This window comes from Malania oleifera, chromosome 8 (genome assembly GCF_029873635.1).
Source record: "Malania oleifera isolate guangnan ecotype guangnan chromosome 8, ASM2987363v1, whole genome shotgun sequence".
Lineage (NCBI taxonomy): Eukaryota > Viridiplantae > Streptophyta > Magnoliopsida > Santalales > Ximeniaceae > Malania > Malania oleifera.
Genome location: NC_080424.1, coordinates 97,292,852 through 97,364,940, shown reverse-complemented (window position 1 = coordinate 97,364,940; position 72,089 = coordinate 97,292,852). Strand labels below are relative to the sequence as shown.

General features: G+C 34.9%; 3 protein-coding genes, 1 long non-coding RNA gene and 3 other non-coding genes across 8 annotated transcripts; 1 reads left to right on the top strand and 6 right to left on the bottom strand.

Annotated features, from left to right (window-relative positions):
- Window positions 1-16,428: 16,428 nt before the first annotated feature.
- LOC131163058 (large ribosomal subunit protein bL31c) lies at window positions 16,429-17,404 on the bottom strand. The gene is made up of 2 exons (XM_058119760.1): window positions 17,108-17,404; window positions 16,429-17,044 (listed from the first exon to the last, which is right to left on the bottom strand). Exons 1-2 carry the CDS (start codon window positions 17,174-17,176, stop codon window positions 16,715-16,717), a joined length of 399 nt encoding a protein of 132 aa, XP_057975743.1. The 5' UTR covers window positions 17,177-17,404; the 3' UTR covers window positions 16,429-16,714.
- An 11,475-nt stretch (window positions 17,405-28,879) lies between these two features.
- Window positions 28,880-35,087, top strand: LOC131163056 (glucose-1-phosphate adenylyltransferase large subunit, chloroplastic/amyloplastic-like). 2 transcript variants are annotated; one of them, XM_058119758.1, is made up of 14 exons: window positions 28,880-29,795; window positions 30,010-30,132; window positions 30,410-30,583; window positions 30,815-30,907; window positions 30,986-31,069; window positions 31,161-31,216; window positions 31,943-32,036; window positions 32,184-32,369; window positions 32,575-32,655; window positions 33,250-33,336; window positions 33,405-33,509; window positions 34,162-34,268; window positions 34,636-34,696; window positions 34,826-35,087. In XM_058119758.1, the coding sequence occupies exons 1-14, from the start codon at window positions 29,553-29,555 to the stop codon at window positions 34,925-34,927; spliced, it is 1,596 nt and encodes a 531-aa protein (XP_057975741.1). In that variant the 5' UTR covers window positions 28,880-29,552; the 3' UTR covers window positions 34,928-35,087. The 2 variants fall into 2 exon arrangements, with proteins under 2 accessions (XP_057975741.1, XP_057975742.1); XM_058119759.1 differs by lacking the exon at window positions 30,410-30,583 and having other exon boundaries at window positions 28,881-29,795.
- Window positions 35,088-41,051: 5,964 nt separating this feature from the next.
- On the bottom strand, window positions 41,052-43,762 carry LOC131163055 (mannan endo-1,4-beta-mannosidase 7-like). The gene is made up of 5 exons (XM_058119757.1): window positions 43,112-43,762; window positions 42,773-42,967; window positions 42,512-42,634; window positions 41,821-42,023; window positions 41,052-41,730 (listed from the first exon to the last, which is right to left on the bottom strand). The coding sequence occupies exons 1-5, from the start codon at window positions 43,454-43,456 to the stop codon at window positions 41,280-41,282; spliced, it is 1,317 nt and encodes a 438-aa protein (XP_057975740.1). The 5' UTR covers window positions 43,457-43,762; the 3' UTR covers window positions 41,052-41,279.
- Window positions 43,763-50,672: 6,910 nt separating this feature from the next.
- Window positions 50,673-50,868, bottom strand: LOC131163240 (U2 spliceosomal RNA). Its single transcript, XR_009139015.1, has one exon. It is a non-coding gene; the product is annotated as a U2 spliceosomal RNA (small nuclear RNA).
- A 7,933-nt stretch (window positions 50,869-58,801) lies between these two features.
- On the bottom strand, window positions 58,802-58,997 carry LOC131163252 (U2 spliceosomal RNA). Its single transcript, XR_009139026.1, has one exon. It is a non-coding gene; the product is annotated as a U2 spliceosomal RNA (small nuclear RNA).
- A 5,266-nt stretch (window positions 58,998-64,263) lies between these two features.
- LOC131163054 (uncharacterized) lies at window positions 64,264-67,480 on the bottom strand. The gene is made up of 2 exons (XR_009138906.1): window positions 66,609-67,480; window positions 64,264-64,555 (listed from the first exon to the last, which is right to left on the bottom strand). It is a non-coding gene; the product is annotated as an uncharacterized LOC131163054 (long non-coding RNA).
- A 2,262-nt stretch (window positions 67,481-69,742) lies between these two features.
- LOC131163254 (U2 spliceosomal RNA) lies at window positions 69,743-69,938 on the bottom strand. Its single transcript, XR_009139028.1, has one exon. It is a non-coding gene; the product is annotated as a U2 spliceosomal RNA (small nuclear RNA).
- Window positions 69,939-72,089: the final 2,151 nt, after the last annotated feature.

Below are 72,089 nucleotides of genomic sequence, written 5' to 3'. Positions count from 1 at the left end.
ATTTATTAAATTTAAATGAATTTTAGTTAAAACGACCTTTAGTCAAGTTGAACTCAAATCGAGCTGAAGATCTAAATAAATTTAATTTAATTTAAACAATACATTTTAAGCTTAATTGAAACTTGAGTTGGTCTGAGTTCGACTTGGCTCGATTCATTACTTGCGTAAATGGGATCTAAAAAATTCAAATTCAAAATGGGAGCCAAATCCTAACTTAAGACTCCAATTCCTACTAAAGAGCTTGTCAGCCTGATCCAGGGTAGCCCCTCAAATGAAAGTACAATTCTACCCTATAAAATAATTGAGTTTGCTTTTGGAAGAAAAGTTAATGTTGACTTCAAAAATTACTAATTTTTTTTGGGAAACAAAGATTGGATGGATGGGTGAGTTGAGGTGCAGCACATTAATAATGGTGAGCAAAAGCTGATCTCCAAACCTTTATTAGATATGTAGATCTCTAGGCACTACCGTATATCCATGTTTCCTCCTCCTTTAATTTCATGATTAAGAGAGTGATTAAGGTTAGGTAAAGTTAATTCATTTTAATTAATTAATAATTTATTGTATGAATTGCTTAAAAAGAATAGCCCCATCGGATGGGCCCAAAAAGTGAGAAGGGGTAATAATGAGCCTTTTGGGTTTATTTCTATAGCTTTTTTTAGTGTCCAAATAACATTTCTAGCAATGATATTGCTTCCCACTACATTTGTTTTTGTAAACTAAATTCCTTAGAAATTTTTTATTATTTCATGATTGGATTTGTATGAATATGATGTGCTGCATGATTATAGATTTCATTAATGGATACTACAAGGTTATTAAGACTCACGCCATAATCACACTTCATTTTACGCTCTTAACAAAATATTTTTTTAATTTGGTGATATAAATCTGGTCATGAGTTGAATGGTCATCTCTATGCTCTTTTAAGGAAGCGACAAAAATTCGATTCTCTCCAATTATTTAACAAAGTATACAGAGGTGAGATTTTACTCTTCAAAGAAAGTGACAAGGATTTGATTATTCCTGGTCATATAGGAAAGTAAGAAGAGGTAGAATTTGAGTGGATAAATACTTGCACATGTGACAACCATTATATAGGCCGACCTAACTATTAGAAGGACTGCAACAAAAATAGACATACACATATACACACATTGATAAAAGTGCTACATTTTGGACAAATATCATCTTAGTCTTATAAAAGTGAAAAAATACAGAATACGGTTTTCATAAACATATCAAGTTGCTAAACCAATCAACCAACACAACTTGAGAATTAAGATTGGATTTATATATATATATATATATATATATATATATATATATATGCAATTTGAAACACGTAAAACAATTTGTTAAAGCTCACTTGTACAATTATTGAAGAATTGGACTTCCTTCCAAAGGTAGAAAGAAAGTGAGGAGTAGAGTTAAATTTTTCATGTAAGGTACCTGAAGTCGAATAAAAGTTAATGAGTTAAATTTTCAAATAAGACCAAGACTTACTTGATATGTTAGAATGGAATCAATCGAGAGTAAGATAAAATGAAAAAATTATATGAAAAATATCCTATGTTATTCCATTCATTTCCATTCTCGTATACCAAATATTAGACTAGCATCTTCCATTTATATCAAATTCTAAGAAAGGACTTGCCAAAGAGCTAGGAATGCTTGCCTAATAAGTTTAAGCTTGAACACCATATGCATGATCAAACTCTCGCACAAATTATAAACGTGCAACATATATTACCAAATTAAAAGAAGAATTTTTTGACTGTCAAATGAATAATTCTGTGACTAAAATTTAATATTTTCATTTTGAAAATCTAAAATTTAAACTTACAAAGTACAAAACAAGTCATTGTGTAACCTAAACTCAATGCAAACTTTTAATGACCGAAAGACAAATTCTTAATTTTTGGCTATTAAAGCTTGATATACATTGTTGACCCACAACCTAATAGCTTAAACTTTTAGATAAAGTGGTAATCTAACATGGTATCAAAGCTGGTTATCAGGAAGTCCTGAGTTCTAATCTTGTCGTCCGTCTTTATTTTATGGCATTATTTGTCATTTGTTTATCTCTCCACGTGTTATCGGGCTACACGTGCAAGGGAGTGTTAAAATTTGATATATATTGTTGATCCACAACCTAATAGCTTATAAAGTGGTAATCTAACATTGGCATCCAAGATAATATATATTTAGAAGAAATTTTTACATGTTCTAAGAATACCATACCTCATGACCTCGCACACATCGCAATAATCAAATGCCTAACATTGTTGTTTTTTTCCATGAAGAAACATTTTTTAAGTCTAAGATTGGACGCCTGGCATCCAATTATTGGTTTGCTTAAAAGCTCTCTATGTCACTGTGTTGACTTGGAGACTTTTGATACCACCACGTTTAGATTTTGCATCCTACCCCTAAATTAAGGTCCAAATCCTTTTTTTCATGAAATTTTAAACTTCAATTCAAACAGTAACAGATCGCATGGTGGAAATTTTAGATTGTGCTCTTTGGTTTGATGTTCTTTACACTCCTCTCAATGTTTGTTCAACTTGCTTTTTAGGATACATCTCCTGGGAGCTTATATCTCATAGTTTAAAAAAAAAAAAATGACTAAACATTATTGGTTTGTATTTTAAATGGATGCTTTGGACACAATGAATCAATTTAAAGACTAATGCATGTCAAATTACAAGCCACGAAATGATACGAGCAACTGTATAAGCTAAATAAGTCGAATTCTAGAAAAGGACAAGAAATATAAATTAGGGGTTCATTCAATCAAAAAGAAGCATACTAAATCACCATGTGAGATAACAAAAATTTACATTCTAAAACCTTAGCACGACATCTAAGTGAGAAAACTATTTAGGAATCATGATATATCCCATCAATTGTCATTCTAACACTTACAATGTAGTTTGAATGCTATTTAATACTTATCCACCAAACATCACACTTTTATTTACTGTTTTATATAATTGTACCATACAATATGCACAACGCAAATATCATTCTACTTGGCTCAATAATGAATTTTGGACCAAACATCCAATCTAAGTTTCCACATACAAGGCGAAATCAATTACCCATCTTCCTCGCCAATTCTTTGGTAATTTTTTATGACCATGAAATTTTCAGTACACAAGGACTTCACCTTCTGCCTCACCTTTTTCCCTTTTCTTCTTGGCCACTACCCAAAAAAGGCACTACATACTTTCTGTGCTAAATGTCAAACATGCCCACATAACCAATCACTCAATCAGTGTTCCTAACAGAGCAAAGAAAAGGCCAAAGAAAACCCGGTGTTAAGAAGGGGAACAGGGTGTCCACCTATAACACCAGTAGGCAATCTGATTCAATAGGCTAGCTTTTTGAAGGCTCCATTTGCTCTGTATATATGTGTACAATTAATTTATTCATGCTTTGTCTCCATCTATATTTTGGGAGCTCTCAATATAATAGATTATCTTCAAAGCAAAGAATAGGAAGCGGAATTATGGGAGGGTGGAGTACTACTGCTTTTCACTGGGAGCTAGAATAATGCATTTTGCTGGTCCTCATAATTATTTTATCAAAAGTTTCAATCTTTTAGGATATTGTGCGCAAATTTGACTGTATGCTTTGTTCTCTCATGGCAACCACTATGTGAGTCAAGAGAAAAAGAATTATCACTTTTATAAAAATTAAAACTTAGGTGAGAAGCCTGTGTTAAATGACAAGGAAGAAATCGCATGTGTTGAGAATGCTTGATATAAGAAGCAGGTTTTGGCAAGGGCAGACCCTTAAATATAGTAAACATTAAATGGGAATTCAAGAAGTCTCATGTCTCTAGATAATGCTTGATGTCAAGGGGAGAGGCTACTAGATTTACCATCAAGTCAAAGGTACATGTTTCATGTGTTTTCTCCAATGATGAAACTGTTTACAATTCATAAATGTTTGCATCTATAAAATTTGACGTTAGATCAACTAAATACGAAAGAGCCTTTCTGATCCATTGGCAAGGGTGTGCTATGATCAAACTAGGTCGCATCTTGAAGTCAACAGAGTAGCATCTTTCGATTCGACACTAGGTTTTGTCTTTTGGTTTAAAGGATTTTGTGGAAGAAAGCAAGAAAGACTATTTTTTATTGTTAAAAAGATCACTGTATAAATTGACTTCTCAATGATTGACCTTCAACGAAACAACTAATAAGTTTACATTATAAAGTATATGATTCGGAATGCTTCCAAGTCTTCCATTATATATGTAACATGTTGATAGCCTTCCAAGGATAAAATTGAAATTGGGAAATTCAAAACCAAGCCTAGTTGTGATTTTGAGATGAAAGACTAAAGCATAGCATAGAAAATTCTTGGAATGAAGATCAAAAGGGAACAATGTTGGAAATTGTGTTCAACACAGAAATACATTGGAATGACCAATGATCATAAACCAAACGGTTGATTTTTCACAAAAAAACTCCAAGCAACCTATTTCAATTATTCATCTTATGCAATATGTAGTATTTGCAGGAAATTTTTGGAAACATCTCTCAAGAGATATTTAGGGATTTCTTAAGTGATAACCTAAGTTCTTTTTCTGATTTACAGGTGCAATTGCAACTTTCTTTAGGACATGAAATAACCAGAGGAACAATCCCCGCATTACTCATTTTCTTATCCTTTCTTATAATATAGAATATCCTTTCAATCCAATGATCAATACAATCCCAATCTCTTGTAAACTGGTGCATGCTCAAACTCATTACTGAGAGTATACCAGATAATAGAAGAAAAAAGGTTGTGAGCTTAGAGAGAGGGAGTGTGTGTGGATGGGCACACCCGATCGCACATGTGAACATTCTAATCGGAAACATTTATCTTTTGAGTAGTGGCAAGTGTCATGATCCAGATTCAGAGTGTACAAGTAAGATCTTAGCCATATAAGAATAGAGTAGGTTCAACCTCATGAGACGTATTTTATATGCGAAATCATAAAATGTAACGGGCAAGCAAGAAATGCCTAACCAAAGTTAGACCAGGACCATTTCACCAAGCATGGAACCTCCCACAGACGACTTCCTAGGGTCCGCATGCTTTCTGCTACTTGAACTCATCAAGTATTAACCACAACATATGCCCCAAGCTTCACTATTCAGCTTCGTGTTTTGATTAAATACTAACTGCTATACGCCTTAGGTGTCACTATTTTTGCTACTGTACATTAATAACGGGTATGCTTGTACCAGCATTGCTGCTCTACTAATTTCCCCTCTCCACAGCCTTGTCTTCCTCATCTCATTAGATCATCCTCAGCAGAATTTATTATTCAACTTTTAGTCATAAAAACATGCAAACAGAAGCTTAATATCAATTTCCAAAAAAAAAGAAAGCAATATTTACATCCTCTCTAGGTGAGCTCAAGAAAAAAAGGATAAAACAGGCAGGAAAAAAAAAAAAGCAAATTCAAGTGGCAGCAATAATCTTTGTAAAATATGAATTAAACCAAGCCCATTCACTCATAATGGATTGCTAATGATGGGAAAAGGAACATCAAATTTTGGCACACGTGCAGAGAAGCAAATCAAGTCCCAACTCAAAATACGATAAAATAAAGCAGCTAACTCCTGCATAAAGTGAAAGATCAAGCTGCACACTGCGCACAACTAATTTGAGTCATTGGATGAATGAAACCAATGACCCAAAAGCGCATGAGTCACGAAGATCAGGTCCAGCTAAATCATCTTCTACATTGAAGTACTCTAAAACTCAAATCAGTTTGACCAGCTCTGTTTCACGTGAGTTTATTTTACATGTAATTTACAAAGTAGTCAATAGCTGATCATTCTGTTGAGGACATAAACATGTCCATTAATTCAAACTATTAAACGCCTGCGATGCAGCCAGTGTGGAGGATTTCAGTTCTTTTTCTTATTCTCATGTATGGTACTTAATTAGGATCCTATCTTCAAGATTCTAGGTTTTTATCATTTAGGAGCCACTACCTTGGCTTATTTAGATTTCCTAATTCAGCTTCCTCATCTTCCAAGCATTAACGCAATTGACAAGGCTGTCAGAGTGTGGTGTTTCACAAGGTTGTCTGCGAGTGGTTAATTTTGGCCTGAATCCCTTTCCACCGGGTTTGCTTTCATTATAAATAGAAGAGATATTTTCAGCACATTTTCAGCGCTTAAATGCTGCCAAATTTTCAGCATTATTTACAGCCTAATTTTCTGCTTTCAGCGCTTAAATGCTGTCAGATTTTCAGCATTATTTACAGCCTAATTTTCTGCTATACACAATCTAAATATAAAACAAAATATTTCAACTAAATTATTTACAGCCTAATTATCCTAAATTATCTCCATCACCCTCTGCCCCCCCCCCCCCCTTCTCTCAAATTGATGCTGGTAGATCAAGAATCATCAATTTGTCAACCAAGAATTGATGCCGATGCCGAGAAAGAGCTTTAGTGAATATGTCTGCAATTTTACGTTCGGTGGAAATGTGAGGAAGAGTAATCACTTGTTTGTCAAAGGATTCACGTATGGAATGACAATCGACTTCGATATGTTTCATACACTCATGGAAGACATGATTAGCGGCGATCTGAATAGCACTAGTATTATCAGCATGAAGAGGAGTTGAATGAAGCTGAGAAAAACCAAGTTCACCCAATAACCCACAAAGCCATGTGATCTCATAGCATGCGGAAGACATAGCACGATACTCAGACTCAGTGCAGGAGTTGGAAACTCCATCTTGCTTCTTACTCTTCCAAGAAATGAGTGCATTGCCTAAGAACATGCACCAACCAGTAATAGAGCAACGAGTATCCGCACATCCGGCCCAATCAGCATCACTATACCCCACCAACTATAAAGAAAATTCCTTAGGAAAGAATAACCCACGTGTGGAGGTGCCTTTCAGATATCAATAATGCGGCGGACAGCAGCTAAATGAAGATGTTGTGGAGCTTGCATAAATTGACTAACTTGCTGCACAACAAAAGAAATATTAGGACGAGTAATCGTCAAGTAGTTCAAACTCCCAACAAGCTGTCAATACAAGGATGGATCTGATAGAGGCTTGCCTTCCTCCTGGCGAAGCTTAAGATTTACCTCCAAGGGAGTAAGAACAGAGTTACCCGAATGGAGACCAGCCAATGAAATCACTTCCTGCATGTATTTGTGCTGGTGTAACAACATACCAGTCGGAGTAAGCTGCACCTCAAGGCCAAGAAAGTATTGTAGGGGACCAAGATTTTTCATGTGAAAAGAGGACTTGAGATGCTGTTGTAATTGTTTAATTAACTCAGTATCAAAGCCGATAATCACAATGTCATCAACATATACCAAAAGCAATACAATTCCACCAGAAGTCTTGCAAAGAAAAAGAGAGGAATCAAACTGACTCTAAGTAAAATGAAAAGCAACCAGGGTAGAGCGAAATTTATCAAACCAAGCACGCGGAGCCTGTTTTAGTCCATACAAGGATCAGCATAGCCGACAAACCTCTGAGGAAGGTGTAGCAAACATGCCGGGAGGTGGAGACAAAGATTTCTTCCTTCAAATTCCCATGCAGAAAAGCATTCTTCACATCCATCTGCCAAAGAGACCACCCCTGCGACGCAGCAAGTGCCAAGATAGTCCGCACAGTAGTCATTTTGGCAACAGGTGCAAAGGGCTCTTCATAATCAAAACTCCCCGCATGTTAGCTAAAAGCTTAAGCTATTAGGTTGTGGACCAACAATGTATATCAAGCTTTAGCACTCCCCCGCACGTGCAGCCTGACAGCACGTGGAGAGATAAACACATGATAAATAACACCCATGATAGGGAACACAATTTTTTTAAATGCCATAGAATAAATGCAGGCAACGAGACTAGAACCCAAGACCTCCTAATAACCAACTCTAATACCATGTTAATTTTGGTCTAAATCCCTATCCATCGGGTTTGCTTTCATTATATGTAGAAGAGATATTTTCAGCACATTTTCAGCGCTTAAATGCTACCAGATTTTCAGCATTACAGCCTAAATTTTTGCTTTTTACAACCTAAATATAAACTAAAATATTTCAACTAAATTATTTACAACCTAATTATCCTAAATTTTCTCCGTAAGACGAGTTTCCACTTAAAATTCGTAGAAGCTGAAATAAAATTGTAAGTGCCACGAAGAATGAGCAACACGTTCCCAAAAATAATTGTTCCTGCCGAATTGAAGTCCTTGATCATAGGAAGAATCCTTGTTACCCAAGTGAAAATCAAGAAATTGTGTCCTTCCCTAAAGCATGTTCTCCGCTGTGTTATCAACAGGAGTGCAAATTGTTGCAGGCATCTTAGCAGATTTACCGGCTTGCTTGAGCAAAACTCTGCATCATCCTTAGAATCAAGCCACGTCAGTTGTCAACATTCAGCCTCACTGCCGACAAGCCAGATTCACCAGATCAGAGTTACGCTCTGCCATTAAAATTTTCATCACCACCACAACACGCCATCACTATCAAAGCTTCCTAGCCAGAGATAAGAGGTGTAGAGGTGAGGACCTCCCACAAAATCAACTTATGATAACTAAAGGAACTGCTTTCTAAAATCTAAATATCCAAGCTAGCTGGGTCCCTCAAGTCAGCCAAACCCTATCCAATCAGACCAAACAGAAGCGAACCAGAAAGATGGTGACAAAGGACCAAATTTTCCAGTCGCTAACAAGAATGGAAAGAACTGACAGGAAAACAAATCCAAGAATTGACGGCACAGGTAGTTTCTCTTAATTCTCAAGTTGTTATCTTTCTTCAAACCAAATTGCCTCTAAATATGAATATTAGTTTGATTCTCTCAAGTCCATGGTTTCTAATCTCTTTCTTTATTGATCCAAATTGACAACAAAAGGGAGTTGTCGAATTAGATAGCAGTTCAAATGCTGTTTCGCCTATTTTAACACAAGCTTGTGGCAATCAAATTACTGCCCGAGTTCACTCAAGAAGGTGATCCAAAGCTCTACCATTCGACCGATTCAACCAAATTGAAAACATCTTTATTTATCGCAATGTCTATCATGATTCAGGAACAAAAGGTCAGTTTGGTCATTCTTAGTCTGACACACCTCACCTATATTTGGTGACATAGTCGACCCGCTTAGAACCAACAGGATATAGATGTTGACGTAAAAAATCTGTCTTTTGTATTCTACTCCTTCTTCATCCTTTTTTTTTTTTTTTTTTTTCTAACCATCTTTCCTTTCTTATATATAAAAAACTTAACTTTACTATACAGTTTTTCATCTCCTAGACTCAAGCTAACCACCCTGATTTATGGGATATTACAAATTTCAAATGCCTCAAATCCCTCTTGGTTGTTTACAATGACAGCTCACGCCAACACTCCCCCTCAAGTTGATGCATAGAGGTCTCGCATGCCCAACTTGTCAAGTGAGTTGTAGAAGTCCTTGCTAGATACAGCTTTTGTAAGGATGTCTGCCAATTGATCTTCGAATTTCACAAACGAAAACCTAATTGTTTTTGCTTCAAGATTCTCTTTGATGAAGTGTCGATCTACCTCCACATGTTTAGTACAATCATGTTGAATAGGATTGTGAGAAATGGCAATTGCAGCTTTATTGTCACACAAGAGATCCATCTCGAAAGTGATGGCAAACCCGATTTCAGTGAGTAGTTTTCTTAGCCAAAGGAGTTCACAAAGACCTTTAGTCATTCCCCTAAACTCAGCTTCAGCACTTGACAAGGCTACCACTTTTTGTTTCTTGCTTCTCCAAGTTACAAGATTTCCTCCAACAAATGTAAAATATCCTGATGTAGACTTTCTGTCAGTGATATTACCTGCCCAATCCGCATCCGTATACCCATAAACCATCGGCTGACTGTTATGTTTTGAGAACATAAGTCCCTTGCCTGGGGATGACTTCAAGTATCGAAGTATTCGAATCACTGCTTCCATATGACTCTTACTTGGATTATGCATAAATTGACTTACGACACTTACAGCATAGGCAATATCTGGGCGAGTATGGGAGAGATAAATGAGTTTACCAACTAACCTTTGGTATCTTCCCTTATCTATTGGTACTTGGTCTGGGTATTCTCCAAGCTTGTGATTCTGAACTATCGGGGTGTCTGCAGGCCTACACTCCAACATCCCTACTTCGGTTAGCAAATCTAATATGTATTTCCGTTGGGAGAGAAATATGCCTTTCTTAGACCTGGCAACTTCAATTCCCAAGAAATACTTGAGTCCTCCCAGATTTTTCATCTCAAATTCAATTGCTAATTGCTTTTGAAGCAGAGAGATTTCGTCTTCATCATCTCCTGTAATAATAATGTCATCTACATAAACTATCAAAGCAGTTACCTTGCCTAACTGATGCTTTAAGAACAAAGTATGGTCAAACTTACTTTGTTGGAAGCCATATTTCTTCATTGCCAAGCTAAACCTTCCAAACCACGCTCGTGGTGATTGCTTCAGTCCGTACAACGCTTGCTGCAATTTGCACACCACTCCATTCTTTGAAGATGTTGTATAACCAGGAGGAACATCCATATAAACCTCTTCTTGGAGATCACCGTTGAGAAAAGCATTCTTCACATCAAATTGATGCAAAGGCCAATCAAGATTTGCAGCAAGAGACAATAATACCCTAACTGTATTTAGCTTGGCTACAGGTGAGAAAGTCTCCTGATAATCGACACCATATGTCTGCGTATATCCCTTCGCTACCAGTCGTGCTTTTTACCGTTCAATAGATCCATCTGCTTTGTGTTTAATGGAGAACACCCATTTGCATCCCACAGTTTGTTTTCCTTTAGGTAATGGAACAAGAGTCCATGTATCATTTTTTAGTAGTGCCTCCATTTCTTCCTCAATAGCTCAGGTCCATCTTGGATCTGCCAATGCCTCATGAATACTGGTAGGAATTTGACATATGGGGAGTTCTTGTGCAAATTTCTTAATCGGTTCAGAGAGTTCCTTGGTGGATACATAGTTAGCAATAGGATACCTCGACCTTCGTTCCTCAATATCTGGAGAGTATCTATTAGGTGATTTGCCACGATTGTACCTGTAAGGTAAGACATAACCCACAGAAGCATCTATATCATCGATATGTAAGGGTGTAATAACATTACGCACCTCAGGAGTATTCTCAGGAGATGATTCGGCTGGCACTTCAGAGGAAGGGGATATAGGTTCAGTCTCAGATGTTGCATGCTCTGCAGTAGGATATATCTCAGCTTCACAGTTCACAATGCCTAAGTTATCATTCGGCCCAGCCTGCCCCTCATGTTCACGTGGCCCCTCATTTGGCGCCAACCAATCAAACTCATTTGGTGCCTCATGTTGGAACCAATTCAACTCTTCATTATGTATCTCCCCCTGAAGAGGAGAAGTAGGTGCCGAAGAGGAAAAGAACATATCAGTCTCCAAGAATTGGACATCCATAGTCACATAGAGTCTTCGGGTGGTAGGATCATAGCACCGGTACCCTTTCTGATGGACGCCATAGCCCAAAAACAAACATCGACATGCACACGGATCAAGTTTAGTGCGTTGGTTCTTGTGGAGATACACATAGACAACACACCCGAAGACGCGAGGAGGAAGCATTAGTGCAGTAGGTAGTGAGACATAAGTAGAAAGACATTGGAGTGGTGTCTTAAAGGATAAAACCTTGGAAGGCATTCGGTTAAGAAGATGGACAACAATTGAGACGGCATCGGTCCAAAAACGTTTGGGCATATGAGCACCGAGAAGTAAAGCACGGGCAGTCTCAAGAACATGTCTATTCTTCCTCTCGGCAACACTGTTCTGCTGAGGTGTTTGTGAGCATGAAGTTTCATGAATTAAACCATGTTGAGTAAAGTAAGCTTTAAGGTGCCTATTGACATATTCACCACCATTATCAGAGCAGAGAACCTTCATGGTGGCACCGTACTGAGTACCAACCATAGCATGGAATGTTTTAAACACACTAAGAACCTCATCTTTGTGTTTCATCAAGTAAAGCCATGTCATACGAGTACAATCATCCACAAAAATCACAAACCAACGAAAGCCAAACATATTAGTAACAGGTGAGGGCCCCCATACATCAGAGTGAATTAACGTAAATGGAGTGTCACTTTTATTCATGCTTAAAGGATAAGTAGCGCGATGGCTCTTAGCCAAAATACAAGTGTCACATTTCAAATCAAGAGTCTGTAAATGCTTAAACAAATCAGGAAAAACATGCTTCAAATAAGGAAAAGATGGGTGTCCCAAGCGTCGATGACACAACCAAAGTAATGTCTCTTTATCGGCATGCGGATGGTTCATGTGATTGGCCTGGCCGATACTAATGTCTTCCACATAATATAATCCCTCCCTCTTAGTACCACGCCCAATTATCTCCTTAGTGAGAATATCCTGAATAAGACAGAAATTGGGATAAATAAGCACAACACACCCAAGGTCTGCAGTAAGCTGACTTACAGACAACAATTTATGGGATAAAGACGAAACAAGTAAAGTATTAGATAAATGCAGGGATGGAGATAAAGTCACAAAACCAGCGCCAATGACTGGTGAGATAACACCAATTGCATTGGCTATGCTGGTGCGTTGCGGAAGAGAGGTATGAGAGAAGTCCGAGGCAGCAAAAGTCATATGGTCAGTGGTCCCCGAGTCAAGAAGCCATGCACTACAGTCTGCATCTCGATGGGAGGTAGGAAGACCAAGATCAGGGATACCTTAGTTCAAATTAGGAGAAGCATCTGTGGACGTTGCAGCTGGTTGTATAAGGGAGAGATGAGGCTCTGCAGCAGCAACAGCAGCTGTGCCTGAATTTCCATTCGTTCCAGTTCCAGCAGGACGTTTACGGGCTTGAAGGTCATGCAACCCAATCAGGGTACCCATGCATTTTGAAACAGGTTTCACGTGTGTGCTTCTGGTTACCACAATGAGAACATTTTTTCGAATCAGTGGAGTTTTGGGGCTTGGAAGATTTACCAGGGGCAAAGGTGCTTAATGTAAGTGATTTTGAGGCCAAGACAGCCCCCTGGAGCCCATCAGGGTCATGGGTAGTCATAACCTGCTGTCGAATAGCCTCCCGTCTAACACGCGCATACGCTTGTTCGACATTAGAAAATGGTTTCATCTGCAAAACATCAGCTCGTATTTTGTCTAGCCGATCGTCAAGACCATCCAAAAACACATAAACACGGTCTTCCTGAATGATCCGATTATAATGCTGAATATCAACAGAGCATTCCATAGGATTTGGCTGGCGGAAATCAATTTCACGCCATAAACCCTGCAACTCAGTATAATATTTTTCCAGCGAGCCAGCGGCTTGCTTCAGCCGTGTCACACGGCGTCGAAGATCATACACTTGTGATGTATCACTACCATCAAAGAAGGTAGTGGCAATGGAATCCCAAACCGCCTTTGCCGTAGGAAACCGAATAAAATGCCAAACAAGGATGAATCCATGGAAGAAATTAACCAACCTTTAACAATGGCGTTATCAGTGCGTCACTTGCGAAAGGAGGGATCAGTGGATAGCGGCTGGGGAAAGTCGCCATTAATGTACCCCAGTTTATCCTTGCCAGAGATATACATCTCAACAACCTGGGACCACAGTGCATAGTTGGAACCATCCAACTTAATGCCGATCCGAGCAGCGGATGTTTCAGTGGTGATGGTCGGGGTCCGAGTGTTGTTCAAAACCTCAGTCATCCTTGTAGTCAATTCAAGGATAGAATCAAAGAGATTGGACGTGTCGCCAGAAGAGTTCAGATCATCAGAGTCCGCCATGAATAGAGGTATGGTTAGGATGCAATATAGGAAGCCAAAACTCGTTTGGCTCTGATACCATGTAAAAAATCTGTCTTTTATATTCTACTCCTTCTTCATCCTTTTTTTCTTTTTTTTTTTTTCCAGCCGTCTTTCCTTTCTTATATATAAAAAACTTAACTTTACTATACAGTTTTTCATCTCCTAGACTCAACCTAACCACCCTGATTTATGGGATGTTACAAATTTCAAATGCCTCAAATCTCTCACCCTGATTTATGGGATGTTACAAATTTCAAATGCCTCAAATCTCTCTTGGTTGTTTACAATGACAACTCATGCCAACAGTTGATACATACGCGGTTGAGCTACACATATTAGCAGTTGATGTTCTTCTGACGATGATGAACATCAACACATCATTTAGTACCTTGAGGGACTTCATTATGGATTAAACATGAGCTACAATCCTTCTACTTACATCCCATCTGTCAACTAACTTCCTTTGCTTGAAATGCTGAGAAAGAAAGTAAATATTGGAAGGATAGTTACTAAAAAATATCCACTCCGCATGAGCCACCTCCTGCCCCTGCCAAGCCACCTAATTCTAAGCTGGCCAAACACTTACCTATTGATTGCCCTAATTCTCATCATCATTGCCCTATGAAGATGTTATTAAAGATCCAAACACAGGCCTGCCCCTGGCGAGAATCCATTAGTGATAAGATTGTGAATGCCCATGAGAATTCTGGGATGAAGGTGAACAAGGTAATGATAGCTAGAGCACATATCACCCTGACTTGAGGTGAAGTTCTTTTGCAATTGGGGAAGGAGGGGAATTGATGCATCTAGCATGGAGGATTTATTTCTATTTGTATTTTATACATTGAATTTTATTAGGATTATATCTTCAAGATTCTAGATTATTATCATTACGGAAACAAAGCACCCACATGCATGCATGGCCTTTTGTAATCCAATAAGGCAGCTTAAGCTAAATGTTTTTTTTTTTTTTTATGACCCGGAAACTTCAGACCACCACCAAGCCACATTGAACCTCATGGTGCGGCACCAAACCTAGCAGACCCCACCACCGCCATTCCCAATAAATTCTTAGGCTAAATATTCTTGTTGGAAATCAGAATTGCTCTTTTTATTACACTAACAAGAATACAATATCAAAATCTCCCATCACCATCACCATCACACCCCTCCCCAAAAAAATAAATGAAAAATCCCCAATCTGTCAGCTCAAAATGAACACAAGCATTAGGGAAGGCCAGAAGCATATGCCCCTTATAAAGGGGTGTGTATGAGTCAATTGCAAGGCACTCAAACTCAACTTGATCCAGAGCCCAATTCACCTTAAACATATTCAAGTTAGAGTAGAAATCAAGCTACTAAAGTAACTTGAGCTGGGTTTGAACTTCATAATACTACTCACAACCATTATTGAGGGCCGGGATTTTTTTAATTTTTTACTTTTTATATTTTACAAGTGATAGATTATATATTCTATATATATATAGTTAATATTATGTTTTTATATATATTATAACAATATTTAATATTATTATATAACAAAATTGAGCTTGATTAAGTTGAGCTTAGATAAGCCAATATAAGAGTAATCTAATTTGAATCAAGCTTCGAGCTTGAAAATGTTGGGAAGCTTTTAGCACACCTAATTAAGCTGAATGGCAGTATGAAAGAAATTACAACCTTTAGGTAATGAGAAGTTTTTGTTGATGCCTAAGAAAAATATTTGCATAAGCAATCACTTTATCTCCTCATATGATGGTAGCTACATACACCTATTTCACAAAAGAGTAGCACAAATCAAGGAAAACCTTACTTGTCTCTTCAGTGTACCAGGTTGGCTGCAAAAAATCAATAACCAAGAGCATCGATGGAGGTCTTCCTTTCAACAAACTGCAACAAATTCATATTTAGCAGCCAAAATGGCCAAAGCAACAATAGAATACATTACCTCCATATTGCAGCATTTGCTGCTATGATTGCTGGTGTAGGTTTTGCTAGGGATTCTGGGGTAGTAAACTTGATATTAACCTTTTTTTAGATAAAAATAATAATTTATTTAGAATGGAGAAAAAAATTACAAAGAGTACAATTAGCCTTCCAAAAACAAGAAAAAAATACAATGAAAAACAGAACATATCAGTGAAGCAAAGCCCCTCCAATCTATCTGCATATCTACCAAAGACAATTCTTGAAACCTTCCGAGTTCCGAAAGACAAGCCCCAAGGCAAACAAAGGAAAAGAATTCTACACCACAGGGAATTCTCTGTGCACTCAATAAAAATATACAACTCGTCGCACAGAATAATCACAAACAAGGCAGACTACAAAAGAAGCTTTATATCCTTAAGCCTACCAAAAGCCAAAAACTTCTTGGGAAAATTGTAACCAACCAAAAAAGGAGCACACACTCAATTCTCAGAGAATGCAATATAATGAGTTCTACATATACCAAGAGAAAGAACAGTGAATCATCGCTGAATCGGTTTCGCAATTATGGAAACAGAGGACACAGAAATTGATTTAAGTAACAAAGTTACGCAACGAACGACAACAGAACCCAACATACTAACTGAAACTAACTCAGGATCGCTACCTTAAATTTTCATAACACAATCCCAAATGAGGGCAGCATCTTTCAATTTCACCAACTGACCGCCATACAATGAAGAAATATTTACTCGTTCACGTTCACACAGAAAAAGAACAGATTTCCACATACAAAACATGCGCTGGTTTCCATAAAAAAATAATAATAATAATAATTGAAGAAAGACGCCATCAAGATACACTTACCGGGAATACAACAGCAAACCCCTAATTCAATTTTCTCTGAAAATTCTTTTACAGCGAACGCAAATAGCAGCAATACGAGTGAGTGCGTACAGCTACTTCTTCCTGCCTGCTTTAGACGATTTGAGCTTTGGGGGCAGCACAATCTCGCCGTGAAGGACGGGGATCTGCATTATCTGGGAGTTCTCGCCGTACTTCTTACGAAACTTCTCGACCTGGTCGTCGACGACGAAGATGGCGGAGCGATCGCCGAGGTAGAAGGGGTGGTTGCCGGACCATACGTCCACCGAGTACTCCTTCTGCGTGCCACCGGTGGTCATCACTAGCTCGCCGTTGCAGTAAACTTTAGAGTCCTCGTGGAACTCCGGGTGTATATCCTTCTTCCTGCACGACAACTGCAGCCGATTTGCCACCCTTGTCTTCGCCTGCAAAGAGGAGCAAATTCAGCCGAGAAGGAGGAAGAAGAAGAGAGGTAGGGTTAGGGTTACCTTCTGGAGAGGTAGAACTGGGGGAGAGGGCTTCCGTTGGAGGAATGTGTTGCTCAGAGTGAGCGCCATTCGTGCTTCCAATTCGTCTGGGGGAAAATGACGAAGGAAAATGAAGAGCTTCTAGTTTCTTATCCGCTCTGCATCTACTCTAAGCTGGGTCTGAAGAGGGAAATGTGGGCCGGGCTATGGGATAGGTTCGAGCTTTGGGACTGAACATCAAAGTTGGCCCATGGAAGATTGAAAAGTGGGCGAAGCATTCTCTTTCTTAAGAGCTTCAAAAATGGTTACCAGAATTCCAAGGATGAGTTTGGCTCACCTCCACGTTTTAAGAGTAAAATATGGACCTAGCAACCCCCAGGTGTGGTTCAGGTGGTAGTGCGGACTGCGGGAGTGCCTCTCACGATGTCAAGTAGTCAAACCCTCCCAAGTTCGTTTCTGTCCCTGAATTCCTAAAATTTATTTCCCTTTGGAGTTGTGGGGTCGGCTTCAAGGGGCGCGGAATTAGTCACGTGAATCGTAAAACGGACACGTGGAAACTCGATGCGTAATCCAAAAAAAAAAAAATATGGACCTAGCATGTTTGGTAATTTTTTTTTAAAAGCTTTTAAAAGGTGCAAATTTAAATTTTTCTATTCCATTATTATTTTAAAATACTATGCAGGGTCAAACTAAGCCTTAAGCATGTGTTCATTTTAGAAAATAGGTTTTATTTTTTATTTTAATTTTTGTAAAAATTATTTGAAATTTAGTTTTTTTTTTTTTTTTTTGCAATATTCATATGAATTGATGAAGATTAATAAACAGTTATAACACAATTTGCTTGTAAAAATGGAGCTATTTTTATTTCTGCTTTTTCAAATATTTACAAAAATATCACTTTATTTTTTATTATTTAAATTTAAATAGAAAAATTTGAAAAGATCTTTTCAATATTATTTTAAATTTCTAACTGTTACGTCTAAATGAGAGCATAGCATTGAGAAATTCGACCTTAATTTGAATGTTTTATTTATAAAATTTCTCTTAAATCTTTATAAACTTTAATTCAAATGTAAAAATCATAGTTCTATGTATTATTTTATATTAATTTTTTTATAAAAAAATAAAAAATTTATCTTTTGTTATTACTTTGAAATATAGAAATAAAAAATAAGATTTATTTGACACATTTAACTAATTTTTTCATTTTTTCTCTTTTTAATACGAATTTAAAATTATTAAAAATAAACTAAATTTTCAAAATAAAAATTAAAAAAATAATTTTCTAAAATTAAACCGACCCTTGACCATTTTTGCAAGGCCAAAAATGATCAAACTGAATCAATCATTGTCTTTAAGTAATCGAGTGGCCAAGAAATTTCGTGCTTTTATATTTTATAAAAAATGAAAAAAGCTATTGTCCACTCAGCCGCCAATGCAGTGGAACAATTCATTTTGCTAAGTCATACCTGTTAGCATAGTCAACTTGGGTTTCTTTCGGTCTCTATTCTATTAGTTTTATTATGGAATTAATATTTTTATTTATTTATTTAAATTTATTAAATTCCAAATTTATCACTTATTTTTCATTTTAATACTTTAATTTCCTGTTTGTGAATGAAAAATAAAAAAAAAACAAATTTTTCAAGAAAAAAAAATATGAAGTGTTTATCGCATTTTTTAAATGTCTTTTTTTTATAAGGGTATTATTTAAAATGTTGATAATACCTTTCTTTTATTATCATACATAAGTAGAGATAATTATTTACGTTTAATTAAATATAAGAATGAATTATTTGTCGTGCATAAGTGTCACGAGTTAAGCTTGTTCAAGGCATTATGCTTGCCTGTGACCGCTTATCTCGTGTTCTTATGATGAGTTTCCATCATGTAAATATTACCGTAAAGTTATTTTTTGTTAGTAGTATTTTTGTATGCCAAATAAAGCAATATGACTTATCGGTCACTTTGATGTTTCCTAGTGTTAGAGTGAGAATAGCCTAAAAAACTCTCTAGGGGAGGGTGAGTATTCATCAATCATTATAAAATTTACTAACTTTTGTCAACGTATTTAGCCTATTGACCTCCCTCACTAAACACACGATGTCAACGGAGGTGTTGTTAATGAATTACGTAATTTCAATGTTTACTGCTTGCGTGTCACTACTTTCATGAATGCTTACTATTTCGCTGCCATTTGATTGAATGCTAATGAATGTGTTTTGTGGATGAATGTTGGTAAACGATAGGTTTGCTAGTTAAGTAAGAGTGTTTTAGTTAGCATCGTACGGTCCTTCACAATGATGTGAAAATAATCGGACCGTGACAATAAGCATTACAATGTAATTATGATTCTACCGTCGTCTTTGGCTTTTCTCAATAAATTGGAAAAGAATAGATTGAAATGAAAATTGGGTAAAGAGCTTCTAAATTAAATTTTGATATTTCTTACTAATTTTGCTCCAAATAATTGTTAAGAAATTCATTTATCACAAGTTTTAGTTACGAGTGTGCATGACCTTTTTTTCTTTTTTCTTTTTTTTGGTGCAGATTTCAACAAACTAAATCAAATCAATTTTATAGAAAAAATGAAACTGAGCCGAACTAGAATATTATGATTTTGGTCTTACCCTTCCTCCTTCAACTTTACTGTTTTAGCAAATTCTAAAAGGAAAAAATACATGAGGGGCATTGAGTATACTAGTTGGTTGGTACATCGAGTTAATAAAAAAAATGAATGCTTATGTTAAGAGTAGACTCATTCCCAAAAATTTAAATACCAAACTTCATATCTCCTTCCATATAGCGACAAATAATTAATATGAAGGATACACTCAGTATACCTAAGAATTTCTCCCTCTAAGAAAGTAATAGTACTCAAATTTGATTTTTAATAAAGATGCTCAAATAATGTAAAAATGAAAAAATAAATATATATAAAGAACTCAATTGAAAATGTGATTGTAACCTGTTGTCTGTCAGACAAATATTCTCAAAGCATATAACTTAATTTATATAAATTGAATCTCTACATTAGTTGATCAAATAAAAGAAAAATGACGTCTATCAATAATCATATAAGCTTTTAAAAATTAACTTCAGAATTTGAGTCTTCCAAGATCTTTTAAATTGCTAAGCGAAACAAAACTAAATAGAAATTCTTAATTTGGTTGGATTTGGGTTACAATTTAAATTAAATAGCATTCACATTTCATGAAAAACAATGCGCAATATTTTCATTCCATCGGCATGTTTATAGAGAGTTGGGATGTGCTGTGTTATCTCACATCGATTGTGAAAGAGACTGGTGGTCAGTTATTAAGTGTGAGAGAAAGCCTCACACCCCCTCCCCCCACCCCCCCAAATTGAGTTAGTTTTTGGGGTTGAGAAGGCCCAAGACTACCCAACACTGATATCCGAGTCTGGTTCACCAACATTCTCCCTAGTGTGTCGTGCCGGGAGAGACCTGATGTGTGAGATGGACAATTCATATCTTTGTCCAAATATAAGAAAAATATAAAATCAATGATGGAGGAAAAGAAGAGAGGAGACAAATATTGTGTGTTTCTGTACATGTTCTCTTGTCTAACACCATCCCTTTATACAAAGATACAACTATCTTTTCATAAAAATCAAAAAACTCTTGCAAGACACTTATATGAATAAGTACCTTGTAGGATAGAAAATAACTCTTAGACAATACTTACAAGAATAGATACTTTGAGAGAGTAAAACACGCATCGTAAATAAGTAAGACACGCATTGTAAATATGTAATACATATTTTAAATGACTATTAAGAAAATTTGAAATTTCTCTAAAATTTCCTACAAAAGATTTATAACTAAATCTCCTATGGGTAATCATCATCTTCATTTATCATCTATTGAGATTGAGATATAGGTTTCATTAGCCTTACCCAAAAAAAAAAAAAAAGGTTGAAGGAAAAAGAAAGAAATCCAAAGGGTGAAATGAGAGAGGAAGGAATTGGAGAAGAAAGAAAAAAAAGATTGATAAGTTTACTTTTGCATGTTGATTGGAGAGGTAAAAGCAAAATAAAATAAATTGAAAGTACGAATATACCCTAAATTATTTTATAAAATTTAATGTGTTTTTGTCAAACCATGTTTCAATCATATGAACTTGCTTTATTTTATTAAAATGCGCCCTAGGTCAAATACTATAAGTATCGTCTTGTCTTGTACCAATATTACAAAAGCTATAATCGAAATATCTTTTATTTGACTTTAACTTGAAATTACGTGGTTCTAAAGCATCTTTTGGTAATATTAATGTAATTTCTTATTTCACAGTTCTTGCATTTCACTCAAAAGTAGGTGTATTAATTATTTAAAAGTTAAACTAAGAGAAATAGGTAACTGGTTAGACTTCGTCACCCTATTTTGCTTGCTCGTTTTACAAACAAACAAAAAAACCCTAGATCTTTTTTGTTCTCTCTCTCTCCGAGATTCTTAAGCATGCTTGATGTTATATACCGAACACATTGCTATAAGTGACAAATAAAGGATTTAGATTTTTCAAAAAAATATATTATAATAAAAATTTACCAAAAATTATAAATTAAAGTGTAATACTTTGGCCAAATAAAAATTTTATAAAATCATTATTTTTTTTCTATATAATGAAAAAATGATCTCACATACTATTCAATTGACATTAATATCAAATTACTAAACGAGAAATATTTAAAAATGCAAAACATTAATATCAGGGAAGAAATCGATACATAACATATAAATCAAAAATGTTTTCATAAAACTTTTTCATCATGTCCCAGATGAATGTGCTCGAGACCCACAATTTAAAGTGGAACGCAGAACCATTAATTGAACATAAATCAAACTATTTATAATAGTTATCAAAATTCACTTAAGTATCGATGGTTAACTGAACTGTATCGTTAAGTATAATTTAAAATAATGTTTTTATTCATAATAATCAATATAAAAATTTAAATATTTAAAGTAAAAATCTAAGCATGAATATTAGATTAATACAATTTTTTTATTTAAATTATTAAAAATTCATACAGTAAATGGCACAGATCCACCTGATGGTGTACGATCCATATTACTTACTATATTCAGTGAACGTCTGACACGTGGCACCAAAGTATTTTCTTAATGGTCAATGTGTGCCTAAATATCTCATTCTGATTCTGCCTTGGTGCGTGACCCCACCTCCATCCATCAACCAGAAAAGGCAATGTTCCAACTTTCTCTAGCTAAATTAATGCACTTATGGATGGGTGCCCATCGCTATCAATTCCAAAATGATGACGTTTTAAATAACGTCAGTACTTTGGCATTGCAGCTACGAGCCTACAATCCTAAAAACCTATTATTATCCCATCTATATCTGTCTTTATCGATGTTGAAGCAGCCTCTGACAGTGAAGAAAATGAGAGCCCAATCAGCTTTTGCCAAGTGTTCGGTGACAATCGCTTGAGTCCGCGTCAATCACGTGGTTTTGTTACCCTGTATTTTCCCAATTTCTCCCTATTGGCAATAGGGTCTGCTGTCAGCAGCCGCGGCTCGCGCACCACCTGTTCCAACCAATCTTCTGTTCGGAGCACAAAAAATATTTTTTATATTTTGACATTTAATTATTTAAATATTTTTAAAAATATATGCTAAATCTATAAATAAATAAAAATCAATTTTATATATTTTAAATTATGTAATTAAAGCTCCACTTTACAGTAAAAATAAATTTTTTTGGATGTTTTTAAACGCTACTCATATAACAAATATTGCACTACGAAAAAGAACAATAATAAGTTCTTATTTTGTATGCAACTCAACAAATTTCATAAAAATTGATGGACTAATTTAAATAATAAATATAATTGCATTAAAAAAGTTCATGTCCTTGATTTTGTATTTATTTAAGTAAAGAGTTAAAATAAATTCTAAATGAACTTACAATTCAACTTATTTTTAGGCCTACAACATTTTAAATTTTGGTATTTTTTATTTCTATCTTTTTTATTATTATCATTATTTTTATTACATAGAAATTTCAGCTATTAACGAGCCATTTGGACCCCCTAGTGTGGCACCAAACCTACGGATCAGCGTCATCCGCCCCTAGGTCTCGCTAATCAGGGTAAAGTCCGGATGCAGACACAGCTTCCGTACATCAGTTGGATGTTCGGTCAACCTAACCCTCGGGACACATCTCCATTACCATTCACGGTTCCCGCTGGCTCACGTAGTAAATTTTCACCATTCACAGGTATCACTAGTTCCGCGAGTATATCTACTTGAAATTGAACTTCTTTTTACGTGCTGATGTCTTTCCACTGCATCATACTCGTGGGGACTCTTTTTTATTATTTGTACATTGGGAAAAAAGGAGAGATGACATTCAAACTTATAATCTTAAGGACCATTTTGTATCACATTAAGAAGTTACGTAAATGAAAAATAAAAATTAAAAACATAAATAAGAAACTAAAAAATAACATTGAGCATTTTTTTTTCCCCTTAATTGAAACAAAAATTCTAAAAAAAAATGAGTAAGATCGTAAAATGAAAGAAATATAGCTAAAAATATAAATTATATTTATACCTGACAATTGAACAATGAGAAAAACGCATGTTTTTTACGGTGCTTATTTTTTATGATGTAAATTTTTTTTTCTACATTTCTATTTTACTTATATTTTAAATTCACATAGTCATTTTATTTATTACTTTCATCTGAAAATGTATATAAGATGAATTGTTTAATGTACATAAATGATTTTTATATATTAAAATGTTATAGTAAAAAAAATTAAATGTTATAATTTTTGTCTCAAAGGTTTAGAAATGTAAATAAACATGTTATTAATACCTTCTTTTTTTTCATTGTATCATAACAAAAACTAAAAACTAAAAAGAAATATTTGAAAACAAAAATGATACAAAATAATCATTTAGCACGAACACCACATATGTTCAAGTACATGTAGGTAGTATTTAGAATATAAATATTAATATTTAAGTTTGAAAGTGTATGAATTTGGAACAAGTTTAATATAATTTTATATCCAAACCATGCAAATATAAACCAAAGGCATGAACTTCGTGCTCCCAAGCATAAAAAAAAATGACAACACAACCAGATGATCGGTCGTCTTAGCAATATAAACTCTCTCCTAATATTCCACGTGTTGCAGCCAAAAATCGAACGACCTTCACGATTCTTGATCACGACCACTTGAAAAGATATAAATAAGTAAGACTTAAAGGATCCGGGATGTATTTTGGGGGATCTCTCTAATGCATAAGTCAGGGATTGACTTGAGAGGTTTTTTATGCAATAGTAAAGTAGAGTTTAAAATAAAATACATTAACCCCTTTTTCAAATCCCTATTTATAGTGACGGAGGTTGATCCAAGGGTATAATGTCATTTATTGGTGAGTTATGGTGCAGACATGAATCGCTCTGATTCTTACGTCATTAGTGTGAATCGCTCTGCTTATTATAAGGCGGGCGTCAATTGCTCCGGTCGGGCTGTTGACTTGAGTGGTAACTATCCTCATAATGCTGCACTATACTCTCTTCTAGGTAGGTGATATATTTGGGGTATATCACCACGTGTTACTTGAAGTCTCGAGACACCAAGATCACGTATTGCACCTTTCGGTGTCAAGTTATTACTCAAAATTAATACAAGTTATCAGAAACACAATCCACTATTATTTTACATAAATTTGTTTAGGTTTTATGTTCATGATGCGATGTAGCAATCTTTTAAAAGTTACGCAATTTTGAAATAGTGTTGTTTCTTCAGAGTATATGAGTTATTTACGTGAGAATTCAAATATAGGGTTTTTTTTATATTTTGGTGAGAAGCATAAATTCTAAATTAACTATTAGATTAGACTGCTTGACAATAACCCCTATCTTCCTAAGTTTTTTGTTGCCTTCCCAATCTAGCATCGTAGCAAGCTAGCTATTGTGCTTATGCATCGGGATTAAGTTAACTAATATTTTTTTTTTCTCTTAAAGACTTATTTATTAATTATTCATTACTTTCACTTTTAAGGAGATACCTCTTTACTTTTGGGAATCGAATATTATTTTTAGTTTAATTTTATCTCTTCGAATTTTTAAACTTTAAATTTAAATTTAAAAGATTTTAATTAAGCCATCATAAAAATATTCAATAGTGTATATTGTAAATAACTTGATTTATTTGCAAATATGATCAAATAAAATTTCCATCAAATAGTAGTATATATTTTATATACTAAGGTGACATTTAATTTGCATAATCATTCTAAATTTTTTTGAGGATATAATGCGCAAATATATTATTCTCTTCTTATTTTTGAGGTCGGAAGTGACATTGTTGTAATCATATTTTTGTTCAACTTTATAAATAAAATATAGCAAAAATATTCTTATAACATCCGCATTTCATTGCCGGAAACTAAAACATGTATTTCAAGAAGCATTTTAGATTGCAAGTCAAATTTCTAGTAGAGTGTCATATTTAGTTGAACATTCATATTTATTTGAGAATTTAAGATTCAAAATGCAATATATATATATATATATATATATATATATATATATTAAGTACACATGCATATATGACACCATTTAAATTAATTAATCTCAAATATTTGAAAATTTAAATGGTCTAAAAGCAATTCTTATAATTATGAATTCTAAAATTTGAGAAGTTGAGAGGTTAAGCAGTCATCAAACTCAAGGATTTTATCAGAGAATAAATTTAAAAAGTAATAATAAAAATATGCTTTTGCTGCTTTTTTATATTAAGTACTAATAAAAATAATTTTCGAATATAACTAAAAATAAGGATTTTGTCTGAGAAATTTTTTTTAAAAAAATAAGGCAAAATGTTTTTGTTATTTTTTTTATATGAAGTACTATTAAGAATATTTTTCAAATATAACTAAAAATTTTAAACATAAAAGTTGACAACATGTTAAATTAAATTTTTTAATTGATTATTATTTAACTTTTCACTTTTTACATTATAACCAAATATTGAAAAAGAAAAAAAGAATTTTCAATATATTTTAAAGTTAGAAAAAGCACGAGTAAAGTGAATTTAAATAGATCCATTTCATATTTGAAATTTTGGATTTCAAAGTTTAAATTTTTTGCATAGGTTGAATAAATTTATATAATAAAAATTATATTAAGTTTTGTCTAAATTTAAGTCATGTTTGGAGTTTGAAAAATACTATATATATGTATATATACACACAAATAAAATTAATGGATCAAAAATCAAATTTTCATATCATTAATATTAATTTTTTTAAAATTTTATTATAAATAAAGGAAAAATATAGTAAAAATTTTTAACCCAGACAAATTTAAACATGATGAGCAATTTTACACTTCGGACAGAAAGTAACTCTGGTGTGATAGGTAGGGATGGTGGCCCCGTGGCTATCTTCATTGACGTGGCAAACTCAGTGCTACAGACTTTGAATCAGAGAGAGAGAGAGAGATTCCGCCGTGATCATTAAGCTGATTAGGTCCACAAATCATCCTAGTGTGGTCCATCTAATTTAAAAAATTAAAGTCCAACTATTTATATTCATTTAATTTAGTTTGGAAAATAAATAAATGAGCCACAGCATTTATTAGAAAATTTTGAGATTTTATAAGGTTTTTTTCCTATAAGTTATTGTTGAGTAAATAATTTAAAAAAAATATATTCACTTTTAATATGAAATAAAGAGCTCTCAAATTATTAGTATTCATATTTTTTTTAAAATAATATTAAATAGTTCACAAAATATGCATTAATTTGAATTGATATTAAATTTAATTAATAAATTTATTATGCATAATGATTTATTAGTATGTTTTAAAATAAGATAAATTATATTGAGATTTTTTTGATTCTTTCTATTAACAATATAATGGCTCAAATATAATGATTTTTATACCCACGCTATTAAATATATATTTCCAAATAATTAATAAAAATATAATTTTATTAACTTGAGCAGAATGAAAAATATAATAGCTATGGCAATATATTATTATATGCCATTAACATTTGTGAAATTGAATTATTAATGCGTGTATGTGTTTGAAAGTGATTTTAATGCTTCAAAATTTATTAGTTGCAATTTTGAAACTATAATACAAATTTTAAGGAAAGACAAAAAAATAAATATAGTATCTCGTTTTGAATTATCATTGCAATTTGATAGACATTATTTCAAATAATGAGGAAAGACAAAAAAATAAATATAGCATCTCGTTTTGAATTATCATTGCAATTTGATAGACATTATTTCAAATAATGATTACTAATATTTTTATGATTAATGAATGTCGGTGTAGTTCATTTTTGAATTGCATGTTATTACTCTTAAAATTAAAATATATTATTTAAACCTTTTTGTGTTCCAGCAATGCTCATTCATAACAACATTTACTCACTAAGGCGCCATGTGTTTCTTAAGAAAATACTATGAATTATTAATGAAAATATCAAGGAGATCACTTGATGATTGAATAATACTTATTACTATGTATTATATATTTTAATGAATAATAATGTTACTAATCCTGCATTCCATATAAAAATGGAATGAAACTATTATTGTTTAGGCATATAGTAATTTTTTGAAGTATCAAATCTAAAGAAAATAATCTTACAAAGAAATAAGAGTGTTATGAATATCATGTAATAAAGATTTTTTTACTTTTGAGAATAATCATTTTAGCATCTGTTCCCTATTAACTCAAATAATAAAACTTTTCTTAATCACTTGTCCTAATATAAATAATTTTTTTTTTTATAAACTATCATATTCTTACAAAATAATTATTTAATTTCTACCACATTTTATACCGATAAAGCGTTTAGGTTAATTAAATAATATTGCATCACTTGTGACTATTTTTTATGTATATTTATTGGATGAATTAAACCTTGAATCTCTTGGTTCATTACTCCAAGATTATGGTACCCAATAAGACACAAATTATTTCAAAAAGTTCACGAACTTCCATTTAATAAAAAATATCCAAATTTTATTTTCAAAAATCGCATAAAATTGAGCTAGACATTTGGTTTTTAAGACACCAATACCCATTTGGAGAATTTATTATTGAGTTGTAGGTGGTACTGGTTCCAAAAATTAAATGCTCAAAAAGAGGTCCATAAAATTTTTAAATCTCAAGAAATTTTGTTTTTTTTTTGTAAAATATCATAAGAAATCTATAATATTTATAAAGTACTAAAAGATTTTGTATTTAATATTTTTATTAAATTTTAGAAAGCACGTGTTTGATAATAAATTTTAAAAAAATGTTGAGGGATGCAAGCCCATGATGACGTGGACCTGCAACATATAGCATGATTGTAAATTTTAATAAAAAAAATAAAAAAAAAATAAAGTGTAACAAGTTATCGTAGAAAAATAGGTTAACCATGCTCGTCATCCGGATAAGCTTTTTCTGTCCCCTAATAAAATGATTTTGAATAATGAGTTTTACTAAGTCATATGCAATTTATATTAAATGCATTCATAATGATTTTCTTAGGTAAAAGAGAGGACCTAATTTTTTTTTTCTTTTTAAGGACTAAGAAAAAAGAGTATTTATTGGATAATTGTAGGAAGAGTTCATGCACAGTACCACAACATAACATTTTCTCAAGCTATTACAACAGAAAAAATGTGATTAATAATAATTTTTGTTTTTAAATTGAGAAAGATAAAAAAAAAAGAAAAGAAAAAAAAAAGGGGAGGCTTTAAAAGGAGGTAATCTGCTGCATGATCGGACTCCCAATACATAGAACAGAACAGGAGGCGGTGACAGAGCGGGTGGGAGCCGCGCTGTGATCTTCCTGGGAGGACACATACATTTCATTTGCGCACATGCCATTCCAGATTCCACTCTTCATCTGAATCCCAGTACTCCGGTCCGCATAGAATCTCGATCGCCGTTTCTCGTGAATGCTCACCCCCCCCCCCCCCACCAAATCCAAAATCAACCGTCCTCCCCCCTCTGTTACCACCGCCATTCACGCCTTTCGATGTGCTCTGCTCTCGACACATAGTGATCCACCACATTTGTCGACTACCCATTTTCCTAATCTGAGCCACTTCGCGTTTCACTAGGGTTTTACAGAATTTCGATCTCTTTTCGGGTTCTTGGCGCCTTCCCTTGCGTTTTGGGGGGAGTTTCTTGATCTGGGTATTTCTTGTTTGTTAGTTTAAGCTCAGGTATTATTTGGGTCACCTCAGTTTCTCCAATTTTCTGATTGTGTTGAGGCATTTGGGTTGCCTTAAAAATTTAGCCTGAGATTTTTGTTTCTTCTGGGCAAAGTAGTTTTGCTTTTCTTCATCTTATCGGCGGGTGTTTGATCTTCTAAATTCCGATTCCGGAGCTACGGGCTCTTTTGCGCAAGTAGAATCTCAGGTGAATCATCTGAGTTTTCAAGCTCACAAATGGATATTTTCTGTGCGACTATGAATACCAATGGGCACCCACTGCAAGCTAGCAAAGGGCGTATCAGCAATGGAGGTGGCGGATTTGGGTTTTGGGGGGAGAGAATCAGGGGAAGTCTGAAAAGGAGAGATTCGGCTGCTCAGTTGTGGAAGACTCTGAGAACTGAGACGGCGAAGGCCAGAAAGATTAACACTGGTGCCGCCTTCTCTGTTCTTACCTCAGATGTGGACCAAGAAGCTCTGGTAAGCACTAAGCACCCATCGCACAATTTCTCATACTGTGATATTTATATTTTCATTCCAAAATTTTCACAATTTTCTATTCTCTAATTCTGAATTCTCTAATCATATAAACTGGCTGCAATTCACATTATTCATGTGATTTCTTATTTATTATCATAATTTGGAATGCTGGTAATTGGTCTCAGGCGTTCATACGTTTGATTTTTGATTTCAGACATTTCAGTCTCCCATATTTGAGAGTCCGAAAGCGGACCCAACACATGTAGCTTCGATCATATTGGGTGGAGGTGCTGGAACTCGCCTTTTCCCTCTTACCAGCAGAAGAGCCAAGCCCGCTGTAAGAAACCACGGACGCTTACTTTCTTAGTTTAAAACATATGATCTTTCAGCTAGATTACTCAAGGAATTCCAAGTTCTATGAAACTGAGTTGCTATACTTTTGCCTGGATTAGGCCTTGGAGAAATCTCCTCTTGAAGGGTTGAATGGTTTACCAAATTTAATTATGTCAGTGCTTATGAACCTCAAAATATGTTTCCTAATATTCGGGTGCTTATAATATTTTCCTGAAATATTGTAAACTTGTGAACCCCTCAAAAACATGTTTTAATTGCAGGTTCCAATAGGAGGGTGCTACAGGCTTATTGATGTTCCAATGAGTAATTGCATCAACAGCGGGATAAGGAAGATATTTGTTTTGACACAGTTTAATTCATTTTCCCTCAATCGTCACCTTGCTCGTACATATAATTTTGGGAACGGTGTGAATTTTGGTGATGGCTTTGTGGAGGTATTTAGGCCAATTGTAACATGTTAAATCTGCATAAGTATCTCATCTGTGCTAATAGCCAGGGACAATTTAGAGTCATTCTCTTATTTGAAAAATAGGCAAAGATTCCCTATTTTATGTGAATGAGCTAATCGCTTGATGGATTTTAAGGCATTTATATGTTAGAGCTCAAGAATGTTTTTTCATCTTTGTAAGTTTTCAACCTAAAACTGTATTCTCTTGGGCGAACAGGTTCTGGCTGCTACCCAAACACCAGGAGAAGCAGGGAAAAAGTGGTTCCAAGGAACAGCAGATGCTGTGAGACAATTTATATGGGTATTTGAGGTGGGTTATTAGAATTTTGTTTTGACAGGTTAGAATACAGTCTGAAATGGACCAATCAGAATATGGTGATTCTTGCAGGATGCCAAGACTAAGAATGTTGAGCACATATTGATTTTGTCTGGTGATCATCTTTACCGTATGGACTACATGGATTTTGTTCAGGTTGTCATTTATCTTTACCAAATTGCATACAATTGCTTCTGCATGTTTTTAAAGAAAAATATTCCGCTCATTATAAACATTTTGCTTGCAGAAGCATATTGATTCGAATGCTGATATTACAGTTTCATGTGTACCCATGGATGACAGGTATGTTGTGTACTTTATTCATTTGAAGAAGCACTAGTTTTTAATGCTCTAATTTCTATGATTCAACTTAGTATGGTCCCTCAAGCTGGTTATTGTTATTGTTCTTGTTAGATTACAGCATAACCTAAAAGCTTAAGCTGTTAGATTGTGAGCCAACAATGTATATTAAGCGTTAGCACTCCCTTGCATGTGCGACCTGATAGCATATGGAGAGATAAACACATGATAAGTAACATCCATTACAATGAATACAATAATTTTTTAAACATCACATAATAAAGGTGGGCAAGGAGACTAGAACTCAAGACCTCCAAGTGACAAGCTACCATGTTGGAATACCACTTTATTTGAAAGTTTAAGCTATTAGGTTGTGGGCCAACTATGTATATCAAGCATTAACACTTGTTATTTTAAAATTTGTATAAGAAATGTAGGAAAAAAAAAAAAAAAACTAGATGGTTGTATCATTTATTACTGGACTCTGCAAACATATGGATTATGGAGTACTATTCTGAGATCATGCATTACCTTTTTAAATTCCCCCAAGCCTTGTTTAATGGGGGTTGAGGAACTGTTTAGATGGTGCCCTTTTTCTTCCTTTCCTTTTTTTTTTTTATTAATTAATTAATTGGTTTTAGATACCAAAAAAATTTGCCAGCATTTAGAAAGATATCTTTCTTTTCTGTTGTGGACTTGGGAGTTCATTTTGATTTGTTGTTCTTGCAGCCATGCATCAGATTATGGATTAATGAAGATTGATAGCATGGGACGTATCATCCAATTTGCTGAAAAACCGAAGGGACCTAATCTTAAAGCTATGGTTGGTAAATTGTACCTTCTGTTGCTTGTCCCATGTGTCTTCACTATGCCTTTACATCCTTTATGTCAGCAGATTTCGTCCAATGTAAATTCCAGCTGATGTTTATATATTCTTATCTGGTCATGGTTCTTGGTTTTTGCAATGCAGCAAGTTGATACCACTATCCTAGGGTTATCTGAGCCAGATGCCTTGAAATACCCTTACATTGCATCAATGGGTGTATATGTATTCAGAACTGATGTTTTGTTGGATCTTCTGAAGTGGAGATACCCGTCATGCAATGACTTTGGCTCTGAAATTATTCCTTTTGCTGTGATGGACCGCAATGTACAAGTAAGAGAAAACTTCAAGCAAAATGTTTTTTATTCTTTGAAAAGTGTTTCTTTATTTTTGAAGCCTAATATACCAATGGATTCACGCACACACCTGCACACACACACACACACACACACACACACACACACACACGGACATCAAGCTTCAACTTTCAACGTGATGTTTAAATTGCTGAATTTTGAATGCTTCCATATTTTGTCAGGCATATCTGTTCAATGATTACTGGGAGGACATTGGAACAATAAAGTCCTTTTTTGACGCAAACTTGGCACTGACAGAGCAGGTTGGTGTTACTATTATCCTATAATTTTTTTGTACCACTATTAAGCCCATGAAGAAATAGACACTTTCATTATCTTGCTGCTCAGAATTATTTGCAAACTATCCCAAAAAATTGGGTGGCTACTGGTAACTACAAGGTCCCAAAAAGGGGGGGATTTTGGAACAAAACAAAGAAGAAATTTTTGCCAGTCTATTATAACTTTGGATCATTTGCACTTTTTGCAAATAATATAGGAATGATGTTCAATTCATGGATTACATCAAGTTGTAATTAGAAGAAAAAGTTTGATGCTGGACATTATAAAATTATGGAGTGATATACTTGTAGCCTAGACCAGACGGTAGGAGGCTGGTGTGGTGAATGTAATGATCCCAAGATCAAACTCTTACTCTCATAAACCCCCATCCCCCAAGTACGATAATGTCAAGTGCAACTCTTATATTCTAGTACTTGGTGTTGGAATGGCTTTGCTAACTGGCTTTGTATGTATGCCAAAAGTGTTAGAATAATGTCAAGTGCAACTCTTGTATTCTAATCCTTGGTGTGGGAATGGCTTTGCGAACTGACTGCGTACTTATGTTTTCTTGGATGCAGCCTCCGAAGTTTGAATTTTATGACCCAAAGACACCTTTCTTCACGTCTCCTAGATACTTGCCGCCTACTAAAGTTGACAAATGCAAGGTATGATGGTAAAGTTAAATCAGTTTGTGGCAGTTTTGTTTATCTCATTTCTCAACTGGATGTTGCAGGTAGTGGATTCTATTATTTCACATGGTTGCTTTTTGCGGGAATGTAGCATCCAACACTCTGTAGTTGGTGTTCGATCACGCTTAGAGTATGGCGTTGAGCTTAAGGTACATTCTGTGGTGAAATTTCTTTCTTTGGACTAAATGAACCTTTATCAGTGAGTGAGTACCATGAGCTAGGCTTCCATGTAGCAATATGTCATAGCTTAAAACTTTATAGTTTATAGATTTTAGTCTACACTCGAGGATATGATCATATTGTGCAAGCAAAGACCCCTAGGCCCTAGGCCCTAGGTTATGTTTGAATGCATTTGAGTGAGTTCTAATGGTCACTATGGAATGCCTAATTGTCTATTCTGGTTCCAGGATGAGTTCTTAGAATTGTAATCTGAGTATGTCTAAAATCCTCCCTGCAAGCAGTTGTTTAACTCTTTAGTTGGAAGAGGATGTACATGCGCATCGCATAGTTTACTTTCTTGCTGTCAAATGCATCTACAATCTAGCTTTATGTGCAATTTTAGATGACTTTTCATGGTTTCATTTCAGAGAGTAAAACTTTAGGACAACACGAATACTTGTTTTTTCCTTTTTTTTTTTCAGCTGGAGTTTTATTTATTGTTTTAATCTTGATGGCAATGATATTGTGCTATATGGACTTGATATATTTTTAAAGAGTGTATATTTTATTTATTTTATTTTTTTAATGCAGCGAACATGATGATAACTTCTGATTGTGGAAAACATATTTTCCCTTTTGCAGGATACAATGATGATGGGTGCAGACTACTATCAAACTGAATCTGAAATTGCATCTCTGCTAGCAGAGGGAAAGGTTCCAATTGGTGTTGGACAGCATACCAAAATCAGGTGAACTTTGGATCAAGCTAGTACATGTGCATGTGCATGTGCATGTGCATGCAAGCACATTCCCTCCTTCCCCAGACCCTCCCTTCTCTCTCCTCTCCCTCTCTCTCTCTCTCTCTCTCTCTCTCTCTCTCTCTCTCTCTAACAGTAGAGAGAGAATGAGAAACGATTCTGCCAAGAGCCAGGAACATATTTGAAGGCTTCTGTGGTGAAGCCATGCCATAAAATTTTTTGATAATTGATATTTGCCATAGTTCAATGCGAGGAAGCATTTTCATTTGTTGTAATTTTCTTGAATAGAAAAAAAAAAAAAAGAAGAAGCCATCCTTGCACTTGACTGATGAGCTTTAGTCTATGTTTTCTGTTGAAGGAATTGCATAATTGACAAGAATGCAAAAATTGGGAAAGAAGTGGTCATCGCAAACAAAGATGTAAGTATGCCTTAAACGTTTCTCCTTAGAAGCTTTCCTAAGCCATGGCAATGCTTATGGAAAACAAAAGACACTGGTATTTTAGGTTTGCTGTCACCACCCACTCAAAAATTTGCTTTCTTCACTCAGGGTGTTCAAGAAGCTGACAGACCAAGGGAAGGATTTTACATTAGGTCAGGCATCACGGTAATCCTGAAGAATGCAACAATAAAAGATGGAACCGTCATATGAAATTTGGGCACATATCACGTTTAGTCGGTGACAGAGGAGGTTGAAGGAGCCAACAGTCTGCAATCATAAGCCATTCACAATGGTAGCAGAATTGCTCCTTTATGTAAATGATGACCTTTTTTCAAGTTTGAAATAAAAAATTTCCTCTTATTGCTTTTTATCCCTAGTTGCTATGCATGAGGAATTTTGAAGTATGAATATTGTGTTGTGAAACAATCCTGGAGGGTATTTGTGTGCACGCAGAGCAAATAGGAAATAGAAGGAGAAGGGAGGGGAGTTTTTTCCCATTTTATTATTAAAATAAAATAAAATATTAAATAATTTATTCCTTTTTATTTGAAAAAAATTTTTTTAATTTAATGCTCACGTAATCTTGTAGCTTGGTGCTGCTAGATTTAACACGCGTCAGGAAATTGGAGAACGTGAGATTTGAACATAGAGGCCAAATCTTGTAAGATGATTCTGCGAGATTTGCATGGACGTGTTCAGCTGAGATGAGGGTCCTTTCTCTGCAATGGCTCTCTCTTTCTTTTCCGACAGCGTCTTTGGGCTCCCTCCAAGATTGAAGGGAACAAAAAATAATTTGTAAAATACAGTATTATGGGAGTCTGAGGGAACTTGAAGATGTAGTCGGACGAGAAAATTGCCATTCCTTCAAGTCCATGGTTGAGTTGGGGTCACTATCTGTCACTTGCCACATGTGAGTATTGTGTGGACTTTGGAGTGCCTTCCCATTTTTTGCGTTTTCCTGCATTCCTCGTGAATGGAAAATTGCATATTTGGAGACTGAACACAAAATTTTAATTCAACTAGCATATGAAGGTTTAACTCATGAATCAGAAAGCAAAATGACCAAAACAATTTAAATTGGGTTTAGCTCTTCTCAGCAACTCTCATATTGATTTTAAATCAAACAAGGCACGTTCACCAAAAATAAATATTTTTTTTAGCTTTCTGAAAAGTTTAACAAAATTTTTTGTGGAAAATTATTAAAAAAAATTAAAATTATTGATAAAATAAAAGTAGTTATGCATTCATAATCTCATATTCAGTCACTAAGAAAAACAAATTCCCAATTTTTTGGAGAAAATATTTCTATTAAACGAAAAACTTGTAATGTTCAAATAAAAACTTCTCCCCAAAAAATTTAGAAATCAATCCTCTAGTTTTTAGAGTTTATGCTAGATTCTGGGAAAATCTTTTTCAAAGTTTTTTATGTTTTCTAAATTTATTTCTCTAGTTTATTCCACCAAGAATTTTGTACCCTCACCAGCATCAATGCTTGTAGTGACTCGAAAAATAATAGTATTTTAATAATAAAGATGGAGGAAAATAGAAATAGGAACAGAAGGAGGCAATAGACTTCGTCGACGACGTCGCACTTTGGAGGTAAAAATAATTTCAAGAAATTTCAAGGCCTCATCGACGAATACAAGGGTTTGTCGATGAGGGTTCTTCAGGACCTCGTCGACGAAGTTCCGTCTCGTCGACGAGAAAATACCGAGAGAAGAATTTGGGTTACATTGATGAAATTCCTTAAGGACTCGTCGACGAGATGACGTGTCTCGTCGACGAAGTCCGTAGTAAAATAGCCCTAAACTGATTTTAATCGCAGAAATTTGCCGTAAACCCTCTCTCTCTCTACCACTACGGCTCCTCCCTCTTCTTCTTTCGATTTCGGCTCCGTCAGTTGCCGGATCGACGATCTGAGGCCACTACGACGTTCTTGGCGGAGTTCTCTTCAAGTTTGCCGGAGCAGATCATTGGTAAAACAAAGTTGGAATTCATCACAAACCTAGGGTAAGGTCTTTTATTCAGTTTTTGGCCTTCTGGCAGTTGTAGGAAATGATATAGGCCAAGAAACATTGATATTTTGTTCTGACAAATGTGGTTTTTAAGGTGTTGAGTGGAGAACTCTGCGGGTATAGGACCCGTCTCAGTAGAGGGATTTTAGCAGGAATCAGGTAAGGGAAATATGCTATGCTAGGTAGTTCTAAAATGATTTCCACTATAAAATGTATGTTTTTGCTGATTTATTATTCACAGCAGGACATTATATAGATTATTAATTATGAATACTATGTATTAAATCACTGTGTGGCTTGAGAATATAAATACAGTACACAAGTATGTTTTACAGTATTTTCAGGGTATGTTATACAAAATATACAGTCAGTGGATATGTTTTAAAGTAATTACAGAATACCATGATTATGTAATTTCCAGTACCATGATTATACAGTTATCAGTACCATGACTTACAGATTACAGTTCAGTTCAGAAATACAGATGATACAATTACAGTTCATTACAGTTTATTTCATTGTCATGGTTTATACAGTTATTTCAGAATCATGGTAAATCAGATAGTTGTATATAGAGATGTATTATATAATATCAGATCCTGTTGGACCATACAGTTATAGAGCACGATAGCGTAGCTCCACCAGATATTTCAGTTATGAGTGCAACCACCTATTTAGATAATACGTGGTAATAGGTCGATCGTGCCCTGACGTGGATAGGCTCCCCATCAGATATGAGTTGAGGAGTGGCCGATCTGACTGAGAGAGTATAGTGGTTTACCTTGGTTGGCCAGCTAGGGTAGATTCCGCCTACGGGCCGCACAACTCTGTGATGAGGGGTTAAATCATGACACACAGTTATCCACAGGGAAGTTTTCAATTATTACTATGTATATACAGATTTACAAAGATAGAGTAATATACTTATGTACATTAGAAGTATTTTGACTAGTAACCTAAAATTACTGATATGTTAAGCAATATGAAATTGGTGATGATTTCTGCTATTTGTATATTATTCATAGATCTAGTTATACATGATTATATAGAAATGATTTTTATAGTATTGTAACTCATTTGCCACACACTAGTAATAGCATATTTCGTCTTACTGAGAGTTGACTCATCCCAATTACTTTAACATTTTTTAAGTGATCCAAGTAGGCAAGCAGATCAGGCTCGCAGATAGAGGGGCCTCAGTGTTGCCCTGATAATAGAGTGAGTAATATTTTTGTATAGCTCTAACCAGTTGAGGGTATTTTGGAAAATAGACATATATGTATATTTTGGGAAACACTTTAGCACTCTGGTATTGTATATAATGACATATGATTATGTTTATTTGTTTTTTACTTCTCGCTGCTTAGGTTGATGATTGGATTTAATCCATTATGGTATCAGAACATGTCAAATGTTATAGTATTAAAAAAAAAAAAAACTCATCTAAATAGCAGGTCGTTACAATGCTAGTCGTTGCCTCCTTTGCCATCATCACCAACCTTCACCACTGTCACCAACATCATCACAATCAGTACTGCTGCAACCACCACTCACCAGAAAACAGAAAGAGAAAGGGAGACTGTTGATGTACAAGATTGAAGGTGACAAAAAACAATTTGTAAAATACTGTATTATGGGAGCCGGAGGGAGCCCGAAGACGCTGTTGGAGGAGGAAGAGAGAGCCATTGCAGAGAAAGGTTTCTACTTGCCATTGTTCCTCTGCATTCTACGAGGCAGATTGACGATCAAAGCTTTTGAAATTTTTTTAATTTGTGAAATTAATCCCAGACGAAGCTTGACGACGAGATCAATAGCTGCCAGACCATCACCGTCCTCGCCCTCAACAATGCCGCCATGTCCACCATTACCGGCCATCAATACTCCCTCGTCGTCATAAAAAACATGCTCAACCTCCATGTCCTCCTCGACTACTTCGACGGCTCCAAACTCCATGTCATCAACAATGACACCACCCTCATTTCGCTTTACAGAACACGCCCATGCAACCTTCATCTTAGCTTTATAGAACACGTGCAAATCTCGTAGGACCATCCTGTGAGATTTGGCCTCTACGTTCAATTGTCGCAGCCTCTAGTTTCGTGACACGTGTTAAATCTTGCAGCACCAAGCTGCGAGATTACGTGAGTATCAGATTGAGAAATTTTTTCCCAAATAAAGTATTATTTAATATTTTATTTTATTTTTATATTAAACGGGAAAAATCACGAAGGGAGAGGGCACGATAAATTTATGATCTCTAGCAGCGCTTATATCCAAGGAGTCCATCCTAATCCCCCTACTATATATTGAAAATGAAATTGTCTTGGGATTTCAATGCTCGATTTCAAGGTTATGTAAAGTAAATCTCATACATCAGTGTAATGACTAATGCTGCAAATGAGCTGAATTATTCGCGAATTAGCTCAGTTTAAGGAGGATTTTTCAGTCTTTGACCTTCCATGCCCTCCTTACACTCATCACTAGACAAAAGATTTGTGGTAAATAGGTTTTGCCCGTGTTAGTAATCATGCTTATCAAAAAGTGGAGCATTTGTTTATCACATATTTTATATCGAAGCAAAATAAAAACAAAATAGAGGGTCAACTCCCTCTATAATTTATGTTAATATGTTCACTTGCAGTTGTGCTTTGTGGCTCTTATCTTTGAGTAGATGACATACACAAAGGAGAAGAATATAATAGAATCAACACATTGTGGGAAATTGTCAATAGTTTGCTCTAATCGTCAATGGTTTGGCTGGAATTTTTTAGAGGTTGCTCTTGGGTTTAATCCGTCGAAAGAATTGTTGATGGAAATGTCCTTAAACCGACGGTTTCAGCAAACTGTCGGCGGTTTCATTCTAGGCAGTGAGATTGATTTTAAATTTTGAATACACGGTTTGCTGAAACTGTCGACAGTTTCGTTCTGAACAACGAGATTGATTTTAAATTTTGAATATGAACATTAGTATGGTTGGGTGTTTGGAGGGAAACCTTTGTAGTGTTTATAAATATATAAATACATCATTATTGGTGTATTCTTATTGTACGAAGATCATAGTATTGTGTCATTTGACACCAAAATAGTGAAACTTTGACGATTGCTCTTGTAAATGTAGGCATTATCGAACCATATAATTTATTGTGTTCTTGTGCTGATTTTTATTTGCTTTCATATATATTGCGTGAGTGTGTTCCATATTTGTTCTTCATTGATTACTGCGTTTGATTTCCGCTATGCAAATTCGAGTTTATTCACAACAATTGATATCAGAGTATTGTTGTCATGGCATCTAGAACTTCATCTGTAAAATTTGATGTTGTCAAATTTGATGGAACTGGAAATTTCAATTTGTGGCAGAGAAGAGTGAAATATTTGTTTGTGCAGTAAAGGATGGTGAAGGCCTTGTATGGTGTTCAACTAGAAGGTATGGATGAGATTAATTGGAAGGAATTAAAGGCAAAGGCTATTGCTACGACAAGAGCTTTATTGGGCCATGGAGGAGGATTCTCTTGCAGCTGTTTGGCAAAAACTTGAAAGCCGGTACATATCTAAATTTCTTACGAACAAACTTTTTCTTAAGTAAAGACTTTATTGGCTTGAGATGGTGGAGGGTTCATATTTGAACCAACACATCAATGCATTTAATAAAATCATAAGTGATTTAATGCGGGTTGAGACGTTACATGGGGAAAGAGACCTTGAATTTGGAAAAGGTGACAAGTGTTTTGTTGGGGCTTCATCAAAGATTGAAAGTCTGTGATGAAATATCACATGGGGAAGGGCTTGTGGTGAAGGGTAATCATGATCGTGGGAGAGGAAAATTCAGAAATGGATTGAGTAAAAAATATTGAACTCAATCCAAAAAGAAAAATGATATTCGGTGTTACAAGTGTTGATTGTTGCATTTGATTTTCGCTGTGCAAATTCTAGTTTATTCAAAACAACAATCTATTTGTGCTCTTTTACTTTCTCAAGTCTTCTTTTACTTTTTTCTATTTTTCAAATATCAAAATCAACGAATTTAATCTTATTTTTCTAATTTTGGGTATCAAAACTAAGGAGGAAACAATTTTGAGCTCATTTAGTCTCAAAAGGCTTTTTCTTTCCCCCTTAAAAAAGGGTAAGTTTTCATCTATAATCAACAAGGAAAAACATTTACATGGTTTTTTAGGCACTTGAAATGGAAAAGTAATCATAAATCACAACTACATGGTACTTAACAAAATCACCATTGCCCCCATGCATATTAATCCTATGCTTTTTTTGGGTTTAAAAATCTAACATTTAAATGTGTAGAGAATTGAACAAAAAAACAAGATAAAATTATATTAAACTTTATTTAAAAACATAAATCCGAAACTTAAAATTTATATTTCTAAACACTACCTTTCATAGGTTTGCAACTCGAGTCCAAACACAATAAAAACCAAGACTCATGTTAAAGCTGTGCCTTTAAAACAACATGTCTTTCCCTCAAACCAAAACCATGTCAAACAAATTGAACTATGTTAATATATCTATGTGTATGTATATCATTAATCTCTTCAATTCCCTATGTTGTTGTTCCCCGCCCACCACTGATTCCTCCTCATCGCCTTCGCTCTCTTCAACTTCTTTATGTTCCTCAGCCTGGCATACATCTTTCGGATTTTCTCAAGTTTCTGCGACTGCTCCGCGATGATCCTCGCCGTCGAGCTGCTCTCGCTCAAAACTATCTCGTACCCATCTCGGAAGTTGTCCATTCCCTCCGCCAGAAGTTGCCAGAACATGCCGCCGGCGGCAGCGCCTCCGCCGCTGGCCGACGAATAGATGGCGGAGTAGACCGAGTTGAACAGCTGATCCCTCTGGTAGGTGCTGAAATCCCCGTCCTTCGACGATTTCCCGAACTCCGCGAAGAGAACTGGCTTCTTGAGTACGGTTTGCGCATCTTGAATGTGAGTGTTCACCCAATCGTTCAAGAATTTGAGCTGGTCCTCGTCACTCGATCCGGATAACCTAAAACTCATCAAGCAAAAAAAGAACAATTCTCTGCAAATTAAAACAGAGTAGAAGTGGGGAAAATGCAAATGTGTATTGAGGAATTACCATTGATCGGGATAAGAGTGAACAGTGGCGAAATCAATGCCGGGGATCTGATTGTTGGCAATGAAATCGGTTCCTGCTTGAACATTGGGATTGTATTGCTGCCTCTGAGGTAACGAGGCTCCGTAGAATCCTTCGAGACCAACTTCGAGTAGGTGATTTCCGTCTATGGACTTGACGTAGGAACCCATCTCTGTGATCCAATCCTACAGGGGAAGAAAAGACTACTGTTCATCTCTGGTTAGAAAATATACATAGAATTCCAAACATCATCACTCTCTCCCCAAATCTTTTATCTTATAGGAGGAAATGCGGTTAAGTTTAGATAGAAATTGATTGAAGTAAGATGAAAATTAAATAAAGATTGGATACAGATATGCGATTTCTTCCTCTCTTTTTTTGTTCTTCTGCCTCCTTTTGCTTTAGATTTTAATTTTTTGTTTTGTTTTTTTTTTTCCTCTCTTCTTTCTGCATAGACAAGATCATTACATTCAAAAGATAATGGTACTAAAATTTAGACTTTTTTTAGGTCAAATTTTTTCCCATAACCCATTTCGCACCACTTTTTAAGGGTTGCTAAACGAAAATGTGCGGCTGAAAATTTCAGTAGTGGAGCATTTTCCCAAGAAAACAAAACGAGAAAAAAAAAAAAAAACCAATTGAGGAAAAAGAAGTGGGGGAGGGCCTCTGTTACCTGTATGATCTTTCCTGATGAATCCGAAGAGCACCTTGGCTCATTCATCAGTTCCCACGCCATTATCGTTGGGTCATCCTTGTAAGCAACTCCATTCAGGCTATTAGATCTCGTCAGAACAGTCTATACATTACGCAGATTCAGAAAAACCAAAAAAAAAAAAAAAAAGGTCATCAGAAATCAATGAGCCATTGAATCCTTCACAGAAGCTCTTTTCCAAAGTGAACCATGTTCAGATTGCAGACATTAGTAATTACCCACCTTAATATGGTTCTTGTAGAATCCCTTCACGACAGAATTGGTGAAGAAATCATCGTCTGAGGACACAGGCTGCCCCTGATTTCTTGCCCATTGCACATACTGTTTCTTCCCCCCAAAGTTTTCATAGTTATTCACCAGGCTCAGCACAAGCTTGATCCCGTATTTCCGAGCCTCCGATATTGCAAAATCCAACCCCTTCAATCCCATAAATCGTAAATAAACAAACAAATAGATAAACAAAAACAGATCGAGAAGGGATGGCGGAGGGATCAAATCAAAATTCCCATTAGAAAAACAGAGGAAATTAAAACAGTGATTGCAATGGTGGTGGTGATGAACCTGGAAAGTCTGTTCATTGTAAGAACCAGGGGAGTACTGGAGGAGGCGATCGGAATCACCGTCGCTAAAAGCCCAGGTTCTGGCCACCGTGAGCCCGTAGCTCTGCGCTTCTTGGAAGGCGGAGGTGACTTTGCTCCTCTGCGAAGGATCCGCAGCGACGTACATTAACCAATACGCATTGAACCCATTTGCGTAGTAAGGACTCCCGTTGAACACAAACTGTACTCCATTGGTTTTCACAAACCCGTCCCCTGTTCCTCCTCCCTCAGCAATGCTCCTCTGTTCTTCAATTAACAGAGGAAGAAGAAGAAGAAGAACCCATAAACCCACACCCCAATGCTTCATCTCTCTCTTTCCCCACCTCTCTCTCTCTCTGTAGCTCCCGCTGTTGTTTATAATTTATGTAGTTTGCAGGAAGATTTTTTGAAAAAATTATCTAAATTGATAATAAAGGTCTTTAATTGCGTACAGAATTGATATTTAATTATGAAAAAGTAATTTGTAATTTGTAATTTTGGGATTTGCAAAAAAGGAAAGGTGGAGGGTTGGAGGTGGGATTGGCATTGCGTTCCACGCCCAACCCGTGAGTGGGACTGGGGGCATCCATTAAAGCAGAGTGAGGAACAGAGGAGCGAACATGAGAAAGAGCGCTCCAAGGGGCACCGCGTGCACAAGTGTTGAGTTGTTATTGGCTGGATGATGAGCAGTTGAGAAAGTTTAAACCACCGAATGGGCAAAAAGTGAACGGTCCAAAAGTGAGTTCATGATGATGACATTATTTTTTATTATTCCCGAAATTTTGCTCATATCGCGGCGACATCTAGGAAACAATTTTTTTCTCTGGAATAAATACCCCACCCCCCTTGTGCCCCTTGAAATATTATGTCTTCAAACATATATATATATATATATATATATATATATATATATAATTTTAAATAATTTAAATTCAAAAATATAAAGTGATTATTTAAATTTATATAAGGTAATTAAGTGACATAATCTAATAATTTTTCATTTTAAAAAAAAATTCAACTTTCACGAATAAATTTGAGATTACTCAAAAAATAAAATTTGGAAAATGCGTCTTAGGTAGGGCTACACGAATCAAGCCGCTCATGAGCTCAGCTCGATAATGGCTCATTTAATTTCATTTATTATCTAAATGAGTGAGTATTAAGTCTAATTTTTAGGCTCGATTTGTAAATGACTCGAGTGAGAGCACAGTCTAACTCAGCTCATTTCGACTCAAGAGTAACATGATAATTGTCTACATTGACTTGTCGACGAAGACGGCATCTCGTCGACGAGGTTGGCCGAGTCAAAGGGCTATAAATATCATTTCCATTACTTCTAAGTTAAGAAATCAAAATATCTTATCTCTCTCTCTTTAAGAACTCAAATTTCACTCTCTCTCTCTCTCTAGATTTTTTCGTCGTACGTTATTGAAATCGTTGATCTGATGTTACCATGAGGATCAGGGAAGGTTTCTCTTTGAGATTAGTGGAACGGATCTTCGTTCCGAGTGTTTCGGGTTTTGGCTCAAAATTGAGGTAAGATTTGATTTTCAATTCCGTTTTGGTAGTTTTGTAGAGAGTGGAATTGTGAGTATATTATGTACGGTGATTTATAGGTTTTGGGAACTCGATTCTCTGTTGAGGGACCGTAGAGTTCGAGATGGGTCGTTTGGGGAAAGGTAAAGGGATTTTATTTATGTCGATTATTTTCGAAATCAGACTCAGTAGAATTGTGGTTCACGATCCTGTGTGTGTTTTGGCTATTCATTTGGAGGGATCTAATGGGTAAAATTATGGATTTTGCATATTACAGTTTTGGAAAAAATGGGGCATTGGGTTGCATCTCTGGTTTTGTTGGAAAACCGTGAGTATATCGTGATATATTGTGTTATGGAGATGATTGTGTCTTGACTTGTTTTAAATTGTATTTTGAAAACCATGATTGTTGTGATTACTAAATAAGTGTGGATTGATGTGTCATATAAGCATATTAGAACTGGGTTTCGAATTGTTTCAGGTTGTGAAAGAGTGTTCAGTTCTATATCAAGGGTGTGAAATATCACCTGTCATGTTTGGTAAGAGTGTCCGACTTTATATCTGAGGGCGTGAGCCTTACCGACTGATCACCAAAGGATGTGGATCCACCAGTTGTACTGGTACAATGCCATGGGAGCTTAGGGCTACGCCATGTGCCGAGGACGCCATGTAATGCGGGCCGGCTTTGGGTCGAAGGGTGTGACGACACCGGGTTACTTGATCATGTGTGTGTGCATGTGATGCACTATACTGGAACTGTTTTATGAGAATACTGTAATTGTATTGTACTATGCATGTTTTATGTCATGATAAAACTCATATGCCACACATCAATATAATCTGGATCTACCTTACCGAGAGGTGTCTCACCCCTATCGTACGTACATGTTTTTCAAGTCCTTTGAGTAATCGAAACTAGAGTTCTTGTGTTGGGAACGTAGTGGTCGGTGTATTGTGGGAAGTACTTGGGTAAGTATTAGGACTTTATTGGGTTGTCATTTTGGGATATTGGCTGACTCCCGGGTTTATGTTTTGTATTTTGACACCTAGATTCCTTTTGTATAGACTCTGGTATGGTATAAGGTATATATTGAAAAGAGTATTTTCCACTGTGTATACGTTTTTTATGTGAATGTGTATAGGGTGCTTAGGACCCCCATGGGGTCGGACCCTCATTCATGGGTGTATCATTAGTGTTTTGTATGATATAGGGACAATTTAAGTTACTAATTCACCCCTAGGTCCCATTAATGGATTCGGGACGTGACAGAAACACACAAATTTTGACTCAAACAAAATACGTGGATGAAACTATTATTATTAGATCATTTATAAAATTTCAGTTGAAGCCCGAGTCCAAACTTGAGCCTACAAATGAGCCAAACTGGAACAAATATTTTTAATCTTGAGCCGAATTTGAGTTTGACTTTCTGAACTCGAACTAAGCTAAACTTGAGCCCAAACCCACGCCAAGCTCTGGCTCCATGTAGCTAAGCCTAAGCATACTAAAACTCAGCTCGACTTGACTCGTTTGCAACCCTAATCTTAGGAATGACTAAGACACACTAAAGTTACATTTGATTTGTGAAATGTCTATTCTTAGAAATATGTTAGTTTAATAAGTTAGTTACAATTAATAATATAAGAAATTATATTATTAGTATAACACAAATAACAATGTGAAATATTTATGAATTTATAATAAGAAATAAACAATGAATAATTATTCCCAAATTTCATTATGAAAATATCTATTCTTTTCTTATTACACGTTGAATGAAGGGAATATATAAGAAATAACCATTTCCTTAATTTCAAAAATTTAAATTATATTCCATCTTATTTCAATGAGTACCTATTCTACCGAACTAAATGAGTCGTAAGTAGGGGTGAGCATAATTTGAGTTTAATCAAATTAACCGACTGAGTTCGTTAGGTTCACTTCGGTTAATATATAGGTTCGGTTGGTTCGGTTTGAAATTCGAATAATTTCAGAATTTGATTTTTATTTTGGATATAAAGAATTTGTAATTTGGTTAACCGAATTACCTGAATTACTAATTAAATAATAATTAAATATAAATTAATAATATTAATATATGATATATGTTAAATCTTAAATGTTTAATCTAAAAATATTTCTTTTATCAACTCTTTTATTAATTAAGTTAAAATTGGTAAACTAGAAATAAAATTTGCAATCATATATATATTAATTAATTTAAATTTATTCGGTCAAATTTGATTAACTGAATTATTCGAAAAGTTGGCTTGGTCGGATATGGTTTGGTTACAACAACTAATTCATTTAATTCGGTTATGAATTAGTATTAACCGAAAAACTTGATTAATTCGGTTAATTAACTGAATTTGGTTGAACCGACCGTTTGCAAACCCCTAGCCGAAAGTATGTTACTTTGAAAACGTTGAAATAATTTTTGTGGGAAGATTTTTGGAACGAACAACGTTCCCATATAGCATATATATTTCTTCTGTTTGGCATCTAAGCATCAGATACTGTTAAAGCTTGATATATATTGTTGGCTCACAATCTAACAGTTTAAACTTTTAGGTAAAGTGGTAATCTAACATGGTATCAGAGTTGGTTACTAGAAGGTTCTGGATTCTAGTCTTATCACCCTCAATTTTTTTTAAAAAAATATTACATTCCTTATTATGGATGCTATTTATCATGTGTTTATCTCTCCATGTGCTGTCGAGCTGCACGTGTGATATATATTGTTAGCCCACAACCTAACAGTTTAAGCTTTTAGGATGGGGAGAGAGTCCTAAAAGGTTAAATGTGTGGATTTTTAAAAAGAAAATCATATGCCCTTTTAAAAAAAAAATATTTAGCTTTTGCCCGTAATGAATTTTAAGAGTTAATATATATATATATATATACACACACACTGGGCATATATTTTTGTAGGGTTATGAAAGGAATATATAAATTATAAGTAGGGGAGGAAATCAAAGATTCAAAACCTGCGAGTACGCAAAGCAAAGAATCAAAATTGAATGGAAACATGGAGGAAATGGTGGAACCCAACAGTTCTTTTACTTTTTGCCCTAAAAATTTTAATAAATAATAAAAATTTACCCCGTAAAAAGATCTAATCCAATCACATGAAATATATATATGTGTGTGTGTGTGAAAAAGAAGTTTAATTGTAGGCTTTGTAGGGGGTGGGGAGAAGCATGCCTTATTTGTGACTCTTTGGTTTTTATGGGCATCGTCATAAAGGAGTGATGAATTGGTAGGGCAAGTGTTGAATATGTGTGGATGCATGCATTTGGGCGTGTTGTGTTTGGGTTTGCCCATATACTGAATTCAATGCAATCAAGTGCATGCCATATTTGTACCATTCCAACATCCAACATCCTCACATATATGTTCTCTTGCCATATATACCCTCTTTTTCTCTACTGTTACTTTCCTTTTTCTTCTTCTTCTTCTCGTTTGTTTGTTTTTTCTTTTTTTTTTGGTGAATATTTGTGAAAGGTTCACGGCTTATAAATACTAATGAATTTATAATGACCACGTTAGCACCTAACCTATATAAGTGAATGATATGGAAGGTTTCTATATTTTACTAGGCTCAAGTCTTACTTATATGAGTCCAAGTATTAATGTAATGTCTTACCATTAATAAATTTTAAATCTTGTCAAATTATAGCTTCTTGTATGTATTTCCCTTAATTTGAGGTGTAAAACAAAATGCAGTGTATCTCTCATTTTTTATTTCTTTTCAAAATTCTTACTAACAAAGTCAAACTCTTCATTAAAATTCAATTTCTAGTGGTGTGGGTGTCATAGGAGTGACTACTACTTTCTTTATCTATGGCACTGCGGATGTTTGGTTCATGGAAATTCAATATTCCAATAAAATTTGAGATTATTGAATATTGCATTTTCATAATCACATTACGATCATGCATTTTTGTTTGAATGCATGATCATAAAAGGTACAAGACATGTTCACTACGATCTAGCATAAAAAAAAAAAAAAAAAGGATCGTGGAGAGCACGGTCCGGAGGTTAACCGGATATAAGAGTGTCTGACTGGAAGATAGTTGCCCCACAAGAAGTTGTTGCGAAGGCCTCAAATCTAGTAAAGAAGGTAGAGGATGCAAATATTGTGGGCATCTATGAACAGCGGTCTCACGAGTTGGAGGAAAAATTCAAAAAAAAAATGATTAATTGAAAAAGTTGGTGAAGAAAGAAACTTATAGACTCACAGTGCGCGAACCCAATGGCACAAACTCCAATGGCATGAATTCCAATGACATGCATCCCAATGGCACGAATCAACATACCTAGACCAACAACGACCTATATGATGAGTACTACTCATGAGACCCTAAAGACTTGCGTATTTGATGAGCACAGCTCAGGAGACAACAAAGGAGTAAGCATGACTCACCAGTAATGGCCTATTTGATGAGCACCGCTCATGAGGCCCTAAAGACCTGCTTATTTGATGAGTACAACTCATAAGACAACAAAGGAGTGAATACAACTCACCACTAATAACCCATGTGATGAGCACCACTTATGAGGCACCGAAGACATCAGCTCTAATTGAGTTGAATAGTAAAGACTTTGACTCTAATTGAGCCGATAAATGAAGACATTGGCTCAGATTGAGCCTAATAATGGAGAGACCATCTCAAATTGAGTCGAATAATGTAGATCTCGACTCGGAGGAAGAAGTCGGCTTAGTTTGAGCCGAATAGTTGAGACATCAGCTCGGATTGATTCGGATGGTGAAGGCGTTAGCTTGGATTGAGCCAAATACTAAAGATATTGGCTATAATTGAGCTATTAAGTGAAGGTATCCACTCGGATTAAACCAGATAGTGAAGATATCGACTCGGATTAAGCCAAACAGTGAAGACATCAACTCATATCGAGCCAATAGGTTCTGCAATCTAGGTAACCTAAGAAGCCTTATAGGTGGCTTAGATTAAGTTGGAACGCTCAGAGACCGATTCAGATTACGTCGGAAGCTTGTATGGCAGACCTTGAAACACTCTTAAATGAAAGAAATTTATTTCAGAGGGGGCGACTAATACACCCAAAATTGATAAGCACGCTCGTACGGTCAAATAGTTATAAGACCACCATTGATACCTCACATAACCGTGTTTGAGTTATCTATGACCCCCTGATACGGTCACAAAATCACTATTGATATTTTACATAGCCACATTTAAGTTATCTATAACCCCCCCTAAACATAATAATATGATTGTAAATACTAAGTTGAAGGAGGGTCTGCCTTTACCACTATAAAAGGGGATCCTAGGAGAAGGTAAGTATCTCATTCTTACTTACCTTTTACTTATTGCTGCAATTTGAACCTCTCATTCCTTAACTTAGCAATCGGAGTATTCCTTAACTTGGTCATTTACCAAATATTTTTACCAATTTTTGGTAATATTATATATATATATATATATATATATATATATAATAACTAAAAACCTTCGTGAAAAGAAAATATCAAAAAATTCATATTTTTATGTTTCATTTTTAAGAAAAATTAGAAAAAAAAATTTGAACTAAGTGTACAAACAAAAATTTGATTTTACACATCATTAATAGTTAGTTTTTCCTACTTTTTTTTTTATCATATTAAAACAAACTTTCAATTTTAATAGTGTTTTATATAGAAGGAAAAAATATACAGAAAAAAAATTCCTTTCCTAAAATAAAAATCCTTGATCAAAATGAATCAAAAGAAAAATAAAAAGGTTGATTCATTTTTTTTTATACTTTTTTCTTTATATCAAATACTACTCAAAATAAAAACTTATTCTAATATAATTAAAATTTTAAAAAAGACATTAATGATATATTAAATTTTTATTGATTGATTTAATATATTTTTATTTTTTTATACTTCAACATTTTTTTTCTTTTCTTCATATTCTTTAAAATTCTTGAGAATTTTAAAAAATTCCCGAAGGGCCGAGGAACTCAAAATTTTAAACTAAATTTGGTAGGGTGCGCCAGGCCCATGCAGCAGTGCAACGCAAGGGCGACGCGCGAGGACCCCAGCAGCAAGCTGCTGGAATGGGCCCTCCCCATTAAAAAATTAATTTAATATCATGTGGGCCAATGACCCACGTATCAGATATTAAACTGATAAGAACAGATACTACACTTGATCTTAGCCAAAAGGCCGAGAAAGGTATGCTTTGTTTGACGTTTCGCGTTCCGTTTTATGAGACGTCCCGGCTTCTTCTCCTCTCTTGTGAAATCGATGTGGGACGAAAGCTTTCACTTCTACTGTACGTTTGCAGCAGAAGCAGAGCAGAGCCGTACCCTTCTACACAATTACTTCATAGGGGTCAAATCATTCAGAGCACAGCCATAGGAACAGAGTCTGATGGGATATTAACATAATATAGAGGGTTCCAATCCTTTCCTCCTCCTCCCCTCTTGCTGTCACTGTTCTGTTGTTGATTGGTAGAGGGCTTAATTAATTAATAGCAAGGGTTATAGGTCTTCATCGTAATCAAAAGCTGAATCTCGCCTTGATATTTCTAGTGTATTTGAGAAAGATGGGAATAATAGGAATAGATAGTTAATATTAGAGATGGATGGGAGGGAAAGAAACTAAAGTGTGCACACTCAATCCAAATAATATGCATCAAATAAAATATGAAAAATAAATAAATAAGAGAAAGACACGCAATAATGTTAGGCCAATTACTTTTTTGTTCTATATTATTTCACACAAATCTTATTCTCATATATGCTTTGGAACCATTTGTGTTAATTCAAGTAGAGGCTCTATATTATAAATGTAAAGGCCAAACATATTTTTGGAGTAAACAAATGTAGGGTGGGATATTTTTAACCAAAAAATGAGATTACAAATAATATTGGAATAAAATTTGGAAGACACGGGATGGTCTTTTTAATTAGAACATTCTCTTAAAGCAATTTAACCAAAAAAAATTTATTAATGCAGTGATACTGCGTTTTGAAGCATGGGTTTCGGGTCTTAGATTTGGATTTAGGTGGATTTTAATAAAATTTAATATAATATTATATTACAATTTGTTTAAATTCACCCAAATCCAAATATAAGACCTCTCCCAAACATAGGATGAATAAATTTAGGAGAACATATGTTTATTATGGCAGCATGAATTTTCATTAAAACAAAATCGTGATCAAATAAAATTTGCCTAGTAATATCATAGATTATTTATATGAGATGAAAAATAAGTACAAAAATATTATTGCATAACTTGCATCCGATGTTTTGTACACTCGAATGAAATGAAAATTAATGTGATGAATGCACAAAATTAAAAGAACAATTCTATTTTTATTGTATTTTAATCTTGCATTCTAAGCAATTCATAAGTATATGAAACTATTGACTTGTCCAGTCAATCTATTGATCGCTAAAAATGTGCAATGTTAACTATGGTGTGTCTGTTTTTTAAGCTAGAGTTTCTTTATAGCTCATGTTTGATGCAATCAAAATATAAGATTGGACTAGTTAATGAAGAATTGTTGGTTCATACACATATTAAAGCTAATTGTCTTACTTCCTACTTAACAACTCAAGGTGAGATATCTATATAAAACCAAACAAATTTTCTGTTGCTCATATCTATAAAATGAAATTGTTGTCTGTTAGCATATCTCCCTAATTAAGTTGATTGATCAATTCCCATGATTTGGTCAATTTCCATTATTTGTGTAATTAGAGCATGATTTGTGTAATTAGCATTAATGTCATTAATGATTTACTTTTGTGAGCTTATCTCGTTCACCTATAAAAGGATGACTCTTATATAGTTTTATATATACAAAGAATATAGAAGTTATTTACAACTCTTTCTTTCTTCTCTTAGTTTTAACATGGTATCAAAGCCAAGTTTGGATCTTGACCGCTAGTTGGTGTCTTTCTTTTGGTTCCACCACTCTCTCGCTACTGGTATTCCAATTCCATAAATCGATTTCGTTGCTCCAAAGTTTTTCGCTTGGTGCAAAAATCATTTCGATCTGACACAACCCCGTCACCAACGCACTGCATCCGCCGCCGCTCGCCGTCATCTCCGGCAACCTTCCAGTAATTTTCTAGCCACCATTTGCCACCACTTCCAATGGAGCTCCGGGGAAGTTGGTTTTCTTGGACTAGTTTTTCGTGCTCATTCCATTGATGCCCTCCTTTTGCTTTAAATTGGTCAACATTATCATTTTTCTCCTGTTATAACTTCTTTAAATGATGTTGCTCGCCCTGTAAAGATGTTTTGAATGACTCCAACTACAATATTTGGGCCCAACAAATGTCAGTTTTCTAATTAGTCGAAAATTATGACGTTTTGTCACTAGAACAAAACAAAAACTCACAAAAACTGACAAGCAATCCACAGAGGAGTTTGATGAGGCTCTTGATGAATGGGAAAGTACTCACTCTAAGATCCTTTCTTGGTTTATTATTACATCAATTCCTTCCATTTAGAGTCAACTTCCTAAGTTTCGGAATGCCAAACTTGTAACGACCTGCTGTTTAACTGGGTTTTTTTTTTTTTTCCAACCATCAACCTAAGCAGCGAGAAGCAGAAGTCAAATAAACATAACCATATATAATTATATAATACCAGAGTGTCTAAATATTCCACAAATATTACATATTTCACTGTACTCTTAAGAACTATTCTTACTAATACCAGGGCTAACAGAATTGAACCCCCAAACACTCACCCTCAAATAGGGCAGACTAACCGCTCCTCTATCTGCGAGCCTACTTCGCTCGCCCAACTGGCTCACCTGAAAAATAATTCAATACTGAGATTAGTCAAAGCTCAGTAAGACGAAACATACTATTACTAGTGTGTGACTACTGAGATGTAGATCTGTAAAAATTAATCCGAGTTAAGAGTAGTACAAATAACTAAAACTGAAAATGCTGATACTACATAACATATTATAAAACCTTTAACTACATAATTTAACATGTCAAAATGTTTGAAATTTCTTTTCATAATAATACTACTATTTCGAAAAATCTGATAATACTATAATATATGAGAATATTTCTCTAGATGGTTGTATGTCATGATTTAACCCCTCATGACAAGATTGTGTGGCCCAAAGGCTGGATCTATCCTGGCTGGCCGACCAAGGTAAACCACTTTACTCCTCGGTCAGATCGGCCTTCCTTAACTCATATCTGATGGGGATCCTGTCCACTACTAGGCACGATTGACCTCATACCACTTACTATCTGAGTTAAGTGGTTACACTCTAAACTGAATATTTGTATATGTGTAACTACGGCACTGTGCTCTACTGTCTGATCCATCAGGGTCTAATACTATATAATATGTTTCTATATACACTAACTGTTTTACCATGATGTTGTAATATTATGTAACTACATCAATTATATTTCTCTGAGATAAACTGTAAATCTATCTATTATGGTGCTGTAAAACTGTAAAATCACGGTATTCTGAAAGATATTGTAAACGCATTTCACTGTCTGTATATTCTGTAAAATATATTCCTGAAAATACTGTAAAAACATGTTTCTATACTGTTTTCATACTCTCATGCCACACCATAATTTAAAATATTTTAACATCAATAATAAATTGCATAAATTTATGCTCTAAATAATAATCTGGTAAAACATAAACTTCATACTAAAATTGTACTAGGTTTTCCTAGCATAGCATGTTTCCCTTACCACTAAAATCGTACTAGGTTTTCCTAGCATAGCATGTTTCCCTTACCAAATTGTCAAAAAGCCCCTATCGTATACTTGTCCTACACCCATAGGGCTTCCTATTCCACACCCTAAAAACCACATTTTTCAGAACCAAATATCAATATTTCCTGACCTATATCATTTCCTACAACTGCTAGAAGGTCAAAAATTGAATAAAAAACCTTACCCTGATTCTAGGGAGAAACTCGACTTAATCCCACCGACGATCTGCCCCAACAGACTTGAAGACAACTCCGCCAGAAGCGTCGTGGTAGTCTCAGATTGTCGATCCGACAACTGACGAGGCCGAAATTGAAGAGAGATGGAGGGGAGGCCGTAGGAGAGAGAGATGAGAAGGTTTTTTGTCGTTTTTCTGCGATTAAAATCAGTTTAGGGCTATTTATACTACGGGATTCGTCAACGAACCACATCCCCTCGTCAACGAGTCCTATAAAAAGTTTGTCGATGAATCTGCCCGCTCGTCGACGAATTTTAGACATCCCAATAATCCTTTCTCGGTATCTTTTCGTCAATGAGATGGGTCCTCATCGAAGAGGTCCTGAAGAACCCTCGTCGATGAAACCCCTATGTTTGTCGATAAGTGCTTGGAAAATTTCAGAGGTTATTATATTCAAATTGCAATGTCGTAGACGAAGTCTGCTGCCTCCTTCTGTTACTACTTCCATTTCTCTCCCTCTTAATGATTTGAATAACATTATTTTTCAGGTCATTACAAAACTTGCTTGGAATTTTTTGGCAAAACGATACAACTGTGGTAGTGATGCTGCTCTCGAGTTTCAGTTGGAAACTAGGCTTTCCCAGATGCGTTAGGAACTTGAATAATCTATTGCCGAGTTTCATGTTCACGTTAGTAGCATTTGGGACTAGCTTTCTCAAGCTGACCTTGCTTTTTTTTTTTTTTATGAGCAGTCGATTAAGCTTTTTGCTGCACATCGAGATCGTCGTTAGTTCATATATTTTATGATGCATATCCGGGATGAATTTGAGACAACTCGAGCATCTTTATTACATTGATCTCCTCTTCCTACACTTGAGGTTGCTTTTATGGAGCTGATTTCTAAGGAGACATGACAACAGACTTGTAACGACCTGCTTAATTAATTGATTTTTTTTTCCCACTGTAATAATTATCATACTCTGATACCATAAACATAATCCTAAGCAGTGAGAAGCATAATACAAATAAACATTTCCATACATAATGATATACCATACTGTACAATACCAGAGTGCTATCATGTTTCCCAAAAGAATATATACATGAGTTACTAAATCCCCAAAATTGCCCTTAACTAGTTAGGGCAAATACAAAACCCTCCACTATACTCACTTTGTTGTCAGGGCACCACAGACGCCCCTCTACTTGCGAGCCTGATCTGCTCGCCTACCTGAATCACCTGAAAAAGGTTTCAACACTGGGATGAGCCAACGCTCAGTAAGACGATATATGCTATTACTAGTGTGTGGCAAATGAGTCACCATATCATAAAAATTCGTTTCCATATAATCATGTATATTTGGATCTATAAATACAGTACAAATCATAATATTCATTACCATTTTCATGTCATTTAACACATTTGCATTTAAGTTACTATTCAAAATACTTCTAACATATATAAGTAACTCCCTGGTCTCTGTAAATCATAATATACATAATAATAACTGTAAAACTTCCCCTGTGGATATTTGTATGTCATGATTTAACCTCTCATGACAGGGTTGTGCGGCCCGTAGGCAGGATCTACACTGGCTGGCCGACAAGGTAAATCACTATACTCCCTTGGTCGATCTGCCCACCTCTACCCATATCTGATAGGGAGCCTGTCCACGTCAAGGGCACTATACGATTGACCTACAGCCTATTATTTGAATAGGTGGTTGCACTCTGTAAACTGTATGCTGTATGTAGCTACGATACCGTGCTCTGTAAACTGTATGGTCCAACAGGGTTTGATACTATATACATATTCATATATACTCTTTCACTGTTTTCATCATGTTTTCAAAATTACCATAACACTTTCTTTTTGTTCTATAAATACTGTAACTGTAACATCTCGATGCTACCTCTGTATAACTGTCTATATATATATATACTCTGTAAATGCTCTGTCTGTGTACTCTGTATGTTATGGTAATAGAAAATATGGCATGCTTTAAACTCTGTAAATCATAGTACTAGAATTACATAATCATAATACTATATCCGTAATTCGTATAATCATGGTAATAAAATCCGTAAAATCATGGTACTGTAATTCACATAACCATAGCACTGAAATACATAAAATCATGAAACTACGGTTCATAAAACATACTCCCATATTACATACGTATACTCAAGCCACACCATATTGTAATACATAATTTTGGTAAATAAATACACTACATAATATTTAGAAATTTCCTTGCATAGCATATATCCCTTACCTTAACTCTGAAAAGCCCCTACTGTACTCTAGCCCGATGCCCGCAGGGCTTCCTAGAAATCACCCTGAAACCAATATTTTCCTGAACTAAACATCAGTATTTTCCTACCTACATTATTTCCTATAACTGCCATGAGGCCAAAAAGTGGCTAAAAGGGCTTACCCTGAATTTGGGATGATTTCCAACTCTGATTTCCCGACGATCCGCTTCGGTAAAAGCGTAGATAACTCCGCCAGGAGTGTCGTGGTAGCTTCGAATCGTCGATCCGGCGACTGGTGGGGCCAGAAATGAAGAGAGAGTAGTAGGAGAGAGAGAGCGGCGAGAGAAAATGAGAAATATCTTGTTTTCCCACCTCTTATAGGGCCAGGTTCGTCGACGAGCCACGTCACCTCATCGACGAGCCCTTCACAAATTTTGTCGACGAAACACTGTATTCGTCGACGAAATTCAGAGCAGCCCGAACTATCTCTCAGTACTTTCTCGTTGACGAAACCCTGTGTTCATCGACGAAATTCTGTGTTCATCGGGTTCATTCTACCGATATAGTCTTGGCTAGTGCTCCATTTAGCTCATCTACTCTAGTTACTCTTGTTGCGGCTGTTGGTTCTTCTAAATTGCACCGTTTCAATGGTCAATGCCACTATTGTAAGGAAGACGGCCACCATATTTTCGATTGTCCCCAGAAGAAGGTTAAGGATGTTAGGGATGCTCTTAAGGCTAAGGCATCTTACTCTTCCAAGCCTGTTGTTGCGATCTCCACCAGCTCCTCGACTTTTGATCCATCTTCTTCACCTTCTTTGTCATCTCTTTCTGCAGCTGACCTTGAGGCAATTATCACCCAGGTTCTATCTCGTACTTCTACTGTCTTATCAGTCTCCATAGGTAACTCTACATCTTGGTTTATTGACTCTACTCTACTTGTTGCAATCATATGACCTCTGATTCCTCTTTAGTGACCCATAGGAAGTCTTTAAATCATGTTCCCTTAATTTATACTGCTGATGGTTCTGAGCTTCTTTGGCTTTGTTGGCTTCTCCAAGATTGTTCCTCAGCCCTCGAGCACTCCGCTTTATTGTGACAATCATAGTTCTGTCCAGATCGCTCATAATGATGTTTTTCATGAACGCACCAAACACATCAAGATCTACTGTCATTTTATGCGTAGATAATCTTTAGGAGGGGACACTTCGCCTTTTGTTAGTTCCTTCGGCTGATCAATTTCCTGATATCTTCACGAAGGCACATCCACTTGGTCGCCATCGTGCTTTAGTTTGCAAATTCTAGTTGGCATCTTCGATACCACCTTGAGTTTAAGGGGAAATGTTAGCATATTTCCCTAATTAAATTGATTGACCAATCCCCATGATTTGTGTAATTAGAGTATGATTTGTGTAATTAGCATTAATGTCATTAATGATTTACCTTTGTGAGCTTGCCTCATTTACCTATAAAAGGATGGCCCTTGTATAGTTTTATATATACAAAGATTACAAAAGTTATTTACAACTCTTTCTTTCTTCTCTTAGTTTTAACATTGTCATAACTAATTTAAATACCAATTTAAATACCATCTAACTAATTCAACCGTATCACAAAATTAGAATCACATAATGGTTAAAAATTAAGATAAACTTTTGTACAGAAGATCTTGTGTGAGCTACCTTCGTTATGCATCTTTTAAGAATAAAATAATAGGATTTATAAGTTGAAGCAAAATATTTCCTACGCTATCCATGCAACATTTTTTAAAAAAACATTGGAAAAACATAATCCTTCTCAAGTATGATAGTTGGCTTAGGCCAATTCTCATCAAATCTCGTTGCGAGGGCAATGTTTTGAACAAGAGATGCCTTACGTCGCTGAGCCACGTAGCACAAGTTCCCACGTTTTCTCACAACCAGGTGGGCCGAAGATAGCAAAATCTTGAACTAAATTTAGTAGGGTGCGCCAGGCCCAGGCAGCAGTGCAACGCAAGGGCGACGCGCGAGGACCCCAGCAGCAAGCTGCTGGAATGGGCCCTCCCCAATAAAAAATTAATTTAATATCATGTGGGCCAATGACCCACGTATCAGATATTAAACTGATAAGAACAGATACTACACTTGATCTTAGCCAAAAGGCCGAGAAAGGTATGCTTTGTTTGACGTCTCGCGTTCCGTTTTATAAGACGTCCCGGCTTCTTCTCCTCTTTTGTGAAATCGATGTGGGGCGAAAGCTTTCACTTCTACTGTACGTTTGCAGCAGAAGCAGAGCAGAGCCGTACCCTTCTACACAATTACTTCATAGGGGTCAGATCATTCAGAGCACAAGCTATAGGAACAGAGTCTGGGTTTTAGCCCTTCACAATAGATTTTTAAGTGCCTTTGAAGGGATATTAACATATATATATATATATATATATATATATATGATATTTTTTCAGATTTTGAGTTGCTGGTGAAAAGAGGATGGTTGAGAATTGATCTCTTGAACTTGAGGAGGGGAAGGACTTGGATATTCGACAGAGGGTTAATAGAGAATCTGCTGAATTGAAATGTGGGTGTGGTGTTCTCATTCAGGCTGAACTGAGCTGGGTATGGAGATTGGTTCGGAGGAATCAGGTAATGGATTCCTGACACCTCGATCCCCAGGCTGCACGGCTTGAAACTATGTATATATATAAATCGAAGTTGGTAGTTCTCAAAGGGCTTGGATATGGAGGACAGATGAAACTCGTCAAACTGGTGTTTTAGGGAGGGGAAGGAGGCAGAGGAGAGGAGGGGTTTTATAGGATGAGAAAACATTGAAGTGGAGCCACTTTTAGCAATTTGTAGTAAACAGCGGAAAACTTTTTAATGATCACTCCACACTCCATAGGAAGATAATGCAGAGGATGTCCATGTTACATGTATGTATGCTAGCTTCAACATGCATTCATGAGGAATGGAGTGTGTATAATCATTTTTGGTATCCAATGATGTTTACATATGAGAGAGAGAGAGAGAAAGAGAGAGAGAGAGAGAGAGAGAGGGAGGTGATGTTGTGGGGAGAGTAATTATTTTAATGGGAAAGAAATGTTTGGGGAGAAAGAAAGACAGAGAGGAGAGAAATTGGGGTTTTCTCATGAAGGCAATCTCAAAAGTGGGACATAAATTTTTTATGTGAGAAATATATAAAATTATAACAACTAATTTCATTTTTATTTAACTTTATTCTTGTTTACCAAACAATTCATAAGTGTATGGAACCATTAACTCTTTTTTTTTTTTTTAACGAAAACCTTAATTTTATTGATAACTCTAACTTATGTCGGAAGAATACCGTGGTTATAAGTATAACACATAAGATTTACAATTAAACTATCAAAATCATTTTAAGCATCAAAACCAATACTAAAAAATTAGTATCAATATCTAATTAAAACAATCTAAACATAGGTATATGTAATAAAAACCAAACAAAACAAACATAAGCAAATTACCTGCAAAATTATGTCAATTACCTACAAACATAAATCAGAGGAAAAATAGGAAAAACCAACATATGATAATTAAAGACGAAGGCTTGGAATACTCATATTATCCATACGAATGAGACCTCTCATTTTACTCGACAACACATCATTTACAAAATATCTTCTCGTGTTGCTTACCTCTCCTTAATGAGTCAAGAAATCTACCACCCAATTACTTTCTCTAAATTAGTGCTTTATAGAGAACTAAAGACCTATAACTCTTCCTCTAACAATTCTCAAAAGTCTATAAGTATTAGGAGGAACAAATTCCAAATGTTAGTCATCCAACCACCAATTTTGATTCGCTTTCAATACAAATATTTTAATATCTCAACTCTTTACAGAGCCGAACACCATTAATAAGAGCTTACAAATCCGCTCCATTATTAGTACTTGGCTCAAATTTTTCAGAGAAAGCAAACTTAATATTACTTGATGAGTTACAGATGATACCACCACCACCACAAGAACTCGAATTCCCTCTACAAGAGTCATATATATAGTTAGCTTCAACCAACCTACTTGAGGCTTTTCCCAAACTACTTTTTGAGTTCTAAACTTCGGCTTTTTCGTTATCAGTTGAAACTCTTCCAATAAATTCTTATCTATAGAGGGCAGAGAACCCTTCATGCCTTCTGCAATTCTTGTGAGCAAAAACTTTACAGATAACCAAATTGCATTCTCCGACTCATACTTATCTTCCATTTGGGTGAGTCATGATCTCCAAAAAATTATAGTAGGTAACAAATCGATGATTGTACATTTTTAGTTTGATTTTTTGGCACATCTAAACCATTTATTAATTTTCACCCTCCATGGCTCAGCCTCAAAATTTAGAATTCCCAAGACAGACGATACTCTCTTCCAAATCATACTTGCGATGGATCCAATACTCAGAACATAATTGAAAGACTCTTCTTTTGTATCCACGCAGCAGTTGCAACATAAAACCATATCAAATCCCAGTTTCCGCACTCTCTCATCTATAGGAAAATATTAGAACATGACTTTCTACATACACAGCGATACTTTCTTAAGAAGTAGTTTATGCCAAACCCATTCCATCTATGGGCATTGCTCTCCTTTAATTCTTATCACCTCCCAAGGCGAAGCGGTTGAAAATTTTCCATTTATGGAAGGCTTCCAAATAAACACGTCAGACCCCGCTTTCTGCTTTATAGACGACAACAAAATCTTATCAGTTTTGAGGACCTCTACCAATTCTTTCAGCATATCATTACCCTAATTCTCAGACTTCCAACAATCTTGAATCTTTAACTCAGAATGATCGACTATGTAAGAACATTGAGCAAGCTGAGGACCACTGTTCAACCACTTATCACATCAAAAAGAAGTTTTTCCTTCTCTAACCTTCACATAACCATTATCATAAATCTCAGAAAAAAAGCCATTAAAATTATCCTCCAAAACCGAGAGCCCGCAGCAGTAGAATTAGTTGAAGTCATGTGACTTGATTTAACATATTTAATCGTATGGAACCATTAACTTGCATTGTCAATTTATCAACCTTTAATATGTACATGTCCTTGTTTTGTAATCTAAGAGTAATGGAGTTCCATTGAGCTCTCTATAGCTCATGCTTGATCCAATCAAAATATGAGAATTGACGAGTTAATTGAACTATTACCATAACCAATTCAAATACCATCTAACAACTTAGGCTAGGACATCTTCTAGACGTAAAACCAAATAAAAAAGATTTTTAGTTCATATCCTTAACACAAGATGAAATTATTACCATAACCAATTCAAATATCATCTAATTCAACTGTATTTCAGAACTAGAATCACATGACAATTGAAAATTGAGAAAAACTTTTGCAAAGAAAGTCTTGTATGAGCTACCTCCAGAATGTATCCTTTAAGAGTAAACTCATAAGATTCATAAGTCAAAGTGAAAAATATATTGTTAACATTCATAAAATAATTATTTAGAGAGCATTAGAAAAATGTATTCCTTCTTAACTGTGATAGTTTCTCATCTGATCCTACTGAAAAGGCAACGTTTTTACAAAACATTTCAAAACATACTCCTTCTAGACTATGACAATTTATTCAACTCCTCCAATATAGATCATTTTTATCCATTTTTTTGGTCTTTTTCTAATGCCTTTCCTTTTGTGGATCTTTAGTTGTTTGCAGTGATAGGGGCATAGCAACATAAATCGTTGAGCATATTATTTACGAAAAACTTGAATATAGTTGCACCTTGATAGTGTTATGTGTGAAAATATAATTTTCAATGGAAGTGGAAACACAAAAGAGGATTAAAAAATTGTGAGAATTATAAATTTCAAATTTTAATAATTACAAAGATATTATCTTATTTTTATATTTTATGTGTACCTCTAGGTTAGGCTTTCAATTAAACAAACAACTCTTATTTAACAATTTGTTGAAATTTTGGTCACCAAACTTGGAGTTCTCAATTTGAGGAATGAGCAATTAGGTGCGAGTTTTTTCCATTTTTAATTTTATTTTTTAATAAAATATTAAATAACAATTTGATTAGGAAGAATATTCCTATTTTAATACTTACGTAATCTCGCTGAATGGTTCAACGAGATTTGTTTAGGTCAAATTACACCTTTTATTTGTAGATATGAGGAAAATTGGGTTGTAATGTATGATGTGGAATTGGGTTGAAAAAAGCCCAATTGGGAATTAGGTGGAGGATTGATTATCCTTGAAAGATGAGACTAATTGGGCTTTGGAATTGAGTACTGTGGAAATTTTTAGGGCTGATTTTGAAAAGTTTGGCATCCATGAACCTTTATTGAAGAATTTAGGTCATATATTAAAGTTTTGCACTCGCTTGTCTTTGGAAGTTTTAAATTAATTATGACATCAACTTGGCCTTTGTGTATTTGTATTTGTAGATATGGAATAAAAATAGAGATCTTGTTTAATGTAGGGGTGGCAAAATGGGTTAATGGACCGGGTTTGAGAGGGTCATAAATGGAGTTCGGGTTTGGGTTGACTTGTCTATTAACGACTACTTATATATAAACTCAAATTCATCTATTTAATAAACAGGACATAAATGAATTACCTACTTAAAAATATAATTTATTTATTTTAAAAATTTTTAAACATTTTATATTTTTTTTTCTAAATGAGAAAGCCAAGGTCAAATTACACCTTTTATTTGTATATATGAAGAAAATTGGGCTGTAATGTATGATGTGGAATTGGATTGAAAAAAGCCGAATCGGGAATTAGGTGGAGGATTGATTATCCTTGAAAGATGAGACTAATTGGCCTTTGGAATTAAGGAGTACTAAGGAAATTTTTAGGGCTGATTTTGAAGAGTTTGGCATCCATGAACCTCTAGTGAAGAATATAGGTCATATATTAAAGTTTTGCACTTCCTGTTTTTGGGATTTTAAAATTAATCATGACATCAACTCAGCCTTGTGTATTTGTTTTTGTAGATGTGGGGTAAAAATAAAGATCTTGTTTAATGTAGTGGTGGCAAAATGGATTAACAAGCTAGGTTCAGGAAGGTCATATATGGATTCAAGTTTGGGTTGACTCATCTATTAATGACTAACTAATATATAAACTCAAATCCACTAGTTTAATAAACGAGTCATAAACGGATAATCCGCTTAAAAATATAATTTATTTATTTTAATTTTTTTTAAACATTTCATATCAAATAACATAAATTTCTTTTTTGAAAAAAAAAAAAAGCACTCCTCCATTTTATTTATTAATATCTAAATAAAAAACATAAAATATAGAAAATAATACATTTCTCTAATTAATAATTTAGAAAGAAAAAAAAAACACCTATACAAAATGTGCATAATACATGCATAAAATATTTACATACAAAACTAAATTTAAATGAGTTCCACAATATTTCCATACAAAGCTAAATTTAAAATATTTAATAAGTTCATTCATATTTTTTAATTCGTACATTATGCATAATACATGCATCAAATATTCACAATCATTACATAATCTTAAATATTTATATAAAAAACTGAATTTAAATGAGTTCTTTAAAAAAAATTATAAAAACCGTAAAAATTCACAAGATTATAAAGAACAACAAAACTTAAATAGTCTTGATTGTTTGTAGAAACTTCTCCCAAATCATTAATCAAAAGGTTTGAAAATTTGACTTCTAATTATTCAACTTCTTCTCTATCTTCCCTTGGATCGACTGCAATAACAAAATAAGTACATAACAAATAAGAAACAATGACCAATGATAAAGGATATGAAAGTAAATAAAATGTAATTATTAAAATAATATTGAAAAGCTTAGAAGAAGAATGCATACTTTCATAGCCAAACAACCAATTTCGAGTTGTTATCAAGAACAGTTGCAAATGTCAAAACAACACTATAACACTTCCAATATTTATCAAGCTTATCTGTTAGTTTTACAGCCATACTATATTAACAATGCAGTTTGGATTTTCCATTGCTTCAACAAATGCAATTGAATTTTCCATATATTTGAAAAATATAAATTAGATATGATGTATGATAATCCGAACCTGACAAAAGTTTTTGTCATGTCATAAAATGGCTTCAAGAATTTGTAAATGTTCTCAGTTCTATTCCACTCTTTATTTAATAGACAATACTTATAATTAGCATCAAGTAAAACATAATGAACAAAAGTTTGTCAGTATATGAGTCAACTTTCTATCATCATGAAGGTTGAATTCCACCTAGTTGATACATCCAAGCGCAAACTGATTGAAGCAATTATTCCAATTTTTTAATGCATTCTACAAACTTTAGTTTTTTGCCTTCCGATCCCTTAATGTACTTAACACTTTCTCTAATGTTATATATTACACATTCAATCACTTTTAGCCTTCTTGAACAATAAGATTCAAAATATGAGCACAACATTTTACTTGAAAAAATTCACCACCACTTACTAAAGGTGCTTGCAAAGAAAGTTGACTATACTATCATTAACACTTGCATTATCCAATGTGATGGAAAATATTTTTTTGTCAATACCTCATTCTTTCAATACATTAAATGTTTTCTCTCACAAAACAACTCCTAAAAGTGGGGGTAGTAAGTGAGAAAAGTTAATGATCCTACTATACAATACCCAATTCTCATCCACAAAATGAACTGTAATACATAAATGTCCTTTCAATCATAGGAGAAGACCAACAATCAGAAGTCAAACACACTCTACCAAAAACCCTCTTTAGGGCAAGATTCTCCTTCTCCCTTCTATGTATTTTCAAAACATCAGCCTTAGCAGTGTTTCTAGCAATTGGGTTAACATTAGGATTAAGATAATGATGCACATCTTGATTTCCTTCATGTTCAACCCATGCAAAAGGATAGCAATGTTTTATTATGGCAATTGTCATCTTCTCACGAAAAAACATCTTACTCAATTTTTATAGTAGACAGTTTGGTTTCATGATCCATATACATTTGCTTCACATCATGGTTATCACATAATGGACAACTATTAATGTGGCATCTCAAATTCATCCTCCCATGGGTTGAAGCATTAGCAACATATTCAACCCCAAATCTTTTACATTTTGCCTTCTATTTTTACATCAACCTCTATAGGTAACAAATATAATTCATCCCAAATAGTTGGATGTCTTTTTACATTGTCCCTTTTTGTTAGTATTATCATTGATGGAAGAACTGTTTTTTCTCAAATCAATCTGAAGATTGAGTAACATTTCACTCATCATCAAATTCAAATTTTATGGTGTCCATTGTTTGTAAACTAAAAAATTTTAAATTTGATTTAGAAAAAAGACAATAAAGTCAATCTTCCAACCTAAAAATATAATAAATTGTAAAATCAATAATATTTTGAAATACACTAGCTTGACTATCAAGCCTTGACCGTGTCATTAAGAACAGAGGGCTCTCTTAGTCTTAGAAATTATTCCCTTCTTAAAAAACAATAGAGTTCAGACCATATGACATATCTAATGCCTAATGGGCAGATGCTCCTCAACTTCAAAAACAAAACTCCTATTATAATACTCTAGTACAAATTAAATTAATGTGTTATACTCTGTTTCTCAAAACACAAGCCAATCTTCAAAATCAACAGAATTACACAAGCATACAAGATGATCTCGAATCATCTCAAATCAATTGAGCAAGCTAATACATAAAATTCTACCGACGGAATTAACAACAATAAAAATGATCCATAACAACAACTAGATTACTCAATCCAATAATCCAATTATTAAAGGACTTACCAACACTGTAGCTTAAGGCCCTGGAGCGTCAAGTCTCAGCTGAGGCAATCGATTCACGGATCAAGAAAACCAAATGGTCCAAATCGGAAAATCTGAAATAAACGAGAACAAAAAGTAAAAATCCCAATGATTCCAAGCAAATTAGAGATTGCAGCTCTAAAGGAAAAGGAAGCAGAGAGAGAGTCAGTGACAGGGAACTTAAGTGGGGAGGAGGTTGAGAAAAGCAAGATAGAGCTGCCGAGCTGGAACTAGAAACACCGAAACAACACTTGCAGAGGAAGACAAAGTAGGAGAAGCTTCCAATGAGATGATGGTCGATCAGTGAGAATATGAGAGAGTAGAGGGACGGAGAGAGATGGATGGTACCCGATCGCACTTCGTAGTGCAAGTGTGCAGCCCAGAAGGGCAGGACGTCGAACAGTGAACGGAGATTCAGGACATTGGGGTTAGGGAATCACACTCACAATTTCACTTTTCAACCTTCAGCTTCAAGAAAAAAGGAATCACTGAATCAGGGATTCAAGAGGGGAAATGGAGAATGACTGAAAGAAGGTTTCTACCGTTCTGCACCTACGGATCTGGTAACTGGTTCACTGGTTTAGGGTTTTCTGGGAGCCGATTGCCGTTGCCGAACAGGATGTGAAATGAGAATTTCTGCGCGGCTGCGCCTCAGTTCTTGCGGGCTGCGGTTCACTTCGCCTTCACTAGGAGTCTGATAGGCTTTTCTGCGTACTAGGTGCCGACTGTCAACGGCTGAGTGCCGAGCGCGAGACTGCGTCTGCGAGTGCGAGTGCGAGTGGAGTGGGTATTGGGTAGGTCAAGTTAATGGGTACAGCGTATTGTGTAGGTGGATAGGGTTAAGTTTTATAAACGAGTTCTCCGGTGCTTAACCCAATTCATCTAACCCATTTATTAAATGTGTCGGGTTCGAGATGATCGATTATAAACGAATCATCTTATATTAAACACAAACCTAATTTAAAAAACAGGTCATGGATCTAATGTAGGACGGGAAAGATCGACCTATGTCCTACGATTCAACCCTAACACAAGCACATACACTTAAACACTTTAATTTAAGAGTTTAATTATCCGAACATAAACACAATAAATCACGTTTTATTTCACATGTTCAAGGATTTTGAAAAGGTGTATGACTTGTCCAACAATTAAGTCCCGATTGATTGTTTCACAAAGGAATCAAGTTATATACTGAAAAGTTGTTATTTCAAAGATTCAAGAATTAAAGTTCTATGTTAGCAAACTAATATTCATACAATTGATTTTAACTAGCAAGTACCAATATTGCAATCTATGGATCAAATGGGCTATTCAAAGATGTGATTTTAATCTACTAGCAAGGGTTCACAAAATATAAAAAGATTCAAACAAAAGTATTGAAGTTACCAAGATATTGGTTTGGATGACTTGACGTTGTTCCACACGTAGTTAGGTCATACCGTTGGTCCTTTGTACAAGCTTTGAATCACAAGATGAACACAGCAATGAAATGTAGATGATGATCGTCGTGTGGGTGTATGAAGATGCTGGCCGTGTGGTGTTGATGGGGGCCGTGAGAATATTAGATGGAGGAGGGATTGATGGAGTCGTTGGATAGTTTAGTGGTCTCTCACCACTTGATCTCCGGAGAGAACGCCGTAGCCTCACACTACTCACTCACAAGGAGAGGAACAAGCTTTACAAGCTCAAGCAAAGAGATGCTTCTTCAACTTCAACTTGATCTTTTTCCTTGTTCTTACAATAAGAAAGCTATTTATAGGCATAGCCTAGGAGACATAGCTTTAAACACTCAACAACTCTCAACAATTTTCAACAACAACTCTCAATAACTTTCAACAATAACTCTCAACAACTTTCAACAACTATTAACCTAACACAATTAATACTTACTAAAAAACAAGGAACTCCAACTCATAAGCACACAAGTCAAGCTTAGTTGTCTTGCATTATTACAATTCAAATTTGAAATTTAAACACATTCCAAAAGGAAGGCTAAAACCGTGTGGGACCCATTGGAGCCATGTGGGGGCCACATGGGTTTTGAGTTGGACTTTGCTTCAATACTTCACTTGGGTCTTCAAGCATGGTCTTCAAGCACCTAATAATCTTGAAATAACATATTCACAAAAAATATAAATTAACACAATAGCAAAGTCTTCACATAAAAAAGTCTTCCATCAAAGAAGTAGATGATCTTCAATTAATCCCATGTGTTCCTGCAAAAATAGATATAAACAATAGTGGACATCTGGAGGTCGTCTACGTGTCACCATGTCAGCAAAGGAGTGCAGATCGGGAGGTCGTCCATGTGTCATCATATCAGTAAAAGGGATACATAAGGCATGTTGATCCCCATCAGGATCAGCTATTGGACTTCGGCTCATTTTGCTCTTATGGATGTTTGGTTTGTTTAAATATTTTTTATTACTTACTTTTAATTTTTGTTTTATTTCAAATATGACAGTGCTTATACATGTGATGAAGTGTGATGTAAAATAAAAAAAAATACTTAAAAGTTAAAATTTATTCTCTTATATTTTTGGTGGGGTAAAACATAGTGATTTGGGAAAGAGACTAGCCCTGAAATCTATTAAGCTTGCCAAAAACAACACATCTTCAATATTTTTTAATTTTTTTCATTTTCATTTAAAAAATACCTCAAATCCTCAAGTCAATATAGAACATTTTTTCCCAAGATTTTGACGAGAAAAATTAACTAGAAATATAATTAAAATATATTCAAGAAAACTTTTAAAATGAAATAAAATTGGAAGAAACTAATCAAAGGCCCATTTTTTATTTAAATAATTTTTGAAAATCAAAACAAATATAAGAGTAAAACTCTTTAGACAAATTGTTCCTGAAAAAATGGACTACATCAATATACTTTATTATTAGTACGGGGTGAAATTCTTCATTTCAAGTTTTAATAATGATTTTCCTCTTGGAAAACATCACCAATTTTGCTTTTAGACGATAATATTCACTTACGAAGAGGACAAATTGCTATATCAGGTAGAAAATTGGGCCATAATGAGGCTGCGTTTAGGCCCATAAACGGTCACACGAAACCCAGTGCAAGTTCTATGTCATCAAATTTTGAACTAAATTTGGTAGGGTGCGCCAGGCCCGGGCAATAGTGCAACGCAAGGGCGACGCGCGAAGACCCCAGCAGCAAGCTGCTGGAATGGGCCTTCCCCAATGAAAAATTAATTTAATATCATGTGAGCCAATGACCCACGTATCAGATATTAAACTGATAAGAACAGATACTACACTTGATCTTAGCCAAAAGGCCGAGAAAGGTATGCTTTGATCACTGCTTCGTCTTCCATTTTATAGGTCGTCTTGGCTTCGCCTCTTCTATTGTCGGTTCGATGTGGGAGAAAAGCTTTTCACCCATACTCTGCTTTTGGGACTTCAAGTCGCAGCGCCGCGTCGATTAGCCGAGCATGACGCTGCTCGACTTGCTGCCTGTACTCTTTGAATTTGATTCAATACGTACGGAGTTTGCAGAAGGGTTCCAGCTGCTTCTGTTTCTTCTGCTTCTTCTTCCATTTTAATTAGTTTGGTTCAAATGGGAAATGAAAGACACTAATAATCTCATATGGGTTATTCGAATGCAGATATCATTTCAGTTGTGGAGAAGGATGGGAAGAGCAATAGACAGTTAATATTGAAGATGGATGGAGAGAATGAAGGAAGGGAGCTGAAGCTTTGGCGGAAGAAACTATGAATCCTTTTTTAATTTGAGTCTTCCTTTAGCATTAGTTGTTCTTTTGTATTTACTAGCTACGTGCATTTAGATATCTCTGTGCTTATTAAATGGAGCTCTATGTTGTTATAATACGAAACCCAAATCGAATCAGACATCCAGGGTAGGGTATTTTTTACCCAAAAAAAAATTGAGATTGCAAACAGTATGGGAATGAAATTCAGAACTTAGAAGAGAAGTGGTGTTCTCTTAAATTAAAACATTATTTTATTGCATTTTGACAATTTTTTATAATTATATTGAATAAAGTTATGAAAATTTATATTTTTGAATAATTTATTTGGGGATGAAGGAGTTGGAAGTTTTGCCTCATAAAAGTATAGGCTATTAATAACATAAAAAAATATATTCAAAAAATTGCTTCATATTTTTTATTGGTATTATGGTATATGAAACCTTCAACTTAGCAATCATCTATCAACCACCGAGGATTTGCACAATATCGTAAAGAAGGTGCATTGCTTCACAAGTAAGGGATAGCCAATTTTTTTATAATTTATGTTTGATGCAATCAAAGTATGAGATTGGACGAGTTAAGGTTGAATTCATGGCCCATACGCATATTTGAGTTACTCACAATTCTTTGATCAACAAATTATAAATTATATTTCGATGTTATAAGTAAAATTGTCCTTCTCAATTGCCTAAGTTATATATTTCTAACTATAGATTTTGCAACCTTGCAACCTTTGTAAATTGTTTCGTAATGTTACATTAACTTTAGATTGTTTAAGAGATTTAATACTTTAACAATCATGGCCAACATTGAATTATATATTATAAAGTTTTTGTGTGTATGTATTGGCTAGATCAGTTAATTTCAATTTGGGGATCAAACCCATGACCAAAAATCAAGCAAATGAAAATTTCATAGCGAGTCAAAATAAATTCTTAACCAATTTGATAGGTTATTTCATTAAAATCAAAACAATATGTAACTCCAATTGTTTGACTTGTAGGTGCAACGTGTTCATGCCATTGTTACTTTCAAACTTAGACGGCCAATGTTAGGCGAGAGCCTATTACTTAGTTGAAATGTTTGATTTAATCCAATCTGACAATGTCATATGGTTGTTTCCATCTAACTTTATCCTATGGCCTAACCATTTCGAGGGAAAGACTTGGATAGTGAAAATTGCATTAAGACCTTGTGTTCTTCTAGGCTTTTGGCATTGTTAGAAATTTCATTTATAGGAGTGGTGTTAACCACATTGAAAAATGAGTAATATAAACTTTTGAGTCAAATTGGTTTTCACTTATATATATTTAGTTCATGTATAGACTCCTCATTGCTAAAAACTAGTATCAAAGTCAAAAGTTTGTAATTTTGTGCAAATGAGAAAAAAAAAATCATAAATCAATGTGTTAAGAGTAAAATCTCTTTACGTGTTAACAGTTGAAGGACCAAGTGCGTAGTCAATGTAATGCCCCGACCCTCTACTCGGGCCAAGTGCTACTAAAACATAATATACACATTTCTCTAATACCATAAATATATATAACATGCTCTAACAAGGGAAAACGAGTGTTCCATCCTAATCATCATATACATACATAGTAGAAAATTTTCTAATACATCAAACACATACCAGAGTTTCTAACTGTTTCCAACTACATACCAAATCCATATCATAATATTACAAACCCCAAAAGCATAAAAATTGTTATCTATATCTCACCAACTC

Coding starts and splice junctions, on each gene's coding strand:
- LOC131163058 (XM_058119760.1), bottom strand. CDS start 17,176: ATGGCGCTCACTCTGAGCAACACATTCCTCCAACGGAAGCCCTCTCCC. Junction 17,045..17,107: donor CAGTTCTACCTCTCCAGAAG/GTAACCCTAACC, acceptor TCCTCTTTGCAG/GCGAAGACAAGGGTGGCAAA.
- LOC131163055 (XM_058119757.1), bottom strand. CDS start 43,456: ATGAAGCATTGGGGTGTGGGTTTATGGGTTCTTCTTCTTCTTCTTCCT. Junction 42,968..43,111: donor ACAATGAACAGACTTTCCAG/GTTCATCACCAC, acceptor ATGGGATTGAAG/GGGTTGGATTTTGCAATATC. Junction 42,024..42,511: donor CATCAGGAAAGATCATACAG/GTAACAGAGGCC, acceptor CTTCCCCTGTAG/GATTGGATCACAGAGATGGG.
- LOC131163056 (XM_058119758.1), top strand. CDS start 29,553: ATGGATATTTTCTGTGCGACTATGAATACCAATGGGCACCCACTGCAA. Junction 31,070..31,160: donor ACTACATGGATTTTGTTCAG/GTTGTCATTTAT, acceptor TTTTGCTTGCAG/AAGCATATTGATTCGAATGC. Junction 32,656..33,249: donor ACTTGGCACTGACAGAGCAG/GTTGGTGTTACT, acceptor TCTTGGATGCAG/CCTCCGAAGTTTGAATTTTA.